This window comes from Amborella trichopoda, chromosome 4, assembly GCF_054954075.1.
Source record: "Amborella trichopoda isolate Santa Cruz 75 chromosome 4, AtrichopodaSantaCruz75HAP2 v2.0, whole genome shotgun sequence".
NCBI classification, from domain to species: domain Eukaryota; kingdom Viridiplantae; phylum Streptophyta; class Magnoliopsida; order Amborellales; family Amborellaceae; genus Amborella; species Amborella trichopoda.
Genome location: NC_142339.1, coordinates 18058140 through 18130228, shown reverse-complemented (window position 1 = coordinate 18130228; position 72089 = coordinate 18058140). Strand labels below are relative to the sequence as shown.

General features: G+C 36.7%; 4 protein-coding genes across 22 annotated transcripts; 3 read left to right on the top strand and 1 right to left on the bottom strand.

Moving 5' to 3' along the window:
* Positions 1-9438: 9438 nt before the first annotated feature.
* On the top strand, positions 9439-15671 carry LOC18423340 (alcohol dehydrogenase-like 2). 6 transcript variants are annotated; one of them, XM_006827942.4, is made up of 10 exons: positions 9439-9552; positions 9665-9801; positions 9932-9978; positions 10198-10538; positions 13007-13089; positions 13280-13355; positions 13762-13826; positions 13930-14025; positions 14594-14755; positions 15449-15671. In XM_006827942.4, exons 1-10 carry the CDS (start codon positions 9513-9515, stop codon positions 15563-15565), a joined length of 1164 nt encoding a protein of 387 aa, XP_006828005.1. In that variant the 5' UTR covers positions 9439-9512; the 3' UTR covers positions 15566-15671. The 6 variants fall into 6 exon arrangements, 5 of the variants coding, with proteins under 5 accessions (XP_006828005.1, XP_088719930.1, XP_088719929.1 ...); XM_088863804.1 differs by having other exon boundaries at positions 10198-10614; XR_016053310.1 differs by lacking the exon at positions 14594-14755 and having other exon boundaries at positions 10198-10614.
* Positions 15672-33487: 17816 nt separating this feature from the next.
* Positions 33488-36048, bottom strand: LOC18423339 (pentatricopeptide repeat-containing protein At2g13600). Its single transcript, XM_006827941.4, has 2 exons — positions 35326-36048; positions 33488-34545 (listed from the first exon to the last, which is right to left on the bottom strand). Exons 1-2 carry the CDS (start codon positions 35927-35929, stop codon positions 33569-33571), a joined length of 1581 nt encoding a protein of 526 aa, XP_006828004.4. The 5' UTR covers positions 35930-36048; the 3' UTR covers positions 33488-33568.
* A 432-nt stretch (positions 36049-36480) lies between these two features.
* LOC18423338 (proline-rich receptor-like protein kinase PERK1) lies at positions 36481-62057 on the top strand. 14 transcript variants are annotated; one of them, XR_016053307.1, is made up of 8 exons: positions 36481-37178; positions 37485-37830; positions 38368-38454; positions 38564-38634; positions 38718-38794; positions 50153-50300; positions 58297-58458; positions 61541-62057. XR_016053307.1 is itself a non-coding variant. In XM_088863797.1 (8 exons), exons 1-8 carry the CDS (start codon positions 36707-36709, stop codon positions 61583-61585), a joined length of 1437 nt encoding a protein of 478 aa, XP_088719923.1. In that variant the 5' UTR covers positions 36481-36706; the 3' UTR covers positions 61586-62057. The 14 variants fall into 14 exon arrangements, 9 of the variants coding, with proteins under 9 accessions (XP_088719923.1, XP_020528410.1, XP_088719925.1 ...); XM_088863797.1 differs by having other exon boundaries at positions 37494-37868; XM_020672751.2 differs by having other exon boundaries at positions 37485-37868.
* Positions 62058-67349: 5292 nt separating this feature from the next.
* LOC105421362 (receptor like protein 28) lies at positions 67350-71294 on the top strand. The gene is given in 3 exon segments (XM_088864615.1): positions 67350-69005; positions 69234-70066; positions 70118-71294. Coding segments are annotated over 3 exon segments (2010 nt in total). The 5' UTR covers positions 67350-68552; the 3' UTR covers positions 70842-71294.
* The last annotated feature ends 795 nt before the right edge of the window (positions 71295-72089 follow it).

Here is a 72089-nt window from a genome sequence, read left to right as displayed (position 1 = left end):
AAATTCCCAAGATTAAGGGCAGTGTCGTGAGATTGAGGATCGCTTGGTGGAAGGTTTTCCATAACAATGAGAACTCAAGTTTCTCTGTGTGTGCTTATCCATGGCTATGAAAGGCCTAGTTATAGAGGGATAGAGGAGGTCGTTCTCGAACGTTCGGCTTTCTTCTGAAAACTCTGAGAAACATGGCCCTATAATCCTGGGATGTGGGTGATATGTTCTACCCGTTAGATAACGTCACTTTTTCTCTCTAAGAAGCCTCTCTAGTTTAGTGATAAACATAGACTTTAAGATAAGGATAGAAATATTTGAGGGCCCCATGGCCATCTATATGTGCCAACATTCTCCCACTTGGCAATGAGGGTCAGGTATATTGAAATAATATCACTTCGTGATCTAACATTTATGAGCATACCCTTGTCATGAGGCTTGTCACGCTAGTACGGTTATACATCTCATAACAAAAAATATCCAAAGTCATGTCATGAGTTTTTCACGCTAATGCGGCTTCGCCTCTCATGACCAAAACATCAAAGAAAAATATCGCATTTGGGAGTTCCTGACTTAAATATTTTTAAGTCCTATCAAAGCTACATGCTTTGATAATATTTATGCACTCAATCCCTTTGTTAAAGGGTCTGCAATCATATCTGAAGATGGAAAATTACTTACAGTTATTTCATTCTTTTGAATAATATCATATATGTAATGATAATCAATTTCAATGTGCTTATTACCCTTGGAACTATAAGCTCTATTTCTAATTGATGAAATAACAGCTTGATTATCCTAAAAAATTTTAAGAGGTCCATTGGCTATATCCAGCTTCAAATAATTAATGAAGTGTTTAATTTAGACGGCATAAGTTCTAGCAATGTTACAAACAACATACTCGGCTTGTATAGTATACCGAGCTACACAACCTCATTTCTTGCTAGACTAAGAAATACATGCACCTCCAAAGAGGAATACAAATCTTGAAGTTGATTTTCTATCATCTGGATCTCCTGCAAAATCTGCATCAACGTACCCAGTAACCTCTAAGTTATCATCTTGGAAGCACAACTTGTAATTTTTAGTTTTCTGAATATATTTGAGTATCATTTTTACAGCTTGCCAATGAGTCATCCCATACGGCTTGCCAATGAGTCATCTCAGGATTACTCTGAAATCTACTTACAAGATCATATGCATGACTCAAATCAGGTCTTGTACACAACATGACATAAATTATGCATCCTACAGCTTGAGCATGTGGAATTCTTTCCATTTCAGCTTTGTTACTATCATTTAATGGACACATTTTCTTTGACAATTTTAAGCCTTTGCAAACTGATATATCTATGGGCTTGCATTTTTCCATCTTAAATCTCTTTAAAATACTTTCTAAATAATTTTTTTGAGGTAAACATAGAAGTCTTAAACTTCTATCTCTTGTTATATTAATGCTCAGTATATATGAGGCTTCTCCTATATCTTTCATCTCAAAGTGGGAACTTAGTCATAATTTGGTATGGTTAATTATACCAATATCATTACCGACTGTCAAAATATCATCCACATATAGTGACAATATAACAAATTTGCTCCCACTATTTCAGATATATACACAATAGTCTAACATATTGGCTATATAATCAATTTCAGTTATTGCATTATAAAAAGTAAAGCACCATTGCATAGACAACTATTTTAGACCATATAAAGATTTCTTAAGTTTATATACTTTGTCTTCTTGGCCTTTAATTATGTATCCTTCTGGTTGTTTCATGTATATATCTTCTTTTAATTTTCCATATAAAAAGTTTTGACATCCATCTGAAATAATTCTAGATCATAATATGTAACTAATACTATGATGATCCTAATAGATGAAAATTTTGCAGTAGGAGAATAAGTCTCTGTATCCCTTTGGGTAAATCATTTAGCTACCAACCTAATTTTATATTCATCAATGGATCCATTTGCATTAAGCTTTTTCTTTTAGGGCCCATTTGCAACCGATGACTTTTCTATCTTTAGGGAGGTCAACCAACTCCCAAACTTGTTTTCTTTTAATAGAATCAAGTTCATCATCCATGGCTTGAGTCCACTCAGCTGAGTCATGTGAGCTAATAGCTTCACTGTAGTTGCGTTGTTCATCTATTGTATCCTTACTCATTGAAAAATAATTATCATCATTTATAAATACATAAAATTATTCCGAAGTCGTAGGTGGGGCTCTAGTTCTTTTAGGCATGTCTGGTATAGTTGATTCAATTGAATTATTCTCACCAAATGTAGAGGGAGTTTGAGAAACAAGGAATTCCAAACCCTTATCTTTATCAATTTCATGTAAGTCAACATGCTTATTTAAAATATTTTCATCATCTATATTTTCTAAGAAATGAGCATCACGACTCTCTATTAATGATCTAATATTATGGTTATAGAATTTTTTGAATAGCCTATAAAAAAGCATTTTATAGTTTTACTTTATAGTTTATCTTTATTTTGTGGTGGTATAAGCACATATGCTCAAGAACCTCAAACTTTCAAGATAGTAAGGTTAAGTTTCCTACTTTTTCATATTTCATATGGGGTCAAGTCTGTGGATTTAGTTGGGACACAATTAATAATATACATTGCAATGTTGAGAGTCTCATCTCAAAGATGAGCTGATAAATTTGAATGGCTCATCATGGACCTAATCATGTCAATTAAAGTTTTATTTATCCTTTCAACTACACCATTTTGTTATGGTGTATATGACATGGTTGCTTGGTGAATTATACCATGCTCTTTACAAAATTTGATAAACAAGGTGAAGCAATATTTACCTCCTCCATCTATTCGACGAATTTTAATATGTCTACCTAATTGATTTTCTACCTTATCTTTATATCCTTTAAATGTTTCTAAAGCATCTGATTTTTTACTAATTAGGTATACATATTCATAACGTGAATAATCATCTATAAATGTTATGAAATATTTCATACCACTATGTGTTTTTACATTTAATAGGCCACATATATCAGAGTGACCATTACTAAGTAGTTCACTTGACCTTTTCCCTTTAGGGAAAGACTTCTTAGTTAATTTATCGCAAATACATGACTCGCATGTTTAGAACACAATTTCTCCTAAATTGGGGAGCAAGCTTCTTTTAACTATTTCATTCATTTTGTCTTTATTTATATGTTCTAATTTTAAGTGCCATAAATATAGATCATCTATACATACATAAGCATCAAAAGAGGCATCAAAATAACTAAAAATGGTTGAACTTTCATTAATATTCAGTCGGTACAAATTGTCAACTTTAGTACTGTACACCAATGCTCTATAATGCTTCTCAATAGTGAATCGAGCATACCTGAATTTTATTTCATAACCTTGTTGTCTAACTTAGGAACAAAAATCAAATTACACCTCATATTAGGTACATACAAAGTATCAGTCAATAGGAGATTTGTTCATCTTGGTAAGCACAGCTTTAAAGTACCGACACCAAGTACATCACAATAAGTTTCGTTTTCCATATAAATCCGCTGGTTGCCGGTTGCAATCTTCTTCAATTCTGTGAATCTGTCCTTGGTCTTCGAGATATGTCGAGTGGAGGCTGAATCGACCCACCAATTTCGTAGGTCACGATTGGCAACTATTGATTCTAGGACAACATAGATCAAGTCATTTCTTTTATTTTGATTATTTCTAGCAGGGTTGTTATTCGGGTTCCTATTTTTGTTTTTCAACTTGGGACAATTAAACTTGATGTGTCCAATTTCCTTACAATAAAAATAGGTCTTCTCAATTTTATTCTTGTGATTTTTTAAATTTCTCCCCTTTCCCTTGTACCTATTATTTTTCTAATTATTGAAAGATTTCTTGGGGATCTGATAAGATGAACTTTGGGCAAAGTGGAACTCATTTGACTTCTTCTTTATTCTTCTCTTAGCTTCAATACTGAGATGCATAGGAAGATTTAACATGGCTATCCCTTATGCAGAATGGTTCAATACAATTACAACAAACTCCCAAGATGGAGGGAAACTGTTAAGGACAATAGACACTTGCATGCGATCGAGAACTAGATTCCCAGCTACAACAAGGTTCTTTGCGGGCACTGTCATTTTATTGACATGCTCGATCACTTAGTTTGTTTCTTTCATTCTACAAGAATTGTATTTTTCTAACAACAATTGCATATGGGTCTCAAAAGTGGTCCATTACGTTTAAGATAGGGCATCCATCATACTTTGAGCTGTAGTGTGATCCTCAAAGACTCTAATTAAATCATATTCCATAAATCTGAACATAGTAGTCTTAGCTACTTTGTCATCTTTTAACCATTTGTCAAGTCACTTTCTGACTTGACTATTGGCATTAGGCTCTAAAACTGATGGTTTTGTTTTTAGAACATAATACTGATGGTTTTGTTTTTAGAACATAATCTATCCTATCTTGGAAAAGAATATATCTAATTTTTCTTTTCTATATAGAAAAATTAGTCCCATTGAGTTTTTCAAGTTTGGATAGTTTTGACATGACTAGCCTAGATGCCATTTTGAATTTTTAGATAATACCCTAAAAGTTCAAAAAAATTAATTATGTTTAAGAAAGAGTTACTTGCTAGTTAAATCAATAGGGTTGCCGACTCTCAGTGAGCTGCAATCTCAAAGAAAAATTTTCTCAAACAGTTTATGTTCGCACTGCTGTGATACAACAAAAGATTAATAAAGTAAGGTAACAACTACTTTATGTCAAATCTTGCATAAGAATAATTTTCATAAATATGTGAATATGTCTTAGCACAAGAGATAGAGTCTATAATGATATTTGATATTTTTCAACAAAAATATGGCATTGCATAACCACCAAAAAAAAATGAATTCACAAAATCAAGATCATGAAATTTTTTAACTTATGGAGACCTAAGCGTAAGATAATTATGAAATAGAATGATAATTATTATGTAAAAGAGACCAAAACATAGGATAATCATGCAAAGTAATGAATTATTATGCAAATAGAATATATAGAAGTATCTCTAAATTATATTCCAGCATATATAAAAATATGTAGCAGCAAAAAATTAATTATCGGTAGCAATTATATGTCTCTTTCTCTCTCTCAAATTTCAGCAATATTTCTCTAAAGATAAATAAATAAAGGCTACCTAAAGACCTTGGTGGGATGCGAGTGCTTGGTAAAAAAAAAAACAAAAGAAAGGGTGCATGTTACTCTTTATGGGTTGAGCCCTAGGAACATTTACGTAAAAAATTGTGGGGCCCTTTGAATACTAGCGTGGGTTATCGATGCTATATTTATACTTTCAAGTTTGATTAAGCCTCAAATAACGAGAGAAAAGAGGCTCACAGTCAAAAAGGTCGGTTAAAGCATCAATATCACAGTAGAGAGAGAAGCAGAGGAACATAAAATATTAAAAGATAAATAGAGCAGTCAGAAAAAAAAGACAAAAATACTATTTCTTTCCCCAAATTTTATTTATTTTCTCAACGCTTGAATTTTGCTTGAGTATAAGACAGAACTAGGGAAAGAGTGGAAAAATAAATAAATAAATAAAATTGAGGGAAACGAAAAAATTTTGATAGGAGGAGCTATGCGTTGATGAGACAAACTATGCAAAAAGTTTCCTTTCATCTTATTTTAATATTATCACTTCTGTCTTTTATGCGTGGGGTGAATATGGAGAGAAATACAAAGTTGAAAAAGTCAAATAACTTGGCTGAGATGAAAGAGAAAACGAACAAAAAATTCAAGAAGCTCATCTAATTGGGTTCTCTTCCAATTGAGAGAAAATTGTCAACCGAATGAAATTGACTTATGAAATCAACATTATCTGAGACGAGAAAATTCATTAGAGTAAATAGAGAATTGATATCGAAAAAAAAAAGACTTTTAAGAGAGATATTGTTCAATAAAATATAACCTCACAGGAAACCAAATAATCGATTTTGATACTGGGACTTGTGGGTTAGCCCACGACGTTTCTGCTAACCTCGCTCTAATACCAATGTTGGATTATGAGAGAAGAGATGGAACCCTAAATTCTCAAGATTAAGGGCAGTGTCATGAGACTGAGGATCGTAGAGTGGAGGATTTTCCAGAACAATGAGAACTCAAGTTTTTCTGTGTGGTTCTCCATAGCCATGAAAGACTTAGTTATAGAGGGATAGAGGAGGTCGTTCTCCAACCTTCAGTTTCTTCTGAAAACTCTTATAAACGTGGCCCAGTAATCTTGGGATATGGGTAGTTATTTTCTACCCGTTAGATAACATAACTTTCTCTCTTTAAAACACCTCTCTATTTTAGTGACAAACATAGACTTTAAGATAATGAGAAAAATATTTGAGGGCCCATGGCCACCCATATGTCCCAACATTCTATTCTAAAACACATTCTCTCTCTTGAAACCCATTATCTCTTTCTCTATCTAAACACCAATTCTCTATATATAGAAACCCAATCTTTCTTGCCCTTTCTAAAAATCTATTATCTCTCTCTAAAAACTCAATCTCTCTTTCTCTTTCTCTTTCTCTTTCTCTTTCTCTTTCAAAAAAACCAATCTATCTTTCTCTCTAAAAAACCATTATCTCTCTCTAAAAACCCAATCTCTTTTTAAAAACTCATTATCTCTCTAGAAATCCAATCTCTACAATTCCATTGTCTGTCTATCTCTAAAAATTCATTTTCTCTATTTCTCTCTCTAAAAATTGATTCTCTCTAGAAACCCAATCTTACTTTCTCTTTCTCTCTCTAAAACCTTATTCTCTCTCTAACAATCCATTTCTCTTTCTCTCTCTTAAAAGCTATTTTCTCTCTAAAAAACCAATCTCTCTCTCTATAAACTCTTTTTTTCTAGAAACTCAATATCTCTTTCTCTCCCTAAAAATCCATTATCTGAAAGTCCATTCTCTCGCTCTAGAAATCCAATATCTATTTCTCTCTAAAAACACATTCTCTCTAGAAATATAATGTCTCTCTAAAAACCAATTCTCTCTCTAGAAACTCATCTCTGTCTAAACCCAATATCTCTTTCTCTCTCTAAAACACATTCTCTCTCTCTAGACCACCCAATATCTCTTTCTCTTTTAAAAAACTCATTCTCTCTTTCTCTCTCTAAAAAACCACTATCTATTTCTCTCTAAAAAACTATTATATCTCTAGAAACCCAACCTCTCTTTAAACCCATCATCTCGCTATAAAAATCTAATCTCTCTTTCTCTCTCTAAAAATGCACCCTCTTCAGAAACTCAATCTCCCTTTCTCTATCTTAAATCTTATTATTTATTTCTCTCTCTAAAAATTCATTCTTTTTAAAAATCTAATATATCTTTCTCTCTAAAAAGCTATTCTCTCTCTCTAGAAATCCATTTTTTATTTCTCTCTCTAACAATGTATTCTCTCCCTAGAAACAAATCTTTTTAAAAACTCATTCTCTCTAGAAACTACACTTTTTCTAAAAACCCATTCTATCTAGAAATCCAACGTTTTTTGCTCTCTTTAAAACCCATTATCTCTCTTTAAAAACCCAATCTCTAGTTCTCTCTAAAATCTCATTCTCTCTCTAGAACCCAATCTCTATTTCTCTATCTAAAAACTCTCTCTCTAGAAACCTAATGTCTCTGTCTCTCTGAAAATCCAAGCTCTTTTCTCTCCCTAGAAATCAATCTTTTTCTCTATCTAAAACCCAATCTCTCTTTCTCTCACTAGAAATCATTATCTTTCTCTCTCCTAAAATCCAATCTCTCATCTCTCTTTAAAAACATATTATCTCTTTCTAGAAACCAATATACCTTTCTCTACTTAAAATCCCAATCTCTATTTCTCTGTCTAAAAATGCAATCTCTCTCTCTCTAGACCCCCAATATTTTTTTAAAGTTTCTAAAAACTATTTTTGGTTTACTACAAACAAAAAAATTTTGAAGAGTGAAATAAGAAAAGGGGGAGGACTTCTTAATGGGCCTGGTCGGGCCGGGCCATACCCAATATATTCTTTTCAGGTTGGGCTGGGCAGGATTGTACATATTCGGGGGTGGGGTGGAATTTTCGGTACACTTTTCGGGGTAGCCTAAAGCCTTTTTCGGCTTTGTTGAGCTTCGGGTCAACCGGTCCGATGGCAGCCGTACTTAACCCCATGCCTTTGATTAATTTGAAAGAAATTGGAATCATACTTACATAGGTATGACTCCAATTTTTTAGATTTTTGACACTTCTTATGAAATTAATTTCAAAGGTAAAAATATTTTTTTACTCTTGTGACATACCAAATGTGAGAAATTAATTATTTTTTAAGAAAATAATTTTTAAAAAATCATTTTCATACGAACCAAACGTGCCGTTAGGTATTTTTCAAAAGTAATTGAGGCCTAAATTGGTTAATTTTTCAAAATTGTTTGAAGCCCAAACTGATCGATTCTCCTATCTGAGTTGCCGATCCACCGAACCGACCAGAATTTTGGAAGGGTCACCGATCTATTTTTTAAAACCTTGACACGACATACAACATATACCATGCAGAGGTCGCATGTAACCCTTCAAAATCGTAATGTACACTCACCTTTAGTGGGAAAGGGTATTAAACTGGACATTATTTCCTCTTTCCTCTCAAATTTGACAACATAGAAGGTGGAAAGGTCGATACCCAAGATTGATATCATTGCACGTCTTGTTTTATTCTTCTTCTTCCTCTATGAATGGGCAAGGTAAAACCCGTGAGGGTGACCGTGGCCCCACCATTGTCCTCGTAGGGCCAACCCGACCTCGTTAGGTCAAAGATAAGATAATTTTTTTTGGAAAAGTAATAAAAAATAAAGGGATCAGACTCGGTTGAACCATATATGCGCTCGCCCCAATCTAAACCGCCGAGCCACAATTTTTAACCCAAGCCCTATGTTTTTTTTAGTGCCTGGTACGGGTTAGAGTTGACCTGATCTAGATCTGAACCTCGATTTAAGACCTTATTCAAATTAGGTTATCGATCCAAAATCCGGACTCATACCCAAAGGTCAGGTCCAAATTGAAATTTGGATCAAACTCGAGTGGTGGTGGATCAGACCTAGATCCATATCCAGATCCAACCCAACTTGTTTTCAATAATAAATTATTATTTTATATATAAATTTTTTAAATAGTATATATACAATTTAGATCTGAATCTGATTTATACTATTCAAATCTCGATCCTGATTTGAATATTCAGGATCTGATTGAATCCGAATCCGATTATACTATTCGGATTTTGATCTATATCTGATCGGATCTCGCCCCATTCTGACCCCTTGTTGGGGGGGGGGGCGGTCTGACCAATTGCCAGCAAAAAAGTGGGTAGGTTGAGATAAAAATGCAAGAAGTGAGCATGGACAACGTTCGTTATAGAGGCACAACCCTAAAGATTTTCCCCTTATAAACACAAGTGATAAACGTGTGGACTTTAAAATTGGCTGCATTTGCGAGAAGCCGTGTTATATCATCTGAGGAAGGTTGTGGGAGATCGACGAACTACAAAAATGGAGGAGCAAACCAAGGGCAAACCCATCCGCTGCAAAGGTCAGGGATCGAAATTCAACTCCCCTTTCTCTCTAAGTGATTTAATGGCAATTTAGCTTTCTTCTTGTTATGAATTTTGAGCTTTGACAGTGGAGTTTATGGGGGAGTACAGCTGCTGTATGTTGGAACCCAGGGGAAGTCCTGGTGATAGAAGAGATAGAAGTGGCTCCACCCCAAGGATATGAAGTTCGAATAAAGGTCATATGCACCTCCCTGTGCCACAGCGATATCACTTACCGGAATCGCAAGGTGCCAATTCCATATTCTGTTTTAACTCCCCCTTCACTTCTTTTATCAACCTCTTGTAGAATCAACCTCTAATTTTTGTTTCTCTCTCTAGAATCAACCTCTAATTCTTGTTACTCTTTCTCTCTAACAGGATCTGCCCCTGCCCTTTCCACTAATATTCGGCCACGAAGCCGTTGGGTACTCTTTTCTCTGTTCTCATAAGAATCTCTCCCTCTCTTTTTTATAGGAATTTATAGCCTCTATCTCTTGCTCTCTCTTGATATAAGTCTATTCTTCCATATAGTTTTTACTCAATAGGGCTCTCTATCAGAGTAAGAGTCTCTTTAGATAGGAGCCAAAATCTGTGTGTTAACTTAAAACATGGGAAATAAGTTGAGTGGGTCGATTATGGGGCAGGGTGGTGGAGAGCGTGGGAGAGGGGGTGGATGAAGTGAAGGAGGGGGATTTGGTGGTTCCCTTCTTTCTGCCAGAGTGCGGCGACTGCACCGACTGCAAATCACCAAAAAGCAACCTATGCACTAAGGTCCCCTTCCAAATCGCTGGAAGCATGATTCGTTCTGGCACCACCAGGTTCTCTGCTCTCGCTGGTGGCCGCCACCACCCTTCTCCTATATACCAAGTGCTTGGTGTCTCCAGTTTCTCTGAGTACACCGTTGTGGACGTTGCTAATGTTGTTAAAATCCCCATTGATCTGCCTCCAGATATGGCTTGCCTTCTCAGCTGTGGCATCTCAACTGGCAAGTCAAATTCCCTGGTTTTTCTTACCCTTTTTGTCACGGTTCACAGCTTCAGCGTAACTTTGATGACCGCAAGGTGTAGTGATCAAGTCTTTGTTTCTAACGCGGCTTAAGAAAAAATTGCCTTTTTTGTGAAAAACATTTAAGAACGGCGTTTTTTTGAGTCGAGGTTCTAAACAATCAAATTAGAGCCCACCTCAAAAATTTTACTAGAAAAGATTGTTTTGTTGTTTAAATATCTTCAAATTGATTATCTCGACCTCAAAATACATGGACATGAGAAAATAATAGATATCAAGTTTTGGAAATATTGTGGTTTGTAACATATTTTTTAACCATCAATTTTCAAATTTTCATAGATCTGTCAATCTATACTATTTTTGAAACTTTAAATTTGATAAATAAAAATGAAAATATATTTTAACACTATCACAAAGATTATGGAAACTATATTTCTCCATACGATTTGAAGGTAGGCTCTAATTGATTGTTTAGACCTTAGGCTCTATACAAACCACACTTTTTTTAAAAATAGGCAAAAAAATAAAAATAAATAAATAAATAAATAAAAGACTAGTTTTTTTTATATATTTTATTTAAACACGTTATATTGAACTTTAAAAAAACGATTAAATTTTTTTTTATTTATTACCTCCAAATTGTACTTGTTTTGAAAGCTTTATAACATTTTTTCTCTTTTATGAAACTTCTAATTTTATTTCTAGTAAGACTTGTACAGCTCTGTCCTTCTATTTTTATCCCTTCTAAAAAAATTGGTTTTATTGGATTAGTCCAAAACAATCCGGTAAAAGTAATACGTCAGTAGGGAATTTTAGGCCCCTACCTTTTTGGTGAGTGGAATAAGAGACCTAATCAATACAACCGCCAAAACCCAGGCCAGTCTCGACTAAAAAAAAAATTACACCGCGCTCTAAAAAACTTCATTCTCTACAAAGAAAAAAAGAAAAATTTATCCCCACCATTTGATTTTTTAGTTCCCAAGTTACTATCCTAAAACCCTTGCCACCCTAATACAGCCCCGGAATGATTTTCTGGTTCCCAAATCCTTTCTGGTTCCCAAATCCTGCCCAAAAAGGTAACTTACCTCTCTATCTTTCTCCCTTCTGCTCAACAAAGCAGCCAAAACTCTCAAGGGTCAAAGGAAGAGGGGCCAGTCATGTTTCTTGTGGAGAGACAAATAGGGCCATGGATAGAGAGACCCACAATTTAAGAAAACCACTTGTAGGGCTATGAATAGAGAGCCCCACAATTTAAGAGAACCACTTGTTTTTGGGGAAACAAATAGGGCTTTGAATGGAGAGAGGCGTCTAGTGTGAGGTGTCATGATTTTAGAGGAAGCACATTTTTTGAGCTCATGCGCCCTCCCAAGAGCGTACTTCTAAGGTACTCCGTACGTTAAAACCCATAGTTAGGTTATATTTTTGGTTTATAACTTTCAAAACTATATATTTTTGAGAATTTAAAATTTTAAACATATTTGATTTTTTCACTCCGATTTTGAATTTAAAATTTTAAACATATCTTATTTTTTCACTCCGATTTTTTTAGCTTAAATCTGATACAGTATATTTCTCCTCATTTTTTTGTGGAGAGCTGATTTTTTGTTATTCCTTAGACTTGTTAACTATGTTCTAAACTCCCATTATATGCTATATGGTACACCACAAATGGGTTGGTAGTGGGCCGGGCCTGAGATGGGCCGGGCCTGACCTTGGCCTAGGACTAGCCCTAACAGGGTAAAACTAAAGAAAAATGATGCAATAAAGGATAAACAAATAAGGGCTGGACCGGTGCAGGCCCATCTTAGCGCAGCCCAAGCCCTAGGTTTTTTTATGGCCAGTTCTGTAGAGCTAGGCTGGGCCATGCCAGGCCCTAGCCCAGCCCCATACCCATGAGGGCCAACCCAACCTGGCCTTGGCCCGAGCTATATTAGGGCCTAGCGAAGCTTGGCCCTGGCCTATCCGGGCTAGGATGGGCTCTGCCAAGCCCTAGCTCAGCCCCATACCAATGACGGCCAGCCCAATCTTGGCCTTGGCCCTAGCCCTATCAAGGCCTGGCAAACCCGGCCCTGGCCTATCCGGGTGGGGTTGGGCCTAGCCCCGACCAGGTAAAACTAAAGAAAAACAATGCAAAAAACAATAAATAAATAAATAAGGGATGGCCTAGGCCGAACCTGTTTTGGCTTGACGCAGGCCCTAATCTTTAAGGGCCAGGCCGGTTGGGCTGGGCCAAGCCCGCCCACTCAACCTATTGCCACGATTAACCAACAAGAAGCCTACAATCATTTTGGAACAGGCAGGTTTAATTGGCATTTTTTTGTGATACTTGTTCACCTCATAGAAATAAAGAAAAATAGTAGATACCTCCCATTTGTATTGAGGTTAATAATCTGTAGCCGACATGTATTTATGTGAGCAATGTGTAATTTGGTAAATGATGAAAATTAGGAGTGGGAGGTGCGTGGAGAGCCGCAATGGTAGAAGCAGGATCTACAGTGGTCATCTTCGGATTGGGAACAGTGGGACTCGCTGTAAGTTTGTGACCAAACCAAACCACTCTTTTTATTCTATATAAACATTTAAAAGTTGTGCTTATGGGCCTTCTTTTATCTCAATGTAAAAGGTAATTCAAACTCAATTTCCTTTAGAAATTCCTCCTCATGCTCTTTATTTTGCTGAGAAGCTTGAGGATGCGTTGCGGACACATATTGTTTGTTTCAGGTTGCAGAAGGAGCAAGAATACAGGGGGCATCGAAGATTATTGGGGTGGATCTTAATCCTCAAAAATTCGAACTCGGTAAGCGCCCAGTTTCTTCCAAATCCATTGCTGATTATACGAAACAATAATCTTGGATATGTTTCGTATCATCTCACCCTTTCAGTCTGAATCACATTATTGGCTTCCCTGCGCGGTATCATTTACGTCTGTCCATTTAGAAATGTTACATAGCACCATAACACTCAATTTTCATATCTGGTTACCATCTAGGCACACAGCTATCACCTAGAACCGTCCATTTTATAAATGGAACAAATTTTAGATGTTATTTACCTCACATATAGCTTAACACATACCATATGTTATCGCTGCGTTGATGCCATAATGTTTTCAGTGAAAGAGTCGCCAACTTAATCCCCATAGCTTTGCCTGGTTCGCTCAGCATGTTATGGTATTCTTCGCATTCTCCTTTTCCTTTATGCAGGGCAGGTTTATGGGCTCACCGATTTCATCAATCCAAAAGAATGTGGTGACAAACCAGTGCATGAGGTAAATCTTGTGATTCCTACATGCAATTCCAAATAACACAATGAAATTAACCAATTCTCCATTCCATTCTTCAGCTATAAAATCTCTTTTGGGTGGATGGCAGGTCGTAAGAGCGATGACTGATGGTGGTGCAGACTATTGTTTTGAATGTGTCGGACTGGCTTCTCTCATGAGTGACGCATTCCTAAGCAGTCGGCCGGTAAGTGGAAGAAAAATATTATCACCAGGCTTTCTATACAATTTGCAGGGACTTGCACTTTTATACCTTTGGTGTTCAATTCATACTCACCAGTAGTACGCATTTCACTTGACACCTAAACATGAAAATGAGTGATTGATTCCTGCGGCTAATGTCGGCTAACTATAATTACATCTGGATTTGGGAGTTCAAGATTGAAAATGAAGCAAAATGTGCAGGTATAATTAATGAACTTTTTTCTCACAAATTTAGCTTCACTCAACTGAGTTAAAGGGACTGGATCGTTGTGGTAGTACCCCATACCTAGTTACCACGTTATAGTTTCCAATTTGAGTTAAAGCCCAGTTTGGACAGACATATGCTAAAATTTGAGTTAAAGCCCAGTTTGGATAGACCTATGCTAAAATTTGGGATGGAATGGTCTTGCAATTGGTAATGTGCTCTTATACCACTGCAAAATATGCTTTCTTGTGTGTATTTTACAATACTAAACCGTAGTAAGGAAAATAGCAAGCAAAAGATGCTCATCTCTAACCAGAGGTTTGCTTTTTATTCTTTTCACTTCCAGGGTTGGGGAAAGACCATAATATTGGGAGTAGAAATGCATGGAGCTCCGTTATCTATCAGCGCATTGGAGATCCTCAAGGGAAAAACTGTGATGGGTTCCATGTTTGGAGGAATCAAACCTAAAGCCGATATCCCCATTTTGGCAAACAAATATCTTAAAAAGGTGGACAGGGACAGGGACATGGCCACAGAGAGAGATAGAGCATTGTCAATTTAGAGGAGAGGATTAATTTAGATAGGGGATCTTTGAGAATGTGGTCTAGGCAGAAGTGGTCGGAGCGGGAGTGCCACAACGTGCCGTCTAGAGCACCTTTCTTACAAGCCACAACTTATATTAAAAAAAAGCAAAACAGAAAAAAAAAAGTTATTTATGTAGGACTCTAAAATTTTAGATAAAATACAAAATGTTTCATTTATAGGCAAAAATACAAAATGCTCCACTTATAGGCAAAAATACAAAGAAGGTCGGTCAACCAGGATTTTTATATTTTTTTTCAAAATTCCCCTCGGTCAACTCGGATTTTGATTTTTATATTTTTTTTCAAAATTCCCCTCGGTCAACTCGGATTTTGATTTTTAATTTTTTTTTTTTGTTAGTAGGGCAGTGAAAAATCAAAATTCGAATTGACCCAAGGACAATTTTAGACAAAAATAAAAAAAAGACGGCTTGACTGACTTTCTTTATAATTTTCTCCTATAAACGTACCATTTTGTAGTTTGCCAAAATTTTTAGAAACCGCATGTAAATCACTCAAAAAAAAGAAAAAAAGAGAGAGAGTTACTGCAACCAATGGAGAAAGAGAGAGAATACAAACAATTGGAAGTGATTCTCATTACATGCATTGTTGATGTTTAGGAGCTTCAATTGGAAGGATTCATCACCCATGAGGTGAGTTTCCAGGATATAAACAAGGCTTTCGATTTGATGCTCCAAGGCGAATGTCTACGATGCATTATCCGGATGGATGCATGACCATGTCTCATGTATTTGGTTTTCCCCTCTTGCTTCTTTCTGCTAGACTGCGATTGTAAATAAAATATACTGATTGGGTTCAATAAATGTATTATTATTGCTTTCATCTTGAGAGAAATTTTAAGCATGAAAAAATAGGCGCGGAATGAGGGGGAATCAAGGAACATATTTATTTCATGGCATAATCATCCAATTCCCTCTCAATTCAATTTTCTAGATTACTTGGACTGGAATTTTCTCCAGCTTTACTTAGATCTTCTAGAAATGGAGCATCCGTGGCCACCATTTTTGTTTTGGTTTGAACTTCATTAAAATGGGCTTTCTGGAGAGAGAAACAAAAATAATTGAGTTTGAAGCCGAGCACCAGATTGTAAACTCCACTTATCGATTATTTGGCGAAGATTATTGTTTGAACCAATGTTTAGGAGATTGCCTCGGCTAAGATACCTGGCCCTTGGCTGAGGCAAGTGGATTTGGCCGAGTTATACACAACCATCTGAAATATAAAAAAAATAACAAAACTAAAAAGTTTCTAAAAATAATAAAAAAATTGAAAAAGTATTTAGAGTTAATAGAAGTCATTAGATGGCTAAAGAAGATTAAAAAATATATAAAATTCACTATTGGACTATTGGAAATTTTGATTTTATATCTTGGCAATCCCAAATCATACTCAAAATCATCTAAAAGATCATTTCTAAGCGATATACTGGTCGCTTCTAATTTTTTTAGATTTTTTTTATCATTTTTTTAAAAAAATTAGGGGGTTTTGGTGGGAGACAAGTTGGGCACAAGTCCCCCATAGCCTGGCTGAGTCCAAATGGACACGGCTAAGTCACATAAAAATGGTTTGAACACTTACACTAAACCAACACGCCAACCAGCAATGAAATTCGTTCTTAACCCAGAAGGCAAGAAGGTAGACATCAGGGTTTTTTGAGCGTGCAAGGAGGTGAACTTGTTCCATGATATGTCAAGAGAGTTGAAACCTTGTTCTTGTGATAGCAATGCTAATACTAACTTAAATTTTCTTCATAGCACAATTCACCCAAATTAAGTCAGGTCAAGTTCCTTGTGAAAGTATTGCTAATACAAACTTAAATTTTCTTCATAGCACAATTCACCCAAATTGAGTCAAGTCAAGTTCCTTATTGGCAATGAAAACCATTCTTATCCCAGAATGTAATAAGGTAGAAATCAGGTTTTTTTTGGGATCTTCTTGAAATGTTATGTAGTGATTTATATAGCCAAGTTAAACTTGCACAAAACCAAAATGATAGGTATTAATGTGGGGACCTGGAAGTCAGAACGAGTGCTATACAAGTACTTGGGGATAGCATTAAATAATGACTACCGGCCAGCTATTGGGACCCCGTCATACAAAGATTTCAATACGAGTTGAATGGGTAGAAATATAGATACCTCTCTTTGGGGGTCGCTTAACTCTTATTAAAACTACTTTATCCAACCTCCCTATCTACTACTTGTCCCTCTACAGAGCTCCCTCAAGAGTGGTGAAATCCCTTGAAAACCTCACAAGGAACTTCTTATGGAGTGATCTACAAGAAAGTAAGAAATATAGCTTGGTTAAATAGAGTGTAGTCTGTCTGCCTAAGAAAGAAGGAGGCCTGGGTATCTATAAGCTCAGATTGGTCAATGAAGCTCTATGGACCAATTGGTGGTAGAGACTAAGCAATTAGATAGATCAACTATGGGACAAGGTTATCCTATGCAATTATGGTATAGCAATTGATGGCCATATAGCTAAAAAATTTCAGCAAGGGCCCTTAGCTTCAACAGTGTCGAAAGGAATCAATTAGTTAGTTGTTTGTGGATTATAGCAGAATGTTGGTTGCGAATTGTGATCAATACTAAATTTTTGGATCTCAAAATGGCCCGGAAACTATCTACTATATGTTAGATTCCCAGAATTGTACCAAAAGCCCACTTAGAAACATGCTCTTATTAGTGAGATTGCAATTGGGGAGGCTACTAAAGTAGTTTGGGACATAAAACTCGGTAGGAGGGTAAAACAAGTGGTAGAATAGCAGTATTGTACCCTTATGGAGACTCTCTTCAATCAGTCATTCTGCCCCAGTAAGCCAAGCATAGTCGTGTGGAAATTATATCCCAAGTCCTTCTCTATTAAATCCCTTTATGATTTATTAACAAGGGGCAATTTCATGCTAATTAAACATTTCTTAGGAGAGTACGACAAAGCAAAGTGCCTCATTGAGTGAAAACCTTCCTATGGTTAGTGTTCCAAGATAGAACTTTATCTATTGAGAAATTTAAGAAGAGAGCTACAATCATCACCAACATCTGTCTATCCTATCAAATGAATGAGGAAGCTAACTCCCCTCTTATTCTTTCACTGTCCAGGAGTGAAGGAGATATGGAACTTGTTATTTACGGAGGCAAGTTGGCTCTAGGTCTGCCTTATCACCACTTTTTCCTTACTATGAGTTGCCTTTACGAAGAATCTTGCTGACCTCGGTCTTATGGAATGTTTGGAAAGAAAGAAACTCTTCTGCTTTTGAAGGTAAATCAAGAGCTAGGGAAGGGCTTTGTCAGGCAATTATATGTTCATCCACAATTTGGGTACAATCAATTGCATGCTATAGAGATGTGCATTCGGAGCTTTTTGACATTAATATAAAAGACCTGCTTTTAGGAAGAAGAGCATCATCAAACCCTCAAGATAGGTGCTACCATTGTGAAATTAAACATTTGATGGGAATGTGAGAGAGGGTGGACAGGTAGTAGGCTATGGAGAACAGTTGAGAAATAAAATGGGCGAAATTATCTTGACTGTGAAGGAGGCTTACACCCATGCACAACTAATAAAGTAGAGTTATGGGCTCTGACGTTTGAGGTGACCAAATTGGAGACTCAACGTACTAATGTCATCATTGAAGGAGACTTAACTAATGTAATTGCCTAGTGTAAGACCCCCAAAAAAAACAAAAACCTTTGGGCTTGGAGCCATACAATGGACAAGATTATTCACATTCTTTGTGACAGAAGTGTCCTTCAACCATATCAATAAAGAGGGAAACGGAACAGCGGATACCTTGGCCAAAGAAGCAACCTCCTAAATGATTCAGACCTCGTCTACCTAATTTTTCATTCTTTTCTATTTGTATCTTTCTCCCCCCTCTTTGCTTTATCCCCTTCTCCCTGGCTTTACGCCATTCTATATCTTCGTTATATTTTCTTTTCTTAACTCTTGTAACTCTTTCATAATCTCAATGAAATACCAGGTAGCATTCAAAAACAAAAAAGAAAAAAGAAAAAAAGCGACGTTGGATATATAGGGGAAGAGAGAGATGATAAAGAAAAAAGGGGCCTAGGGGGGTGATAGCAAAGGGAGAGAAGAAGAGAGAAAACGACGGAGACAGAACTGATTGGGGTCTCTCTGCAAAGTGAGGAGAGGGGAGATTTTGAGAGATGTTTGAGAGAGTAGGAGAATGAAGAGAAGTTTAGAGAAAAAAGCAACAAGAACGAGGTAATGGGCAATGGAAGCACCCATTTCTTGTGTTGAGGAACTTCAAAAAATTTGCACTACCCATGTCAATGAAAATTGCAACCTTTAGAAAATATTTCTTACACGCACGTCTTTTATTTCAGGTTTATTGATATTTCTTAAAAGTGGTTTCAGTTAGTTCTAAATATGGTATTTATATTTTTTGGATTAATATTTAGTTTTGAACTTCAATTTCTGCATTGAACTTTTTGTTAAGAAACTGTTTTGGAATTTGAAATTCCAAACCATCTTTTTCTAAAAATGGATATAAGTAATCAGTTCGGAATTTCTAAACTAGCTATTTAAAGTAAACTGGAGTTCGAAACGCGCCCCATGAGAAAAGAGGCAGCAGAGTGTGTTCTTGTTGAAGCATAATATAAGGGCATCTTTGATTGAAGGAATTTCTGGAAGTGCGAGTAAAATGTCCACTCCTGTATGTAATAATATAGAGATATTTTGGAAATGCTGCCTTCCACGCTCTTCCACACACACTTTTAAAATATTAGAAATGGTTCATTTCTAGAAGAGTCCTTTTTCATAAAAAGTGATGGAAGACCACTCTTCTATATTTCGTGGGAGACTTCCTCCCACTTCCACAATTTGGGTGTGTTAAATGCACCCCAAGCAGATTCCCTAAAAGAAATGGCTTGTTACATTAAAATTTTCACTTCTTATTTTTTGAAAATAAGCACAAAGATTGTAAAGTGAATTCAAAGAACCAAAAAAAAAAAACTTTAGGGGAATAATGGTACATTGTGCTCTTAGAGGAGTACATTTGTTTAATGGAATAAATTAAAGATGTATGTGCTGCCGCCAGGGCTTACTCTCTATTTGCTCAATCAGACAAAATCCAATTAGATGCACTTTTGAGACTCCAAATTTTGAGTATAAAAAATTTTAGCCCATACACTAACCAATTTTTTTTCCAAATCACATACAATGCGGTTAAAAAGAATAATTGCCTCAAGAGTGAATAAAGGCATCCAATATTTGCTTGGTGAGAGAAGCATAACAAAACTCAAAATCCTTTATTTTTATTTTTATTTAGAAGCTATTCTTGTAGTAATCCTTCGGTAATTCCAAAAGTATAGATAAAAAGAAAAATACTCCCAAGTAGGTCTTCTGCCCAAGGGAGTAGGTGTACATTAACGCTCCAAATGAGTATAGTATGCCCAAGGGAGTAGGTGTACATTAACGCTCCAAATGAGTATAGTATAGATGCCCTTATATATATATATATATATATATATATATATATATATATATATATATATATATATATATATATATATATATATATATATATATATATATATATAATGTATTCTTTTTTTTATTTTTGAAATCTTGGTATCCACTTTAGAATCCCATATTTCTATTTTTCAAAACAAAAGTATTCTAATGTAATAAATAATTATTTGAAGGTTTCTCATGGGATCATACCATACTACCTCTTTTTAGGGGTTGATTTCAGACGGTTCAAAAATTCCAAATCGTTATTTTAATAAAAAAAATAAAAATAAAAAAAAAGTTACAGCTAGGAACTTTAAGTTTCGAACCCGAAATTGGGGTTTAGAAATATCCTTATTGAAGATTTTACCCAAGGAAGTAAACGTACAAGAAGTAGCACACTCTTTCTTTTATTATAATTCATTATTTTATTTTATTTTTGTTTTTCGAATATTAACTTGGATCTTTACAAAAATTCAAGGTGTTATATATTGAAAGTTGTCTACACAACTACTTACAAAAACATAACAAAGAAGCAAGAAGTGAACCTTGGAAATTCGTAACTGCCAACTGGTTCTACATTATCCCTCCTTTCGCTAACACATCACTTCGCTCTTTGCCTCACGATATACATGAGAAATCTTAAATTGATTTAAAGTCCAGATGTCAATTTCTTATCCAGCAATCTATTGTATCTTTAAGGCTCTTTGGATTCTTGTACTTCTTTTTACACATTTTTAGAATTGTCTGTCCCACCTCTTTACTTACCTGAAAAATTTGTAGTAAAATCAAACCTTGCAATGATACGAATAATTTAGCTTCATTTGCAGATGCTATTTTGTACAGATCTGAAGAAGCCATAAACATTCTTCCATTGGAGTCTTAAATCAAGACTCTAGACTAAGCTCCTCCATGGTTTTATGAGGAGATTCATCAAAGTTAAGCTTATGGACTCCTTTTGGAGGTTCCTATATCCTATTCTAGCAATCCTTATCATTTATGGATAGTAACTCTTGATAAATCCAATCGTGTATAAAATGCCATTAAAAATCTTTATGAATCCCTACATAGACAGTCATTGAAGCAAGAATATTGATTTTCTATTATTGATTCTTCCTCACTGATCTGTCAAATGCACTCAAACAGCCATGGAAGCAAGAATATTGATTTTTTATTATTCATTCTTTCTCACTGCTCTGTCAATTGTCTTATTGTGTTTTTCTTTCCAAATTTTACAAAGTATGGTCATCAAAGTCCTCATAAAGTATTACCTCTCGTATTAAGTGCAAGGGAGAACTGTTGTTGCAAAAGGTGCCAAATATTTTCTAGGTAATATCAGTTGGATTCTAAATATTTGAATCCCCCAACACCATAAATCCATAGGAAATGTGCAGCTCACAAAAAGATGATTTCAAGACTCCTCATAAACTTTACACAGGAGATGCATATTCGTTAGCATAAGACCTCTTTTCCTTATTATCTATTGTCCACAATTTGCCTTGTCAAAGTACCCATGTGAATGCCCGTTGATGGAGTAAAAGTTTTCAAACCATGCATAATGATGGAGGTAAGGATCCCAGAGAATCCTTGATATAAAGAAGTAATAGAGAGAACTCAAATTTAATAATCTCCTATATATGCTTATCCCTTTTGTGGGGAGTAGTAAACCTCTTGTAATTGATATCACAATGACCCATACTGATGTAGACAAGTATATGAGACTCGTATATATCTGCACTATATTGACTAGGAATCATTATTTCTTTCCCCCATAGCCATCTCATAAACTTTCACTAATATGTCTCCTACCTTAGCAAAAACATATGGGCAACAAAGAAGTAAGTTTTGTCTCATTTACTAACGCATCTTTGGCTATTCCTCAGAAAAATTGGTTCACAGTAACCTTCTTCCTTCTAAATTTGTGATGAGTAATTTTTTTCTTATGGTGTTTAAACAATAGTGAGCCAATACCCACTTCATATTTACTATTCAATATCTCTCCATAGTTGTTGATGTTCACTTGCACACCAACAACATCATTTAGATAACAAAGCAGTGTTCATCAAGTTTAACCTACATACACCCATACCACCTTCCTTTTTAGGTGAACAAACTTTGTTCCATCTAAATTAAGTGAATCCCATAGAAATTCTCTCCTAAGATTCTCTAACTTTTTTACTACTCTAGGCATCATGTATAATGAAATTTGGTAAATTTGGAGATTGGATAGAGTTGAGCTGATTAATGTGATCTTACCACCCAAAGAAAGATATCTAGAGTTAGACTTCCAAAGATATAGATTTTTTGGAAATTTTTCGATGATTGGATCCCAAAAAGACCAAGGAGAATGTTTTAGTGGGAGGCCTAAATATTTTACAAGGTAGACTTTCTACCCCACCCATTATGTTCGCAAAAATACTTACCACAACTTCATCACACCAATGTCAATTAGCTTAGAATTTTTATTCTAAGCCCTGTGATAATTTCCTAAACACTCTAGGAACAGTCTCAAATTAAACACCGATTTTTCATTGCATTACAAAATATGGTTGTGTTGTCATATTGAAGGTGAGTGACTGTTGATCTTTTGTAGCAACCCTAATAGCATGTAATCAATCATTTCTCATAAGTAGATGAAAAGTATCAGGCTAGAGCATTTTCCTTGGCTAATGCCCCTTGAGGCTCTTTAAATAACTTTTGGTCTTACCATTTACTAGAATAGAAGAGTAGCGCTTGATAAACATCCCCTTATCCATATTCACAATCGTGCACGGATTTAATGCAGAATATCCCAATCAACTTTGGCGTAGGTTTTTTCAAAATTGACTTTACAAATAATTTAAAATTTCTCTTGTATGATTCTTAAATGAATATATTCTTGAGAAACCGGAATACTATCTATAATTTATCTTTATTTGATAAAATAATAACCTCATCCAACACCTGCCACGACAGTTAAAAATCTTATGCAAACTTCCTACCAACTAATAGGTTTAATGTCTCCTAGTGATTCAATTGAGCCTTTATTTTGCACTAAGGCAATAAAAGTGGCATTCATTGCCGGATTGAACTTCCTACTGCAATAAAACTCAAATATGTCAACAATATCTCCTTTTACCATTTCCCAAAAAATTTAGAATAATTTTATTATATAGCCATATGTGTGGAGCTCTATCTACCAAAAGACCAAAAACAACTAATTTTATCTTCTCGTACTTTAATCGCCTTTTCAACCACTTAGCTTTGCCTTGAAGTAGTCTTTCGAAATAAATCACATCTAAAGATATTTTAAGTCTTTGAGAAGTAGTAAAAGCCTCTTTGAAGTTTTGTATAATAACATCTTCTATTGCATGAAGATTCTTATAATCTATGCTTGTAATGTTTGTCCCTTGCATAATGTTACTCCTTCTTGATTTTGCAATAGAATGAAAAAAATGTGTTTCTATCACCATCCTTCAACCGTTTAAATCTAGATCTATGATGCCAATATACCTCTTCCATCCTTAGGCATTCTTCCAAAGAAGCTTTCCATAGCACTCGTCTTTCTATTGCTCTGCACTTAGTCCAATTGAGTTTGTTCTTCCTTATCCAGGTCTTGAATCTGACCAACCAAATTGTTAATCTTCATCGGAAGATTGCCCCATGGAGCAGTTTTCCAATATTTAATTCACTCCTTAAGTAATTGCAACCTTTTAGAGACTTTATATCCTTGCTTACCTTAAACTTGCATGCTTTCTCAAAATCTTTTAACGAATTCAAATGAATAGCCCTCAACAAACATGCCAATTCAAACCTAAATGGGCTTAGTACATATTACACTTATGTAGAGTTTAAAAACAATAATGATGATTTAAAGCAAGTTTAGACAAAGCTCTAACATTTTCCTTTAGAAGAAGAGATTCCAAAGTCGGGGTTACTAAAATAGGATTTAGTTTTATAAGACATAGGTATATAGGGTTGAATTGTTAGACCCAAGAAAATAAGTTCTTGCAACTGGAAGATTTAGGAGATTTTGGGGAGAATTCATTAAAAGCATGCGTACATGGAGCTATTCTTGTAGCAATACTAGATTTAAAAGACCAGTCAATTATATTAAGATGTCCCCTCAAGCTAGCAAAGACACTATTTAATTTGAAGAAACTTTCTATTAGATGGCCTGTTCTGGTCCATAGATATTAGTAAGCAAAAATTTCACTTCTGCCCTAATTACTTCAAAACCCCTTGAAATAGGTCTTTCAGAGGGAATAAATTTAGTTCCATTTAATTTATGGATTCCCATAAGATCCACAGAACTCTCGAGACACCCAACACATCCATGCAAGTAAATTCCATTGTATGTCTTCCACATATTGCCTTTACAATATGAATATTTAAGGTTTCCACTTTAGTAATAAAATGTTCGACTCCTCTTTCTGAACGAAAAACATCATATCTCTTTTTTTTTGTCCTAAATTAAGCCCATGAATATTCCATGTAAGGATTTTAATTTTAAAAGATAATCATGGTAGTGTTTGGTTGTAACATCACTAATTTCAAACATTCTTCCACTCACATCTAACTTAGTCGACTTTCCATGCGAGGTTTTCTAACTCCTTCTGGACGTGACCTTCTTTACTTGCTTTTCTTTGGCTTGTCTTGTACGCCCTTCACCGAATCATTTCTGTACTCTATCATTTTTTAGGGTATCTATAATGACATCTATAAAACAATTGTAGTGAACATTCATGGCATTGAACATGCTTTCTACTTTCTATATGGATTCTACTATCTTCTTTACATCTATTGATATCTGGGACTTTAGATCACCCTATACCTTTCCTCATAGTTGACCTCTGACGATAGCATGGATAATTGCTAGCCATCAAGGGGATCTAAAGTGTCCTCCTATAAAGAAGGCGAATAATAATGCTCTTCTACATCAAAAGGTTCACTCTCTATAGTAATAATCTTCAGTCCTGGACCTAGAAGCTTCAACTTCGTATTGAAAGAGTTTTCTTTTTTGCTGTTGTATTTTGCCACCACCTTCCTATGAGGTTGATACTTAGAGCTTCTTTGGGACACTTAAGTTCTATATAGTGATTTGATGTAAGTGGAACATGCTCCTAAAGCACTTGGAACTCCTCGCACACCCATTGATAAGTACAAAAGCTCTTAGTCATTTATACAACTAAGGGTGAATTTATTCTTCATTTGCAATGGTTTTCTCTGATTGTTTTCTGACAAGGAGTAATAATCTTTTGATACTAACACATTTGGGGAGAACACAACACCACCTCAATTCTACCATTAAGTGTAACTGGTTTCTCTCAATTTCACCATTAAGTGTTGATAGTTCCCCTCAATTCCACCATTAAGTGTTGATGCTTTCTTTTTTCTTTATGGCATTATCATCTTTGCTTCTAAGAGCCACGAATCCTCTGAAAAACATGCATTCCATTAACCCTTAGGCCAAATTTGGATGACAATTCATTTTATCTGTGGATGATATTAATCTGCTAGTAGTTTGGTATGCATCTTATAATATGTATAATATAATTTAATTATGGAAAAGTTTATATAGAGCCGAGGCTCTAAACAATCAAATTTGAGCTTACCGCAAAAAGTTTACTAGAAGAGGTCATTTTGATGCCCAAATATCTTCAAATTGATCATCTCGACATCACGATGCATGGATGTGAGAAAAAAATGGATTTCAAGTTTTGGAAATAGTGTATTTTGTAACGCGCATTTTTGGACTGTCAATTTTCAAGATTTTCAAGTTTTCATAGATCTATCGATCTACACTATTTTTGAAGCTTTAAACTTTATAAATAAATATGGAAATATATTTTAAGAGTATTACAACGATTTCTAGTGTCGAAACCACATTTCTCGACACCATTTGAAGGTAGGATCTAATTTGATTGTTTAGAGCCTAGGCTCTATACAAACCGCACCCCTTTAATTATTCAATTTTTTGTGAATTTCCAGCTACATTTAGCTCTATTTGGCTAAAAACATGTCATTTTCAATAATTCACTTTTAATAAAGTAAAAAACAGCTTCTATAAAGATAAACTTATATGTAAAACTGCCTATAGTTTATATCAGATAACTTCATGATGAATACTTCTAAACGACATATAATTATTAAAACTCAAGTTCTTATGCTATGAAAAAAATTTCTTTTAACTTTGATAGAAGATTAAAAAACTCATAGTACTTGGTTTTCACGACCTAAAACCCAGCGTATAGTAGTCATTTTAATAAGGTGGCCCTCCATGGCGATTCACATGAGAAGAGAAAGGGAGTGAGAAGAGTGTTGGAGAGTGGATAGATTAAGAGAGCAAAAATATGTGATGGTTAATGAGTAGGGTTATTAATGGGCAGGGTTTGCTTCGCGCCAACCTTAGCCTAAGTTCACTCGAGAACAATCAAAAGCCAGGCCTCAACCAGGACATGAAAATTTGGTTTCAAGACGAGCCCAATTTCATGACAACTATGCCCAAGCTCAGCTATAGCCTGAAAAAAATTAGGTTAGATGAGGCTAGTCCCTACATAAATATGGAATGAAAATGATTATACGTAATTTTAGATACACCTTTTGAATTTAACTTTATTCATGAACCCTAAAAGCACTCACAGCCATAGTCCACACCTAGACCATAGTCTAGCCTAGAATATCTTTTAAATATACCATGGACGCCAAATGTCCCAGTTTAAGAAACCAAATATCTTTAAAAATATTAAATATTCGAATATAAAAGACCAAATATACCGTAAATATTCTCTAAATATTCTCAAGATCGTCTATAAATCCTGAATATCTCATTTTAGAAGCCAAATATTCCCAAACTCCCAAACATGTCAATATTTCATAATCTCCTTATAAGGAAACTAGTTTTTTAGAATAAGAAATTTTTATAACCTGCAGAGGTAAACCATGCATCGCAACCTTCTAGATGGGTCTAAATTCGATCTGACACCACCATTAGACTATGCATGAGCTTAGGAACAATCCTATAAAGGAGCATAAGTGAGATATGTCAACACCACAATATGTGACCCAGGAGAGAGAACACTGCATATTGTAGTGTGGTCATGGAATTTCTCCTGAGTGGTCTGGAATCTCAACCTTCCTATTTTGGGACATTCCTATTAATAAAATGGAGCCTTTTTCAACCTTTTCAAGAGAGCAAGAGATGAAATCCTAATTCTTGAGTCCTAGAATCCTGTAGCCCCAAAAACCATAACTTAGGCTATTCAAACCCTATTTCTAAGACCTTACACCAGCCAATGTTCATACAAAAAAATAATTTATTTCAGTCATTCAAGTTTTCAGCCAATGTAGAATTCGGAGGCACCACTCTCTTCTTCGGAGTGCAATAAATTATTTAGTATCATTAATTTAAAGATCGAGGAATAAAGATTCATTCTTCATAGTCAGATATGGGCCTTACTTCTTGTGCGAGGCCAGAAGGTCTGGCTTCCAGGTTCTTTCTTTCTTTTCTATTTTATTTCGTTATTATTTTCTTTGCTTCATTAATTTATTAAATTAATTAGTTTTATTTTTTTTAATATATCTATTATTCCTATTTTTTTTAATTTTCTTATTTCTTTCTTTAATTTTTAATTAATATTCATCTTTACTTTGATGGATTTTTATCTTTATTTCAAGACTATAGTTGCATTGTTGTTTTCTCTTTAATCTTGCTTCTCTTGTTTTTGTGTTTTTCAGATTTCACACATATCTGAGCCGGCTCGGCCGTAGATTTGTAGTAAATAAGCTTTTTTCAGATTGATTTCTTCATATATCTAAATTTGACGGGATCCACATCTCTCAACTCTTTTAAATATTAAGTTTGGATACGATCTCAGTTAAATCGAACTTTGATAAGTCAGGTAAGTCTTAGAATTGATTGTGTGCGTGTATAAAGAGAGAGAGAGAGAGAGAGAGAGATATATATATATATATATATATATATATATATATATATATATATATATATATATATATATATATATATAATGATCATATGAGACCGTCCCACACCCATGTGTGTAGGACCCCAAAGAATCACCATTAAATTTAACACAGATCTCTAACAAAGTTATCATATGAGTATAAGACTTGACTTTTCTAGAGATCTGTGCTAAATTTAATAGTGATCCTTTGGGGTTCTACACACATGGGTGTGAGACGGTCTCATATATATATATATATATATATATATATATATATAAAGGAAAATGTCGAGGTTAGCCCACTAACTCATATCTCATAAGGTATATATTGAAAAACCTAAAACAAATGGATATAAGCAAAATACTACTGTGTTTCACCACCGCCATGGACTTGCTATGCCTGCAGTGGTTTATTGAACTGACCCACAACGGACGACGCTATGTTTGACTACCAGGAAGATGCTAGGTCCGTAGCGATCGAAAAATATACGTCGTCTGATTTTTTCAGACAACGATTGGCCTATGGGCGAAATCATTGTAGCATTTCACCCATAAGCATTGCATAGATACTTCATATATATATATATATATATATAGGAAAAGTGTTAAAAATGGCTAAAGGAGAATTGCTACAGTGTTTGCTACTATGTCCATTACAGTTTAGCATAAAAGCCGCCACGGACCTATGGGAGCCATGGCGGTCCCTGTTCAAATTTTTCTTGGAAAAAAATCTGCCACGGACATTTTAATCCATGCTATCCAAAAACAATCAGACAGGGCCGTGCCTATAGGTGAAATCACTGTTCATTTTCGCACATAGGCATTGTGTAGTGGCTATATATATATATATATATATATATATATATATATATATATATATATATATATATATATATATATATATATATATATATATATATATATATATATATATATATATATATATATATATATATATATTGTGTGTGTGTGTGTGTGTGTGTAGAAGATACTACAAAATGCCTATAGGCGAAAACGCATAATGATTTCATCTACCCTCATCACCGTTCAAAGTTATTCGCATGGTCACGATTGTCTGGTAGTGTATCATTTTTCATTTTTTTCTACAAATTGGAATGATCTGAAATTTAGAGCTTGTGTTAATAAAAAACAAATGAATCTACAGAAAATATCAAAAAAATATTTTACAACATATATATATATATATATATATATATATATATATATATAAGTTCATCGGTGATGAGGGTAGGCGAAATCATTGTTCATTTTCGCCTATAGAAGTTCATCGGTGATGAGGGTAGTATATATATATATATATATATATATATATATCTGCCAATGGCACAGATTAAATATGAGCCGATTAGACGGTCACGATCTTATTTCATGTTTGAATTTTCATTTTTTTTCTACAATTCCAAATCACTTGAAATTTGGAGCGTCTATTCTTCTAAAATAGAAGAATTTAAAAAAAAAAAAAATTGTAAATATAAATTGGCCAAAATACCCCTGATACATTTTGGGGATATTTTAGTCAATTTATATTTTACAAATTATTTTTTTATATTTTTATAAGGTACGCCTTGATGAGAATAATGAATGCCTAAAATTTTAAGTGATTTGGATTTTGTAGAAAGAAAATAAAAATTCAAATACAAAATGAGATTGCAACTGTCAAATCAGCCTAGATTGAATCTGAGCAATTGGCTGACACTGTAGTAGTCAGCCCATGGGCTGACAGAATCCACTCCATATATATATATGTGTGTGTGTGGAAGAGACTACAAAATACGCATGGGCCAAAATATGTATTTTTGCCCATAGGCTTAGTGCCGTTTGATATTTTTGGACAGCGTAGATTAAAAGACTGCAACAGACCCACTATGTCCGTTGTGATACCGTAACAAACATAGCATGCCCATGGTGGTATTTTTTCACACAAAAAATATAGGAAACTGCTACGGCTCCCGTAACTCCGTGACAGTTTTTAAGGCAAAACTGCAACAGATATAGCATGTCCGTGGTGGGGCGAAACACTATTCAATTTCTCCTATAATCGTTTTTAAAAGTTTTTTTTATCTAAGGCAAGGTCGAAGCTTGCATGACCCAACTTTAAACTTTTTCAGTGTGTATAGACACACACTATATATATATATACACTTAAAAATTTTAAAGTTGGCTCATGCAAGCTTGGGCCCCAAGCAGGTCCCAATTGAAAAGCCTATTGACAGGCACAGGCCTGGTAATTGCCTTGTTATGGAGAAAGAGTAATAAAGACATGATGGTTAGATTTAGAAGCGAATAGAAAAACTTTTTATATAAAAGGAAAATGAAAGGGAACACAGTGCCAAAAGATAGCCACTGATATTGTTCATCCACCCAGGATGTAGTTACCCAAGCCAATTCTCTTAGGGCCTGTTTGGATAGGAGGAAGTTAGGAATCTTAGATATTTGAAATCCTAAGGAAATCTATGGATTTTCAATATCAAGGATTTTTGTCATGGATTCCTCAAATCTCTTGTTTGGATAAATTATACAAAATTCATGGATTCCTTGCAATTACTTCCATATCCATTGTTTGATAACAAAACTTGATATAATTTCTCTCTCTAAAAATTTTATATGCTTTCTCTCTCTAAAACTCAAAATTTGGGATAGCGTATCCATAAAAATTTTGAGATATTTTCTATCTCTAAAATTTGATATGGTTTCTCTCTCTAAAATTTAATATGTTTTCTATCCAAAATTTAAAATTTTAAACTGTCTATATAAAAATTTTGAGATAATTTCTCTTTCTAAATGTTTAGGTGCTTTACGCTCTCTTAACTTTAATATAGTTTCTCTTTCCAAAATTTTAAGATATTCTATCTCTAAAACTTAAAACTTGAGATAGTTTCCCTATTAAATAATTTTGAGAAAGTTTCTCTCTCTAAATATTTTTAAGTAGTTTCACTCTCTAAAATATGATATAGTTGTTCTTTCAAATTTTAAGATGTTTTCTCTTTCTAAAAGCTAAAATTTGAGATAATTTCTCTCTAAATTTTTTGCAATAGTTTTTTTTTTCTAAATTTTTATGTACTTTATCTCTCTAAAATTTGATATAGTTACTCTCTTATATTTTAAGATGTCTTCTCTCTTTAAAACTTCAAGTTTGAGATAGTTTCTCTCTTTAAAATTTGATATAGTGTAAAATTTGATATACTTTTTCTCTTTAAAACTTAAATTTTAATATAGTTTCTCTCTAATTTTTTTTGAGATTGTTTCTCTCTCTAAAAATTTCATGTACTTTCTCTATCTAAAATTTGATATAGTTTATCTCTCCAAAATTTTAAAATACTTCATCTCTCTAAAACATAAATTTTGCCATGGTTTCTCTCTCCAAAATTTTTGAGATAGTTTCTATCTCTAAAATGTTTTTGGTAGTTTCTCTCTCTAAAGTTTCATACAATTTTATCTTTAAAGTTTTAATATATTTTCTCTCTCTAAAATTCCAAATTCGAGATAGTTTCTCTCTAAAACTCAGAATTCGAGATAGTTTCTCTATCTAAAAAAGAGATATTTCTTTCTCTAAATTTTTTTGGCAATTTCTCCTTTTAAAATTTGTAATAATTTTTCTCTAAAAGTTTAAGAATACTTTCTCTCTACAATTTAAAAAATATTTTCTCTCTCTACAATTTTAAGAATGCTTTCTCTCTCTAAAACCTAAGATTTGATATAGTTTCTCTCTCTAAAAAATAAAATATGAGATTGTTTCTCTCTCTAAAAGTTTTGAAATAGTTTCTCTCTCTAAAAAATTGATATAGTTTCTCTCTCTAAAAATTTTCATGTACTTTCTCTCTCTAAAATATGATAGTTTCTCTTTAAAACTTAAAATTTGAGATAGTTTCTTTCTCTAAAATTTTGAGATAGTTTATCTCTCTTAAAAAAATTTGGTACTCTCTCTCTAAAATTTTGACATACTTTCTCTCTTTTTAATTTTAATATACTTTCTCTCTCTAAAAGTTAAAATTTGAGATAGTTTCTCTCTCTAAAATTTTCAGATAGTTCATCTCTCAAAAAAAATTTGATACTTTCTCCCTCTAAAATTTTAACATACTTTCTCGCTCTAAAATTTTAATATACTTTCTTTCTCTTAAAGTTAAAAATTGATATAGTTTTTCTCTCTAAATATTTTGAGATAGTTTCTCTCTTTAAAACATTTAAGTACTTCCCCTCTGTAAAATTTTCATACCTACCAAATGCTCTCTATGTTTCGGGTTTAGGGAGCAAATGAGTGAAATCCATAGGCCTTGGAAATGCAAAAAAATAGGTTTTGGTGTGGAAATGAAATCATGGAAAAGTAGGTCTTATTTCCATGATTTTGATTTTCCTGATTTTAAGTATCCTAGTCATTAAGCAATCCAAACGGTAGATTTTGGCAAAATCCATGATATTAGGAATCCATAAAGAATAGGGAATCATAGTGATTCGCTCGTTTCTATATAGAGAACCAGGCATTTGAATCGGACAAACTAGGTGACTACCTTAAATTTAAAATTTTTAATATAATATTGTTTGTTTTTAATATTTTTGATCGTAGACATTGGTCCGATTTGGATCAGTACAATGAGTGCTAATCTAACACCAAATTTCGAGTTTTAAAACATTGATTACACCAACTAACCAAATGGTTTGCGACACTTTCGATGTAAATTCACTGTAGCATCATTACTCTTGCCCAAAGATAATTCAGAGTTAAACCATAGGTGCCTTGGCATTTCAATTCATGAATCAGCCATTTATTTACCACATTTCTGTTTAAAAATATAGAAATAAATATAGTGAGACTATTTATTTTTGATACAAGAATATCACAATCATGATTTACAGTTAGAATTGAAATTGGGTGGTTGAGGATGTCATTGTTTAGACACAACGTACCAAACAAAATTTATCGAATATTGTGACACTTTCATCTATTAGATTTTATATCTTATTGTTAAAACTGATTGTGACTTCCTTGTACCTAAAATAAATGGTCTCATAGCATACAATCCTTAAAAATATTATTATACATATTTATCTGTGCAACTTATTTGAAGACCATGAATACGGTTCAAGGAGCAAACAGGATGAGTTTTCCTTTCCCGTACTCTTATCTACAATGACCAATGAAATACATTGCAAATTTAACACCTTTGTGAACAATTTCTGCCATATTACGTCTTAAATAACCAAAAATTGACTCGTGATCAACAAATCCAATAAAATATAAACAAAACCTCCAATCCACACGAGAATAAACGTTTACACCACGGATTTTTAACATCTACAATCCAATATGACCAGATTCCATTGGTTACTTGGCACCCACAAAGTACATTCCATCTTCATATGCAGATCAATTCTTTGCAGCTCTTCATGTATCTTAGCAATATCAGGATGGGATGTATCTCCTACTAAGAACATGTGCACTTCACTCCCAGTCTCCATCCAACTATACCCAGGTTGCTTTTTTAACCCCCTTTCTCTCATCAGGAATCGTAGTCTAGTTACTTCTCTCCACATTCCCATTGCTGCATACATATTCGACAGTAGAATGTAGGGGCTTGGATTCTGAGGCTGCAAATCGACCAACTTCTCGTAAGCCAACTCCCCCAATTCCACGTTTGAATGAACCCTGCAAGCTCCAAGCAAAGCACCCCAAACGGCAGCATCTGGCTCAAATGGCATCCCCTTGATAAACTCATGGGCCTCGGTTAACCTCCCTGATTGACCCAGGACGTTAATCAGACATGCATAGTGCTCGGCCTTTGGTTGGATAGCATAATCTCGAAGCATAGAATCAAACTGATTCATGCATTCTCTCACCTCCCCGGCATGACCACATGCGTATAGAATGCTAAGGAAAGTAATGTCGTCGGGTTTTAGCCCATTTGCTTGCATCTCTTTGAGGAAAGCTAGTGTTTTTTCATGGTGGCCATTGTGTGCATATGCAGCTATGATGGCATTCCAAGAAACCAGGTCCCTACGAGAGGCATCATCGAATGCTAATTGAGATTCATGGATGCATCCGCATTTGGCATACATGTTTATCAGGGAATTACTCAGTGAGACATTCGACGCAAACCCACTTTTAATGGTGTTTGCATGTGTTTGCTTTCCGACATGTAATGATGCAAGAATGGCACATGCAGTAAGAACCACGATGAGAGTGGAGTGATCAGGCCTGGTACCAGACCCAAACATCTGTGCAAAAAGTTTCAGTGCTTCCTCGCCCTGACCATTCTGAGCATAACCTGTTGAAAAAACGTTGCCAAGTTAAACTGGCATGGAATTTTGATTGAATACTCCACAAACAAGAAACTACTAGCAGTTGGACCTATAAGCAATAGATGATGCGGTACTAAATCTTGAGCAAGTGGTAAGTGAAAGCAAGATAACCTGCTTTCCATGCAGTCAAAAGTACAATGTCAATTCGGCTTCTCACTACCAACTAACCATTGTGTTCAGAATATCCCTTGATCTCAATCGGCTCATTCTAAAATCAAATCTCAGGCAGAAAGCCAGTAAAACGAAAGTGTAGGATCCATTCTAATAGCAAAAATAAGGAAATTAAGGGCAATTAAACAACTAATTATTTTCAGAGGTTCAGATATATAGTCCACAGAGCTTCCTGTGTCCTGCCAAGGGCAATAAAAGATGAAGGTTGACATACTGGCACATAACTAAAAGCTGAAGGTTGACATAGCCAGTAAGCAACTAAATCGGAAAAAATGATGAGCAGCAAATAATCATGGCCTGATATATTAACAAAACTAGGAGAGGATAAATCTATCTTAATTGGTAATGTGGGCTGCAACCCTTATAACCATAAGATTGCAACAAGAAGCACCTTTCAATCAAGGTATGGTTCAGATTGCAACAACAAGCATCTTTCAACCAAGGTATGGTTCAGATTGCAACAACAAGCACCTTTCAATCAAGGTATGGGCTTGAACCATAGAGAGAAAGAAAGAGAGTCTATAGTTCTATACAATTAATTACCCGTAATCATCACAATCCGCACAACCGATTACCTGTGATCATAGCATTCCATGACACACGATCTCTACAACGAATTTCATCAAAGAGTCTTCGGGCATGTACCAGCTTTCGTTCCTTGCAATATCCTGTAGTCATAGCAGTCAGGGCAACCACATTCTTCTTCGGCATCTCCTCAAACAGCTGTTGAGCCTCATCAAACCGCCCTTTCTCCACATAACTATTAATCATCACCGTCCAAGAAACCACATTCTTCTCAGGCATCTCATCAAACAAAGCACGAGCTCTCTCAACCTCTCCACACTTTGCGAGCCCGGACACCATTGACGTATAGGAAATCACATTCCTCTTAGGCATCTCATCAAACAACTCTCGCGCTTGCCCAATCATATCATGTCTCAGAAACCCCGAGATCATCGCATTCCAAGAAGCTATGCTCTTCTTCTCCGGCATCTCATTGAAATACTTTAAGGCCTCCTCTATTTGCCCATTATCTGCAAATCCAGCGATCATGGCATTCCAAGATACTGTATTCTTAGTAGCCATTAAATTGAACATCTCCCTCGCCTTATGAGCATCGCCTTTGCGCCAATATCCTGCAATCATGGTGTTCAAAGAGACTGTATCTCGAGAAGGCATTTCATCAAAAAGTCCGCATGCATCTTCAAATCTTCCAGCTCGTATGAGCTCACTTAATTTGACATTGTAAGAGAAAACACCCCGCCTTGAAAAGCTTCGTCTTTCCCTTCCTCTATTCCCTCTTCCATTGATGGGGTCAGTTGTGGTGGTGGTTATGGCAACGGTAAGTTGTGCAAAGAAGGGGAAACAAAAGAAAACCCAATTGTAGTTAAAACCAGCATTTTGAATGGCTACAACTTGCTTTGCTTTGAGAAAAGGGTAAGAAGTTACAGTGGCTATCATTTCACTTGGCTTTTTGATGGTGGCAATGGGCCCTCTCTCTCTCTTTCTCTAACCATGTGCCTCCCCTGTTTTCTCACCAGGAATCATTTGCCATCATTTTCTTTAATGTATCAACTGTTATTTTGGCCTACTTCACACTTAGATTGCGGATATTTTGGCAATTGTACTCCACCAAGAAGAAGATAAAGAAGGGGGAAGGAAAAAAAAGAAAACAAAAGCAAAATTGAACGACAATAACAGTGATATGTGTACTATAAAGTCTCATGACTTGTCCAAGGAGGGTGTCTTAACTTTCCACTGAAATTTTCAATGAAATCCAACAAGAAGAGTGCGAAGAAGAGGAAGAGAGGACCCATTCCATAGAGATAAGGCCTCTTTTCGCCTTTTTGCAGGAAGAGAAGTGCTTAAGAATCAAACCCAATAGCCACAATTCTCTTCAAAAGTGTCGGCAAGCCTCTTCTTCAATGCGCATTTGTGTTACTTCTCTCTCTTAATATGCTAGCGCCGCTCCACTCGCCCGAATCCGACCCTCTGTCGCCGGTATCCGTTCATCCCCTGCCGGAAAATGCACCTTGGCCCACACCACCTCCTCTTGTAATTCGTACACCGGCTCCCACTCGCTCTCTCACCGGCTCTGCCCATGCACAACCCATCTCTTCACATACATTACCGAGGTCCTCCAGTACACCAACGAGCTCTTCCCGTTCAAAGCCCAGGTACGCCCATGCACCGCCCGGTCCCTCCCGTACACAACCTCACATCGCTGAGCCACCCCACTCGCGTCTGTCCGCCATTAGAGCTCCACTGCCACAGTCTTCTCCTCCAAGGGCTTTGCTTGCCATTGTTGGTGCAATTGCTGCCTTTCTTGCCCTCTTCTGTTTTCTTCTAATTGTCTGGTCCTTAAATAATAAGAGGCGAAACAACAAGAAGAAGCAGTTCAGTGTGTCACCGAATGCTTCCAAACCTGGTATGCTCTGCTTCAGGACTTAAAATTTCTCAAAATCGGATCAAAGAAAAGCATAAAAGATTTATATTTGAGGTAATGCAACTAACCCCAACTGCCTGAAAATTTATGACACTTTGCATGAGTCAAGGGGCCTCAAATTCATGCATGGAGAAGTGGATCCTCTTCAGGAAAGAGAAAACGAAAAGTGATTGCAATTTTCAAAAGAATTGAAATATTATATTTTTTGTAGAATTGAAATCACTTAGAAACTCCATGTGCAAATGCACTTAAAACAAGTTCAGTCCCTGTGATTTACTTTAACGGCAGTTATTTCAGGTGATAGTTCCCATTCTTTTCCTCCTGCCACGGATAATTGGGGTTGGAGAAGCATGGGAGGCCGGGCACAATTCGGGTATGAAGAGTTAGCAGTGGCAACCAACTGGTTTTCAAGGGAAAATTTGATAGGAGAAGGTGGGTTTGGGCTTGTGTACAAAGGGACGCTTGTGGATGGACAAGTAGTTGCAGTGAAGATGCTGAAGCCAATGGAGAATAGCAGGCAGGCGGAGAGGCAGTTTCAGGCAGAGGTGGAGGTGATAAGCCGAGTACACCACAGGAATTTGGTGGCTTTGTTGGGGTATTGCATTGTAGGGGAGCAGAGGCTGCTTGTGTATGAGTACGTCCCCAATGGCACACTACACAACCACCTTCATGGCATGCACTAATCCTCTTTTCTACTCTCTCTCTATCTATTCTGAGATCCTGGATTGTGCAATGGAAAGGAATTCAAGAACCCAATATCTTGGGTTAAGTAAAACAAAAAACTTGGTGTAGAAATCGTAAGAACCAATATCTATGGATATTACACCAGTTAGATTGATTTGAACTTTGATTATCAGCTTTGCTTTTATTCAAACCATGATAAGAATTAAGAAATCGTCTCTCTCTCTCTCTCTCTTGTTCTTGGAGCGGTTTGTTGAATGACAGAGGAGCGTTTTGTTGAATGACAGAGAATGGCGTTTAATTTTCACAATATGATTTGATCTCGAAATCCTTTCTGAAATTTTGTAGCAATTTAGAATAGCAAAGTAACCTTAGCCTGAACTGTGATCTGTGAACTTTTGATCCAATCCAATGAGACAGAGAGGGATATTATGTCCATAACTTACTTTCTGGGGAAGTTTATGAAGCTAATGTCTGTCAATTAATTCAGGTATGGGTGGGGAGGGCATAAAGTGGGTTACCAGAGTCAAGGTCGCCATTGGCGCTGCTCGTGGATTGGCCTACCTCCATGAAGACTGTATATTGCTTTTTTACTTTGCATTATTACAATATGCTTTTGTTGTTCGTGATACTTGTTGATATATCTTCTATTTAACAAGAGTCTTTTTTTGCTTCATTCAAATCAGGTCACCCTCAGATAATTCATTGTGATATCAAGTCTTCAAATATTTTGCTGGATTGTAACTTCAATGCAAGGGTAATGTCGTTCATGCTTTCTTCACATTCCCCTTCTGAAAATTTAATCTTTTAATTTGTTTACTATTCCTGGTGTTTCCACAGGTCTCAGATTTTGGACTTGCGAAGCTTGTTTCTGACTCATATGGCCATGTAACGACACATCTTGTTGGAACTTTTGGGTGAGATCATCTGTTAACTTGTTTGTATCATTCTCTTACAATAAGAGATCTAATTAGAGAACCTGATGTGGTTTTCCCCCTTTTTTTTTTGTCTAGCCTATCCTGCCCTTATTCCCAATCAAAACTTGAAAATTAAACCTCAGTGATAATGTGACAATGATGGTGGTTAGTTGGGGAAAGTTATATCCCCTACTAAAGAAAGGAACAAACTTACAATTCACTTGCACAAGCGATTAACTGGGAATGAAGTGAATGATGCTTCTAATACTGTGTTTGGCATAGCTAATTTAGGGAAAGGTTTTAGATCTAGAAGATCTATGATTTAGGTGATTGATTTTGTTCTCTCCTAGAAATAGAGCATTAGATGGCATTCTGAATATCATCTGGATTTGTATTCTCTCCCCCCATATTGTAGGAATGACAGCCGCAATTAAACAATGATATTCTTGATACTATTTACATTGACATAATAAAGTTGGAGGTGGTCAACTTGTCCAATAAGAATAGACTCTTTGATGTGGGATAAGAAATGTCTTTATAACAAGAAGGTTATCAATTCTGATGATATAATAATGACATCACAGAGGGAGCAAACCTTCAGAATTTGACCTCCTAGAGGGAGCACTGGAGTTTCAAAACATATTTAAGTTATCAATGACACAATACATTCCGCTAAGCTAGCGGAAAGTCAAAGAGGTTGGTGCAGCCAAAGAGGTAGACACAAGGTACTTCATCTGGCATATATATGTTATGCTTTTGACAAACCACACCACATGACGTAGGCATAAAGGGAAGAACACCAAAGATAGTTTCTTATAACCTAAGATTTTATTTCAACAAGAGAATGTTCCATGGAGAGCCACATTGGTCATGTTCAGGACTTTGTCATAGAGAACGTCATCCTGTTGGCATTAGAAATGAACTCCATAGGGCCTTTCTCAAAGTGAAAATCTCATGTTAGACTATGTCTATCAAAGTGATCAGTGAGAGTGACCTCCTGGGAATATGCCCTTAAGGATACCCATTTCATAATAAAAGAATTGAAAAGATTGTATAGAGTGAGCTCTATGGAGAACTCATTTCCAGGTGGAAAGATAATCAACTCTTGAAAGGAGGGTCTTCAAAGAAAATAAAGAATCTCATATGAATAACTGAGAGGGAAAGAAGAGGTCCAGATTGAAGGGAAGAGGTTGTAGACTTTGGAGTCTTGAGTTTCACCTCACACCATTTAAAACCTTTGGAGGATTTAGTAAGGGGAAAGTAAAAGTAAATTTTTATTGTCTTGATCCCTGAAGCCTAAGGATAAAAGTCAATGGACCAAATATTTAAGCAATTGATCACTGCTGAGGTGAATCTTCTGCATGTTATTAATAAGTATGTGTTTGTCTAGAGTCATGACCTTGCAAGTTCACATTTACATGGTATTGTTCCTCCTACTTGCACCACTTTCGCCTAGCACCTATAGTTAATACGTTCAAATAGATATCCAGGCAGAAGATGAAATTTTTGGAGAGGTTCTTTTCTAGACTACTCCATCTTAACCAATGTTTTACCAGTTTAGGCATTGTGTTTGCAAAGAACATGAGGTATTATTTTCCATCATGTTTGCCATTTCTTTATATTACGATGTGCTTTCAAATATCATATTCTGGTTCCAAACCAGCAGTCAGTTTGCATAATCGTTGTTTTGTTGGAACTCAAAGAATCTTTTACTATGGGCTTCTAAAACAAAATCTCCTCCCATGACCATCAGAGCTTGTTATACACTGGATCTCTTTTCATTGGAACATTTGTACCATTTGCTAAAATCAAGAACCCTTATAGATGGTGCCAACTATCTTGTTTATGGATATAAATAATTGATTTATAGGAAATGAGTGGCTACATTGAACTCAAAACCATGACGCAATCAGGTAATCGTGCATTAGGTTCGCATATTTTGAATCCGCAATGGAACACGTGATTGATACACCCACATAACCCCATAAATATTTGCTCCATGAAGGATATATATTTGATTCCATATAACTTCCCTGGAAGAAACACAGGCTCCCATTTCAGTTTCAGAATTTTTGAGGTTCCTTACAACCCTTGCAAATTCATTTGTCTTGATAGTACTTCCTCTTTGATTCCCGGTTGCATTTAAGTAGAACAAGAAAACACTGTAACTTCTATGTGATACATATGAGGTTAAAGCATCACTGAACGGTGCATTTCTCTTGATTATGATGCCTTTTTTTATTCAGGTTGCACTTAACTGCCCAAGAAAATACTTCTATGTTAAAAGCACTTCTATGAGGCTTATAGTAGAACTGAAATTTCTAGAAATGTTTGAATTTCATCAACAAAGCACCAATAAGAAAAAAAATATGTTCAATTTTGTGCATTGGCTAAGAATAGAAACACCAGTCGATCACTTGTATTGATAAAGATGAGAAATAAATATTTGAATATCATCAACAAAGCACCAATAAGAAAAAAATAAGTTCAAGTTTGTGCATTGGCTAAGAATAGAAACACTAGTTGATCACTTGTATTGATAAAGATGAGAAATTTAAACAAGCCTAGTGTTAAGAGGGATTAGCAGCCCTGGACTTTTGCTGAGCGCGAACAGAGAAACAAAAAAGTGTGACCCAAAGATTGTACATAAAAAGGAATGGAATTCCATACGTGTTCAAACCGGAACCCCAAAACAGTTCAAGATAGATATTTAGTGATAAAATGTGTTGAATGAGCTTCAATGGATGCCAAATGTCAGCAGCTAGAACTGCTGGCCAGAGCAATCTGGCTTCTGAAATTTTAGACATCCAGATTAACCCATGGTCAATATGTATAATGTCTAAGACAAACTCCTTTATTCCTCTAAATATGTTCAAATGAGTTGGATTCCTTACCCAAGTTTTATTAACATTAGAACACCGAAAACAAATTCTGTTAAAGACAAGTGGAGTTTGAAATATGGAAGTGGAACTTTGGCTTATATATATTACACCTTTCTAGTAACAGACCAATATTCCCCTAAATATCACAGAAAATAGAAAAAACAAGCTCCCATGATCTCTAGAATTAAATATTTGCAAGAAACTTATGCTTGTGGGGTAAGATTATCTGGTCGAAGTCCCTGAATTAGAGTGGATAGGCCTTCCTTACAAAGCCCATCAATCAGTACAGTATATGTAACTTCATTTGCTGGTGCATTTGCTTGCTTCAATCTCTTGAGATGTTCCTTTGCCTCATCTATTCTCCCATGCTTGCAGAGGCCATCCATGAGTGATGAGATCATTACAGTGTCAAAATCAAAACCTCTCTTGAGCGTCTCATTGACAAAACCAAAAGCCTTTATCATGTTATCTTATGTCATTTTTCCTTTAAGTGCCTCCAAAATAGAATGAAAGAAATCTATATGTTGGATTTGGGGTCTGCCCCTTGTAGTTGCAGGGACTTACTTGAAATTTTCTACATTTATAGTGGCTAATAAAGAAGAATAGAATTACTAAATTTGTTAGTGGTAGAGAGAAAAGGTAAGGGAATTCCATATGATGTGGGTTTTCCAACTGAGGATAAGCTTTATTTGAGTGAATATTATTCAAAAGAGGTAAAATAACTCACTTTTGGATAAGAGTCCCTTATGGGATATTTTCTATATCAAAGTTGTTAAAGAGAGAGAAAAAGATAGAACTTCATTAGGTGTACATTCCTCTCGAAATATTTTCTCCCTCTACAAGCTAAAGCTCTCCTCTCTCCTAGTCCTCTCTTTAGAAGCTCTAGAATAAAAACCCATAGGTAATCCAAGAACTCTCAGGCCTTCCATCAAAGGCTAGGATTTGCACTGTGTATAAAATACTACCGGTTAGTAATAGGTAATTGGCCTTTGGATGCGAGCATCGAACTCTCGAATTGGAAGAGATATGCACTAAAAGAAACAGAAGGATTGCATCAACCGCACGGGAAGAATCGGATCTGGAAGAAGGTGTGTGATATTTATCCGATTTGTTTAATTTTTTGTGTTTCTGCTGCTTTTGGGATTCGTGTGTAGAATCTTGCATTGGTATCAGAGCAGTAACAATAGAAATCCGCTTTCGGATTTGATAATTGGTGTAGTTGGTGTGCAAAAATACAATAAATCATTTTTCTTTTCTGGGGCTTTTCAGATGTTCATAGGCCTCGAAGGAGTTGGGAGTGGTTCGAGGACACGCTGCACATGCAAAAGCATGAACAGCGAGGGCGAGGGACACACGGGCAGGCCAAAACATGCCCTAGGCACACTATGGCTGCCATGGTCACTCAGAGGTTCACTGTGAGAGACCACCGCGCACGTCCACGTGGGTATGTATAGAAGCGCACAACCCTACGCGTGCACGTGGGATGTGTACAGCCGCTGGTCCTTCATTGGTCCGTGATAGATTGGCGGGTGCATGCGAAGGTGTGGATACGTAGGCTGCTGCCACACGGTTGCACACACAGGTCACATGCGAAGTGCACCCAAGGTGGTCCTGCATAGTGGACATGAGATGGTCTGGTGGGTAGACGCAGACCATGTGGACTGTCGGCACGCTGTGGAGGTTGGCACACACATGGAGTATGCATGTGTGTTGCATACATGGGACTAATGTGCGTGGCCAGTGTATGCATCTCAGGCCACATGGTTATCTGTGCAATCGCGGGCGCCCAGTTACTATGCGGCCTCAACACTATTGCCTGTGGTGACACGACTGCATGTGCAGCCACGGCCGCCAAATTATTGTGCAGTTGTGGCCATCTGAGGGTGCACTCAATAAAGTGTGGCCGCAGCTTCGCCAGTTTTTTGTGCGGCTTCAGCTCCTTCCCCTCAGGCCACATGTGTTCGTGTGTTGCTGTAGCGGCACAGTGTTTTGTGTGGCTGCAGTCTCACCGAGGAGGCACTTACCAGTGCAGCCTGGCTGCGGACTGTTACAGTGCGGCCTGATACTTCTGAGGGGCATAACTTTGCGTCCGAACATCCATTTTCGGAAAATCTTATATGTTTTTAGGGTAGCTCGGAAAGCCGGATGCAACCGGCAAGGTCATGTCTATTTATTGCACACTGAAAGCCATGTTTTAGGCCTAAAAACATATTTTGAATGTCATGTGCTATTTATTCTCCACTTTCGGTGTCAGTAGTTTGTTGTCAATCTGGCTGCATGTCACATTGGACTGGGGACTGCAATGCGTTTGCATCTTTTAGTGGGATTTTGCATCCGGGATGTCATCACTGCCTTGATGATGTGGATCAAGAGTCTAGCACTCCAGATCAGATCTGATGCTAAGTATTAGCCTTGGCCCCTATCTAGCTATGTGGAATTTTCACTTTGGGTTGTTTTGGAAATATGACTTTTTTAAGTTCTTGAAGATTCGCAGAAGTTTGAGGTACAATGATATTTGTTTTGTGAATGGACAACCTCGTGTGAACAAACTCGTCTATCCATGTTGTTCTGTGATTTTCCTTCTATATTCACGAACATAGGCTGCTAGGAATTTTTATGTTTGGATTGCCCTCAATCTTAGAGGGTAAATGTCTAGACAGTCGAAACCTTTTTTGGTATAAGTATTTTCCCCAGTACCTGCTTAATGAGAAGACAGTATTGGAAAATCTAACCTTCAGCATGGAATCCCTTGTGGAAAGGGTGTACGATCTAGGCCTGTCATTAGATGGATACTTGCCAGATATGGATCAGTAATGATCATTGTGCACACTACTCTGTGCTGAGAGGCATGAACAATGACAGGAGAGGTGAGTCTGAAAGCTTTCCAATAACTAGACATAAGGGCATTTGATATGCCGTCGAATGTCTCCATGATGGAGCATTTGAGGAAAAGAATCACAGAGATCTGTGGCATGAGTGATGGTGGCATTATTGAAGTGGCAGGTGCAGATAGTGTTTGTGCCAGTCACTTCCTCATTTCTAGGGACTACATGGAGCTATTGATGATGCATTTATGGAGCATCACTCATCTCAACATCTCGAGTTAGAGGCATCATGTTGTTCTATGAATGATAGCAGCGCTGACTTGCTTGCCAAGGTGGGTGGCCCCAAGGGTAGCGGCGAACCCAAGGGCTAACCTAGTGACAACATTCCTAAGAGCAAAGAGGATATGGAGGTTGAGGGTGTTTGTAGCGAATGGAGGTGAGGTAAGCATAGCTCTCTAATGTGTAAAGTCAACCTTGACCTACTACGATAACGGGATAGATCAGTCACTTCACTCATGTATGCACTAAGTTGAAGGTGGCATGAACCGTTTACTTCTCTATCTATGCTAGTGTATGCACGGGGTGCAAGATGCTTGTTTCACTTTCCGTTAGTTGGATTGTGGAATTGGGAGCATCAAAACATAGCATGGGAGGTTGACATATTAGTTTTGCATTCCTTGTTCTAGTGGCGGCATGAGCATTGCATGGGGAACAACATCGCTAAAGGTGTAGTGTGTATAGGGTCGTCTAGATCATCATATGTTCCAGATTGGACCATGTTGCTCCATTATATACTCTATGCTTCTGGGATGCGGAGGAGCTTATTTTTAGTTATCTAGACCCCCTTCTACCGGACATTTATTTTATTTTTCAAGGGGATAGTGTTCTTGGTAAAATGTATGTATGATTACTAGTTTTTGATAGGTTTTCTCATAGATGGATTGTTGACCAAATAGTGAACCTAGCCATTCCAAAACATTGTTTAATGGTAATATCCGCTTGAAAACCCCTTTTTAAGGTACAAAGATCGTAAGAACCTATAAGAAGTTATATTTTATTTTGTTTTTGTCCCTTGGATTGAGGCCCTATGATAAATCCCATTATCAATACTTGCGCCATCAATGAGTATACTTAATCTCACTTGAAGTAGAGGCACCTTACTGCTTGAATAGATTTGAGTTGGAGATTGAGAACAAGTCAGGAAAGACAATTATGATTCTCTAAACTGAAAAGGGGCGCGGATACATATATGAATTATCTAGGACAATTCTCTTAGGATAATGGGATTCTTAAGTAGGAAACGATGTCTTGAAACAATATGGTGTTGCAAGAGAAAGACTCGTATCCTATTGGACGCAGTGATGTAGATACTACAAGTATATATATATATGTCAGCTTCTAGGAGGTGCTATATTAACTACTATGTGTATCTCGAAAAGTGTGCCTTTGATATTTGAATCTTAAAACCCCGTGAAGAGTTATGGACCAATCAGAAATCTCATATGTACCATTGTCGGGTTATTGGGTGTATGTTATTCTTGTCAACCCATTTGGAAATGATCTAAACAAGTGGTCCATAGTATAAACTCTAAGTAGATGTTTTAAGAACTCCGATGGGTATGTCTTGGGTTATATGTCTGAAGAGGGTGACCTGAAAAATGTTGAATCCTGCAATGTGGACTTCATTGAGCTGAAGTTCTTAAGAATTAGGAGGTCTTAGATGACTAAGATCTCAAATAGATAACCATGAAGAGATTCCTCCACTAGAGGATGATAATGGGAGAGTTGCCATGGTCATTAAGGATAATGGGCGGGAATCACCATAGTTTCGTGAGTCTCATAGGAGTACATGCAGTAGAGTTCTTCGGAAATCTTGAGATTAAGGAGGAAAAGTCTAACCAGCATCTCCATTGATGAGAATGAAACGGTTTTCCTAGTAGGAAACACTGAGATATTTTGTTACGGGCAATTGGATTGCCTCAATAGACCAAGAGATAAAGATTCCATCAAGGAGAACGGAGTATGCAAAAGGGGTTCACTTAATTGACGTTGTGAACTACATTGTGATATTTTTCTTGGTGGTAAAAATAGTATCATTTCACCTCAGAAATAGTGTCATTTATTCACTTAGAGCATAAGTAGCAATTTTAGAGTCTTTTATGTTTTTTTATTCACTTAAAGCCTATGATAATAACTACTCATGATTAGCTTAGATGGATGGTCAGAATTAAGTCTTTTTTAGGGTTTTGTGATAAAAGAGATGTACTCAAGCATACTGAAGCATCTTGTTATGGACTTTATTCAAAAGCCTACAACAATCAATACTCATTCTTTTATCTCTAGTTTTTTCATCTTTCTCTAATTTTGGATCTTCTCTATCTTCTTTTCTAAACCCTAGCTCCAAGCTACTAGGTTCATTATGTTTTAGTACGTTTACTTATGCCCTTAGGTGAATAAAATGACTCAAAAAATAAATAAAAGACAGATTTAATGATCATTTTTCCCTTATGCAGTTCCTCTTGTAAACTTTAAGTTTGTCTCTCTTATCTAGATACTCAATAACGGTATTCTAGGCTACGTATTGGTTGATCTGGATTATTAATAGTTGACATCAGAAAATATCTCCGCTACAATAGTGGGAGTGATTTCTTGGTATAACAAATTATATGACACAATTGGATGTCTAATATGGAAACAAAGTATATGGATTGATTTGTGTAGCATTGTGGGAAAACTTATGGCTTATGAGGAACCTGCAAAGCTAGGGATTATAGTGAGTGTTGGAAAGCTTGTTAGCATGTTTTTAGTGGTAACATGGTGGCACAAGCTTTCTCAAAGAATCATAAGTATCATAGTAAGACATAGCATGTAGAGATTGGACATCACCATATGTGAGGTGTCAACGAGAGAAGAGAGACAACCTTTGACATGTAACCCACTAGCATCCCATGACAGCCTTTAGCTTGAGAGAAGTACAAGGGCTTGTGTCAAGGGATTGGCATCTAGGAGTCCCTAACTAATTTCTGTACCATCACTACTGTCTGACTCTTTCAATACATTTTTTTTTATTTTATTTACCATTCATGTGCAAGTTTTGGTGCTATTTATTCATGACAGTTTTTTATTGCAATTCATACTTATGAACTAAGATGCTTGTTCATTGTTAGATATATCATTGGCAGGCTTGGTCTGCTCTTTCACATGACATTGACCAACCTCAATGTCTAGGACATTGGACGATGATACACACACAAGGTGTGAATTGCTTCGATATGAGATCGGATGAGATTTTATAGTTAGGAATTGACATGATCTATTTGAAGTATATCGTCCCACTGGATCATGTGGCTTGTAAGATAGCTAGGTGTGAGCATCGGGGATGTTCAAGTTTGTTGCTTGTGTACAACCTCGGGGCGCGTGGGATGTGATGGAAGGAATGGTTGCGACTGAACTAAGATTTGCATGGTGTAAATCTGACCTAGATCCAAATATTGTTTATTTACCCCGTGGCGTGTGACTCATACCACACGTGCTCGGTGAGAGACTACTATTACCATAGTGGTAGATATGTATAAGATGATCCATATTAGCTATTACACCTTGGGAGATATAGTCAGCCACATCGTGTCCTTGAGTACCCTTATTGACCCTGTGACATTTATTAAAACATGGAGATTTAATGTCGTTACTTTAACATGCTCTCTTATGGTCATGAATGATTCGGTCGAGTTGGGGCTAGGGCTAAGAAAGCAATCAAGTCAAAACAGAATAATTGTAAGGCTAGGGAAAAATCATTGACACCACACTGTGATTGTTACCTAGAGATATAAGTGTACTCTAATAAGATGCTCATCAATTGACCAGTGACTTGAAGTTTTTATGTTGGGTGTTCTTTTGCAAAATGTTTTTGAAAAGCTATTATTATATGATATAATATTTTTATATTTGAATTTCTTAGCATGCATAAGAACAATGTTTTATTAGATGCATGAAGTGGGAGTACACGAAGGGGTTGAATAGTCTCCTAAGCATAAAGTATCTCACAAGGGATTAGTAGACATACTCAATCTGGTGTGGCCAAGTGAGTCTAGGGCAGGCTGGAGCATTTTTTAATAAAGAAAAGCGGTGTTCCACGTTAGTTTGATGGAATCTTAATGTGGTTCTCTCTGTAGAGATGCATTGCTCAAAGTCTCACGACGCATTTCCGGACGAAATATGGCATAGTTCTTGTGTGGCTATATATCACTAGATGATCATAGTGGGATTTGATATCATTTTTGTGCACCGACAGTGGGACGATTAGGAGATATTGGATTTGGAGTCCTCTCCATGTAGGTGTAAGAACTTCCTTGAAATTTTCTACATGCTTAGTGGTTAATAAAGAAGAGGATGTTGATAGAATTATTAAACTTGTTAGTGGTAGAAAGAAAAAGTGAGGGAATCCTATGTGATATGTGATTTTCAATTAAAGAAAAGCTTCATTTAAGGGAATATTATAAAAAAAGAAGTAAGATAAACTCCCTTTTGAATAATATTCCCCTATGGGATATTTTCTATATAAAAGTTTGTAAGAAAGAGAAACAGATAGAACTTCATGAGGTGTACTTTCAAAATATTTTCTCTCTCTAAAACCTAAATCTCTCCTCCCTCTACTAGGTTTTTCTCTCTCTAAGCCCTAGAATAAAAAATCGTAGGTGATCTAAGAGCTCTCGGGCCTTCTATCGAAAGGTCATGATTTGCACTGCGTATAGAATATTGCCTGTTCTAATAATCGGGAGTCGGCCTTCGGATGCGTACATTAAACTCTTGAACTGGAGGAGATATGAAAAAATGAAGGGCAGCATCACATCATCCACACAAGAAGAATCGGATTTGGAAAGGGGTATGCGATTTCTATCCAATATGTTTATCTTTTTGTGTTTCCACCGCTTTCGTGATTCATGTTGGAATCCTATACTATGGAAGTTCATAACTCTCTTCATCATGAGAGGGAAAATGATCACATTATCTACAATGACCGAGTTGAAATCCATGGAATTTGAGGAATGAACTCCAATTAGGTTAAGCAAAATCAAAAGCAAGGAGGGATGCTCATGGAACCATGTGCGAGTTATGAGAGCAAACCCACTTCAAGTTGAAACTATTCCAGCTTTGATCTGTTGATCTCTTACATACCTGGTTGTAGAGAAATTTATACGTAGTACAGGGTACGTCACAGAAATGATCATCATTAAGAGGCCAAAAAAATTGGATAGCAAGATCTCAGTGACAATTCGTAGTGCATTTATAATAACATATACAGTAGTTCAAAACTTGGAGTTGGTAATGCGCTCCTCAATAGGGTAAACATAGAAGCTTGGTCTCATATGCTGGAGTTTGTTACCCTTTTTTTGTATCGTTAGAGGGGATGCACAAAGCTAGATATTGCTGTCCACTAGTTTAGATTCACTTTTTTTTCTTTTTCTTTCTTTGGGCAAGTTTTTCAATACCATATTACTTTTTTCCCATCCTTTTTGGCTTATTATCTCTTCCCATCAAGGTGCATTTCTCCATGTGAAATTGTTGCCCTATATTCATTTTGTATTTTTGGCCAAGCTTACATCTACTTATGCTTGAGATTTGAGGTTGACCTAACACTAACCAAATATTAGGTACCTCGCCCCAGATTATGCATTAACTGGAAAGCTGACAGAGAAATCAGATGTCTATGCATTTGGTGTCTTGTTATTAGAACTTCTAACAGGAAGGAAGCCAATTGATACATCCCGAACTCCTGGCAATGAAAGCCTTGTGGAATGGGTAAGAATTTTTTCATCTTTCATGTTTGCAGTTATATGCATTCTATGGTTGTCTGTTTTACGTTGCTGATTGTAATTGAATTTACTATTAAATCTGATAGTCTTTTGGCAATGCTTTATATATATATATATATATATATATATATATATATATATTGATAGAAGCCTAATTAGGTATTACATACAAGTTGAACGAATAGAAAGGCATCTTCAATAGGATGCATAGCTCAAGAGTAGATGTATATTTATATGTATTCAAAGGCATGCTCACATGTAGGCTGGAGTTTCGGAGGTAAATTTGATGCAGTAAAGTGACATCTCAAAAATATAATCAAGATATTCATTTGTATATCATACTAGTGCCTCACATATGCAAGCTAATGACGTTGCGTGAATGTGAATGGAGTGCAGATAGTAAAAACTTGAAAGGAAAGTTTTAGGATTTCTAAAACTATTATTGTAAAAGAATGAAGAAATCCCTCATCAGAATAAATTAATCTTTAAGCATCCCCCTAGAGATTTATCCTTTCATTTGCTGGAAAGTGGCAAACCTCTACAAACCCCTCATGAACTATCATCTTCAGGACTTCACACAAGGGACTCCACTTCCTGTATATCTGTTCTCTATGTGGGAAAGCCAATGAGTGGGGTTGACCATTTTTGCATTAACAATAAGGGCTTATCCTGTGGGATGCCATCAATAGCTCTTATCTTCTTCTTTACCCATGTTGAGAAGCTGCCTCTGCTTCTTTCATGCAAGATTTATGTGTGTTCTAATTGTCAGATCATTTGGAAGGGTTCAGAGAACCATCTTGGGTTGATATTCCATCCTATCAACAGTTTGTGCTTTCGACAATGGCACTGTTTCATGGTATCTAGTGTTGATAGTTCTGTGGAATAAGAGGTATTCACCTTAAGTATACACTCCCACATGCATATGTTCGCGTAAGCCTGCTAATCCTTCCCACAAGGTTGTTTGTGATAAGGTTTCTCTAGCTAATATGACGCCTTCTCTGTTCTGTCTAACATCTTTCTTGTTTAGTGTCATGATTGGAAGAAACTAACTTTCGCATTGGCATGTCCTTGGGAGTATCTGCTTTATTTGGCTGCCAGGATATAAAAGAAACAAATAAACTGCCAACCGTCAAAAGTGTTTTCCTTATGCTGGTGTTGAGAAGTTGTTATGAAACCAGAAAGTTTGGAGTATCTGGACATGTTTCTCCCTACAAATGATGAGTATCTAGATGAGTCCGCTTAGACATATTTCATTTTGTGCCCTTCTGTTGAATAAGTTCAGACTACACCTAACTCTGTTTCTCTACGAGTTTATACCAAAAGAATCTCACGACACTAATGGGTTCGAGCATCCTTTTGTATCCCAGGAGGCCGCTCACTTCAGACCATTCAGATGAGGACATTGAATCTTCCATTTAGATCATAATCTCACTGCCATCAAGCTCAAATACTCCAGTTAAGTTTAGATTTTGTTTTCCTGTTTTGATGCTACCCTCTCACTTTCTTTTTAGTTCATTTTTTGGTCATTCTTCTGTAATCATCTGCAATTTCAGAAGCCTCTACCTATATGGAGAGTTAGTATGGATGTTTGAGTCTTTCTCTACAAGATAAATTCAGTGTCTCAAGAAAAATCACATCTGTGATGTATGTGGTCCCTCTGCCAATTAGCAAGACACTCACTGGTTGAAAATGGATATATAAGATTTAAAAATTTACATCTTGCAGTGGCCACAAGATGCACCTTGTTGTCAAAGATGATATTCAAGTGTATGTCGTTGATTGACAAAACATTTGCTCTAGTTGCCAAGCGCATGATGTGTATTCTACTCTTTGTTGCCTATGTCAAATGAAACCTATTTAGCCTATGGTTTGTAGCCTTCAGGAGAACTCTAGGCAACCCCCATTTAACTATCTCCCTGGTTTGTGGTTTATTTTTTTGATTGGGAAAGGTTATATGCGGTCTGAAACAGGCTCATCATCTTGGTTTTAGAGACTCTAATTCTCTGTGTTGCGATGCGGTGTTTAAACAGCGCTCCGCCCTCTCTATGTTTCAAGCAATCTGATGCTAGAGACCGTTATACTTTTAGGTTTATGTTGATGTATTATATTGTCATAGGTGATGCATTAACGATATTCTCACTCAAGTATTAATGGATCATTCAGTGATTTTTTCAGAATAAAAAAATATGGTGACATGATTTTAGGCTTCTGGAATTGTGGTTTTCTAGAGGTTGACCTGTATATTTGGAGTCAATTGATGCTCCTCTTTTCTTTTTTTTGGGTAAATCAGTGGGGAATATAGGTCCCTACCGTTTTTAGAAATAATTAGCGGTTTTTGAATGCATCAGTGGGAATGGAAACCTAAACCGGTAGCTGAGGCTCAAGTAGTGCTACCACCACAACCTCAACGCCATTCCTAGTTGATGGTCCTCTTTAAGTTAACTTAAGCTCTCATCTAACGACAGTGACTAGTTTCATGACCCAATCCTTATAGGTTTTTGGTTGGTACCCTTGCAGCTTAGGCATCTCATGAGTTCAGGTTGCCACAATCTGTTTCGACACCAACAAATGCTCATCTCAAGGATGATCAATGTAAATTAGATACAGGATGAGGTTTGTACAAGGAATTAACCTTAAACAATCAAAGTAAGGGACACCTCAAAACTATGCTGAATGATGTAGTTTTGGTACCAGTAAGCCTTGCGATGGCATGAAAGTCTATTGTCACCCAAAATATGAAAATTATGAAATTTTAAAGTTCCAAAATGGTGAAGATTGAGCAGATCTATAACCAGTTAAATTTTTTGAAAATGGACAGTCCAGATAATGCATTACAAGATGCAATATTTTTATGACTTGAAATATTTTTTTCCTAGATCAATACATCTCAAGGTCAAGATGATCAATTTGAGGGTTTCCCAGCATTGCAACAACCTTTTCCAAGTCATTTTTGAGGTGCACCTTACTTCAATAGTATAAGGTTGACACCTTATAAAAACCTTTTCGTACATATATATTAGTCCCAACTTCTTGTCAAAAACGTTTTCGGTCTACTACATGAGATCCTAGGTTGATAACTTTGAATGAGTCAATTGTCTAGAGCCTTAGAGATGTACGATTTCTTACTTTATATTGATGGGATATTCTCTTAATTATTTGCATATCAAGAAGCAGGAGGTGGTTTTCAAGCCAAGTGCTAAGCTGGAACCAATGTTTTATTACTAGGATAGGCACGGTCAATTGTCCACCCACATATCTGTCTTGGATCACTGGATTTGCGATTCAGATCGGTCGACATCGTTCTGAGTAGGCAATCCATAACCATATTAAAAACATAAAAAGATAAAATTCAAAAGAGGGGTTTATAGTATGGGGATTTAAGGAGACCTAAGAAAACATTATACAAGCTTAAGAAAAAAAGAAAAAATACTATGAAGGGGGGGGGGGGAGGGGGGGGTTTAAGGGGGAGAACTTGGCCAAGGCCCATACCTTCCCTGAACCAGTTTCGGTCCTGACCGATTCTTAGTCTGGATCTACAATTCCCAATCCATATCTCTAAGTTTTAAAATGCTAGCTGAAATATTGAGCAATGTCCACATCATTAGATGAGTTTGTTTGGCCACAAATGTTGTTGCAGTATGATGTTGGTTTAACTATTTTCTTTGTGCACATCACATGATGGAGGCAATATTAGTTCCACCTAAATAGTTCTTAATTGTATTACCATCTTTACGGGGAGTACCTTTCCTAGGGGAGGCTCTTGCACCAGAAGCCTGGTTTCACATTCTTAGAGTTGATCCTCCTTGGGAATTTTTCCTTGATTGGGATCTCAATCCCATTTAACATGGGCTTGTCAGCTATAGTCATTAGATGTATAATCAGACGAGTTTTTGTTTATTGATAATTCATATAGAATTAGATGAATTGTCAAATATAAAGATGAGTGCAGTCACAAACTTACTATACTCATTATCATCATTCGAGGCTTGTCCCAACTATTTGAGTTCGGCTATATGAATCATGTTTTGACATTTTGCTCTATCAATGACCATACTCTCAGTCAGGCCATAAATCACCATACCTCTTCTCACTACTTCCATCCATGTCCTTTTGAGCCTTCCGTTTGCCCTTTTAGAGCCTTTTAGTTGAACCAAATCACTCCTTCTTGATATTGTATTAGGTCTACGCTGCGCAATCCTGTCCCACATAAGTCTACTTTCTCTCATATTTTCGCCTATTGGAGCACCCCTAAGTTCCCTCGAATGTATTCAATCTTAATACTATCCTTTCTTATCTTGCTACTCATCTATTTTAACATCCTCATCTCAGTGACACTCATCCTATGGATAAGTTTTTTCTTGACTGCCCAACATTCCATGATTTTCCATCCCATAAAGCATAGCTGGTCTTACAGCCATCCTATAGAACTCCCCTTCAGTTTCATTGCTATATTTGGTGATCACATAAAACTCTAGATGCACAACTTCGCTTCGCCTACCCAGCTCTAATTCTATGCACGACATCTTCCTCATCTATCCATTCTCCTAGATTAACTACCCAAGACATCGAAAATAATCTCTTTCATCAATCTGAACTACTTCTTCGTTTCTACTCTTATTATTACTAAATCTGCATTCTATATATTCTCTCTTAGCCCTGCTAATTTTAAAACCTTTAGATTCTAGAGTACCCCTCTGAAGTGTTAACTTTGCCTTGATGCTGCCTATAGTGTCATCAATCTATGTCATCTACGAGGAACATACACTATGGTATCCTATTATGTAGATACCTAGTTAACTTGTCCATAGCCGAAACAAAGAGATATGGCCTCCCTTGATGTAGTCTATAATCATTGAAAGCTCACTTGTCTCTCCACTAGTTGCTCTCACACTGGATAATACTCTCTTATACATATCTCTCACCATGTCAATATATCCTCTAGAGACCGATTTCTTTTCCAATAAAGACCATGTGGAGGTCTCTTCCCTTCTCTCTAAAAATCTTAATCAGTTGCTTAAGTAAGAAATAGCCTCAATTGTTTACCTCCTTGGTATGAATCTGAACTAATTTTCTGAGAGACTTGTTTCATGTCTTAATCGGTACTCAATCACTCTCTCCACAGCTTCATAGTGTGGCTCATAATTTTTATCCCTTGATATTTCTTATAGTTTTGTATGTCTTCTTTGTTCTTGTAAATAGTTACTACAATACTTTTTCTCGATTAGTTTGGTATTTTTTTTATTCTCAGCATCTTGTTGAGCAACTTGGTGAACCCAAATATATACCAATCTCTCTTATACACTTCCAAACCTATATCAGGATGCCATCTGGTCTTGAAGCCTTTCCTAACTTCATTTTTATCAAAGCTTCTTTTACATCTGATTTCCAATCAATTGTATCTATTACCTCCCATCCCATTTCTGTTGAAGGTTCCTCCTAAAGCTGTGCTCTCATGGTGTTCATCATTTAACAATTTTTGAAAATAAATTTGCCACCTTTTGTTGACCTCGTCATCCTTCATTAAGACCCTCTGATCCTCACTTTTAATGTATTTAATATGATCTAGATCCTTACATGTCCTCTCTCATTTTTTCTAGTTTGAAAGCATCATTTTCACCTCCTCTCGTCTCTAGATTATTGTATAGATCATCATATGCCTAAAGTTTAGCCTTCCACTTTCGTAGTATTTTTTTTTTAGCATTTTTATATTCTTCTAAGTTTTGATCATTTTCATTACATTGCCAACTTTTATAACGTGATCGTTTTTCCAATTGCCTTTTGAACTTCATCACTCCCCCACCAAGTTTCTTGATCGAAAATTTTCTTTTCCTCTAGATTCCCCTAAGAATTCTTTCGCTACTTTCTTAATAAAATCAGCCATCTCATTCCACAAAACATTAATTTCATGTTCAAAATTTCATTTTCCTTCTTTTACCAATTTATTCATAAATAAGTCTATTTTCTTTCTTTTTAAATTCCATCACCTTGTTCTTGGATACCTATTAATTTCATTCATTCTCTTCCATCTTTTTATGCAAACATCCATAACCATGAGCTCATGTTGTGTGGTCAAACTCTCTCTTAGTATAACGTTGCAGTCTTTAGATGATGGTCGATTTACCTTCTTAACTAAAAAGAAGTCTATCTTGCTTTTAAATGATGCACTTTTGTAGATTATTAAATGTTTATCTCGCTTTTTAAAGTAGGTGTTGTTATTGCTAGGTCGTAAGCCGTAGCGAAATCCAAAATAGCATCACCCATCTCATTTCTTTCCCCAAAACCATATCTCCTATGTAGTCTTTCATATCCTCTACTATCTTTTCCAAACATTACTATTTAAGTTCCCTCCTTAAAAAGTTCTCTCTCAGGGAATATCCTAGCATGATCATATAACATAGGCTCAGAATTCATGAAAAGATGTGGCAAAGTTTTATGCTAGTTGCCTATCTAACATAGCCTTCCTCTTTTATCCAGGCATGGGACCGACATGACCAACTTGGGACTAGCCATGGCAGAGTTACTAACTCACTATAATAATTTTGTTATTTTTCTATTTTTTATGCTTCTAGTTAATTTTTACTCTTATTAGAATCTGTTTTATTTCATTTAAGGTTTTTAGTTGAGATCTAGCCATCATAAATTGATTATCTGGGAATTCCAATTTCGCTGGACCTTATTATGTAAGACTTCTTTAATACTAAGGTTTTCCATAGTTTGCACAAAATTTTGAGAGTGGAGATCTCAGATTTTCTTTTGAGGCGGCATGGTTGCCCTTTACATAAATAAATACAAATATATATGCCAAATGCTATATATAAGTATATCCAAAGAAATATGCTAAATGCAATATATAAATTGGATTTTATATAATGAGATCATTAACCTTTGGTATAAGGAGGTCATAATTACTTATAACCATCTGATGTGAAATCCAATAGCTTAGGTGTGTCACAAAGTTTGAGAAATTCCTTTTAAACTTTGAGCTTGGTCAATGGAATAAATGCAGCCACCTAATTTCACATCCAATGGTCAAGATTACTTGTGATCACCTAGTACCAAAGGTAAATGGTCTTGATCTATACTTTTCCTATATAAATATAATGCAAAACTAGCCCCTAGAAGATGAGGTATGAACACTGTGTAAGCTACAATATTGAATTTTGTAAGCCAAAAAGTATTTTGTTTCATTATTTTAACATATAGATTAGGTTATGGCATAGGTCTTGTTTCATAGCATTTAACTGCAAAAGTTGGCAAGATACTTGAAGAGACATTCTCATGATTGAAAGGACAGTCCACCTCAATGCAATCGCTCTGGCAACACAAGCTTTTCTTCTACATGATGACTAGTGCTGTGCTGCATAATATTAGCTGAGTGGAAAGATACTACCGGCTACCAAAAGCAAAAACAGTAGGAGCAAAGCATTCATTACCAATGTTGGTTTGAGTTATTGCTGCATTGTGATCAACATTAGATCTTATGCTGGAATGTATTGCAAATCGATTCCTGTGCTAAATCTAGTTATTCTCATGCCAGCCAACTGCTACAACTTATTAAATATTAATCCCAAGAAACGGCACAAGTAGGTTTTGGAAACATTGACAATCCAAGATCTCCAAGGATCAGATTATCAAAAAGATTAGCAAACAACTATTTGATTGTACTACTGTTACCACACTTATGACTTTTCGATGTTTCTCCTTTTCAATGTAAGTTCCCAGTTTGCATCTTTCAAATGGTAGATTCTGTACAATGTGACCCATCTAGTGTGCTGATAAAATTCTTATTTGAGTGAGAAATGACAATTCTCGAGTGATACTGACAAAAATGAAGTTCACGTGATCAAACCATTGGAAAACTAGGAAAATGAAAATAAACAGTCAGACCATAGGAGCACTAAAAAAAGTGGCAATAAATGGTCAGACCATTGGTTTAAGTATGTCCAGGACTCAACACGAGTCGTTTCTAATTTATATGACAGGCACGACCTCTACTGGATCGCGTTATATCAGAGAGGAATTTTGAAGTTTTGGCAGATCCAAGGCTAGGAAGCAGCTTTGACAGAGAGGAGATGCTGTGTGTAATGGAGGTTGCTGCTGCATGCCTGCAACTGTCAGCTAGAAGAAGACCAAGGATGGGGCAGGTGAGAACAAAAGTTACAAAGTATTTTCATTTTTCTGAAAATCTGGAACAAGAATGATTCGGTGGGAAAAAATAATGCATTTATTAGCATAACGGAATTTCAGTTTCAAATTTACAATGTTTAAACTATAAAAAGTTTTTTACTTCATAAATAAAGAATTTGTATTAAAGAGTAGGGAAGATATTCTTTTTGTTTTCCTTTCTTTTAAATTTGACATATCTTTCCTACCTTTCTGCTATTGTTCTATTTATGTTTCGAAGATTCCCAACCCACCTTACAAAGATCTTTTCATGAATTCTCAGCTAAGATAATTACTCGGGACTTTTAATAACTTGGGCATATCATACATTGATAGTGTAGGGCACATGGTTTACCATAGAACATTCACTGCCCCGGATCAATAGTAGGTCATGGTTCAGATGACTGTCTATTATTCAGAACTACAGTGCATCCCCACTGTCCATTATCAGTAATGGATAGTGGATGCCCATTGTGTATACCATGGACCATACACCATAGGCAAATGCTATCCAATACCATTACTGAGTGAACAGATCAAAGTGAAAACGCAGGTGGTTCGGATGTTGGAGAATGATGAGTCGTGCTTTGATCACGGGGAGTCAGATGTAGTAACAAGTGACAGACAGGACTCAGTGCAGAACCTGGCGTTTGCTAAGATTTTCCAAATGATGGCTGTTGGGGATCATCAAAACCTCAGCCAATACACAATTGGTTGCTCTAGCCAAGTTTATAATTCATTTAATTGTCAAAACTCTGATGATTCTCCCAAACTGAGGTCAACCGGCATGTGAGATGAGAATGCAGAAAGTGTTGTTTTCTTAGTAGAGATGTGAAGTTAGGTTGTATCCAAGTGTCCCATGATTATTCCTTGGCTAATGGGTTGAAATCTGACATTATGTGTGTGTGTTTGGGAGGGGTGCGGAAGAGAAAGAGAGTGTGTGCAGTAAATGACAACGTGGTATTACTCTACCAGGTGAGGATGAGCTCCTCTATGGGCATGAGCATTGTCCATAAACAAGCCAATGGAATATAAATTCCAATGGCTGAAAATAAATGGTACCCAGGTGAGTGTTTGTCAAGACCATCACCATCTGCCAAAAGGAACGGACATTGGATACACTCAATTCTATCTAATACTCTGCACTTTAATATCATGATTACTGTTTATCATTAGTTCCCAAATAGGAAAATAGAGAAATGTCTAATCCAAAGGGACCTATTATTTGTTGGTTGAGGTTTATATAAGATTGTCTCCTTGTATTTTAGAAGTAAGGCACACCTCTAAAATTTAATTAGAGATGTTCCGGTATTCGAAATGTTATGATGGTTTGGAAACCTATTTTTATCTCTCGACTATAAAATTCAAAATTAAAACAAAGGTACAGATCAATAAACATTTGAAAATTTTGAGAATGGATGGTCCATATAACTTGTTATCCGATGCGATATTTTTTGGAATTGAAATTCCCTTTTACTTCATGCTCATTCATCTTGAGGTCAAGATGATCAATTCATGGATTCTCCAATGCAGATCACTTTCTTTTGTAGAATTTTTGAGGTGCAGCTTACTTCATGTGTACAAGGTTTTTCCTTGTTTTCAAGACGACTAACTACCATTGTCCTTTCAGAAATTGTATCCTTATCCGAATCTTTTGGTTTTATGAATGCCGTGAAGTATCATCCCACTCTAGCACGACCAGTTTAGTAAATCGCACTACTAGGGCTATCGAAAACGAAAATTACCGAAAAAATCTCGAACATTTAAAAAGTCCCAAATAGAAATATAGTTCTTTTATACATTCAAGTACCATTTTTTCAAGGAAAGGGGTTGGGGTCGTGGTGGTAGCATCCCAACATCCAATTATCACATCGTGGTATCCATTCCTATTGTTGATATCCCCAGTTGATATCCCCAATTAACACCTTCAAAATGTAACTCTCTCTAATATATTGAAAAAACGGGTGGGGACCTGTCTTCCGCATTGAATTACCCAAAAAAACAAAATTACCACTGTCATATTCCTTTTATTCCTAAATTTGCCCCCATTTAGACATTCAATCTCCGAAATGGAGTATATTTCATTTTTTGCTTATTTCTCTCAAGCTTTCAGGGTTAAGATAAGGGAGGTCTAGGGCTTGGAAAAATTATAATTCTAGGACATCAGATAAATTTATTTAAGATGCAAAATCGACGCTTAATCCATAATCAAAGCAGATCTTTTTGTACTTTCTTCTAAATTTCTTCTTAAAACTTCTACAAAATTTGCCTAGGATACGTAAAGTACCCCCACCTACAAGATCATTAACACTCCCAAATTCTCTCCCCAAAAACAATAAAGAGGAAAGTAAAGATGTACATCATCTTTTTAAGAATTGACTCAAGGCATAGGTGATCAAAGTGGTAAGTACTATAACATGATATCTTAAGTTCCATTTCTACCACAAGTAGAGATCCCTTCCCCGTAGATCTACCCTGAATATTTACGAATAGGCTCAAAACATAGATATTCAAGGTAGCAGGCGTCACAACACATCTTGAGTTCTATTCATGTTATGGGTAGGGGGCTCTTTCCTTGACCTACCCCAAGAGAGAGAGAGAGAGAAGTAAGGGAAAAATAAGAGAGGAGAGAAAATAGTTACGTAGGCAAGTATTATGTGCAAGTGATTGTTACAAATTGCTTCATAAGAATTTATGTTAATAATTTCAAAGATATTTTGAAAACACGATATTATTGTTTTATGATATCTACTACATTGATATATGGCCTATAATTGCTACAATAATGTATTTTGAATTTATGTGCATAGTAATAAGATATGTGTGCATGGCAACATGCTTCTGATGAGATATGTGTGCATGACAACATGCTTCTGATACTATATGTGTGCATGACAACATGCTTCTGATGAAATATGTGTACATGACAACATGCTTCTGATGAGATATGTGTGCATAGCAACATGCTAAGATATGATATGAGCGCATGGAGGCATGCCTCTGTTATGATCCGTTGAGATATTTGTGTCGACAGCTTTGATTTATCCTTACTCTTTATGATAGGATGAGAGTAAGGAATGGATTGTATTTGGGAGGTCGCACCCCTAAAATTATGTGAGGCGCTACTCACTGGGACCCTTTTGGTAGTGTAATGCTCTCTCGCCAGATATGCATATAAGAGGGTCGTATCTTGCAAGGCTAGTGCCTATCAAAAGTCCCAAAGCGCGTTAGGACTGTGTGCGTGTGTGAGCTAGATTTAACCTTGGACCCAAGGTTAGTGCTTCTACTGCAGGACTTCTGTTGTTGTAAATGCTTGTTGCAAGACTTTGGTGGTTTACTGCAGGACTTCCGTTGTTGGAATGCTTACTACAAGAGTTCTATTGTTGTGAATGCTTACTGCAAGACTTCTGTTGTTGTGAATGCTTACTGCAGGGCTTCAGTTGTTGTGAATGCTTACTGCAGGACTTCTGTTGTTGTGAATGCTTACCGCAGGACTTCTATTGTTGTGAATGCTTACTTCAGAATTTTTGTAGTTGTGAATACTTGTTTGATCATATCTAATACTTAATATTGATCTTGATATGAATCGTGTACATATGGTTTATGTATCATACTTATTTACTTTGTCTAATAAGGAATACAGGATATGTGTAAGATCAGAAATGAATCTATCTAATAACATGTATTAGTAGCAGCCGTAGTCTTCTTACCACTATTAGGTTTAGCAGAGAGAGCAGAATGAGGCTGACTCCCTATCAACACATTGAGGTCTTGAACTGGACGACCTTCATAACCCAGAACTGCACGACCTTTGGTCCAAGGGAAGATGGAACAAAGGTCATCAAAAAGCGACCTGCTCTCACCCTCAAGGGAGAGGTATTGGATACCAGCAAGATCCACCGCTATGGAGCAGGGTACGCTAAGCCTCTTCCAGTCTCTATGGTAATCCAATTCATAAACCTTAGCAACAGCTGGAGGCACAAAATGCTTCCCGTGCCTGGTCTCACGCTTGGTGCTGTTAATGGCCTTCCATGCATGGTTCGCTTGCCAATACGAGCAGTTGGTGACATTCCACCATCGTCAGTAACCTTCAGTGGTGTGGCCTATGCGACCATAATGAGGAACAATAAACTTGCTTAAGCCCGTGAGACTAAGGCATGTCTCCCAAGCCATCCTAATGTTATCATTTGTCCAGGACTCTCTGCAACCTCCTGGAACATCTTGCTGTCCATACTTCCTTTCAAAGAGCATTGTGAAAGAGCACCCCTGGTCTAAGCTGTGTTGGCGAGCAAACCAATGAGGGAAATACCCCTCAATCTTCCTATCCCCGACACCTCGGAACGACAAGATGCATCCCCTAACACTTAGGAATACATTACTTATCTAGTCTCGGTGGTGTGCCCATCAAAAATATCACCGAAAGCGTCAGTATATACAAGGTCGGTGAGACCACCTACTAGGAACGGACTACCCCTAGAAAAGAATGAAGCATCAGCCAAGAATTTTCACGCTTCGCCTGGCCCCCTAAAAATGGCCTTCATTCCTGCAATTCTTAACATCTGAGGGCAGCCAAATATGTAATGAACGGGGAAGCTTGTTGTAAAGAGGCCAGGAAGTATTTCCACTCCAAAGGACTCATCCCTGTTGTCTTTAGCCGCATCTTTACCACGCGCAATTGCCCCAAAGCCATGGAATATACTGCAAAGCACCGGTGGAGCTAGGGCATATGGACGCCCTTGAGCAAACAGGATACATAAAAGCAGCCAGGGCGAATAACATTGCCTCTTGACCCTGGTAGTGCAAATTTTCACAAGAAAAAGGTCAGATCGGTGACCAAATAAACCTGGTCTTTCGCAGGACTTCTAGTGTCGGTGCACAGGCTCCTTAGTGTCGTCTTCTTCCCTCACCCCTTGATCGTCATCGTCCCAATGATGTTAGAACTGGGTTCCCTCCTGTCACGGCGATCTCCATGAAAGACGTCTCTTCATGTTGTAAAATATACGGCCTTAGACTTCGACTTCACTTCCGAGTACAGGAGTTGGTAAACTTCAAACATCTCTCGATGACCCAGAGGGGCGGGCTCTCCATTGATGGGCTTATCCCCAAAGATCACTTCATTGTTAGGGATGCACTCTTCATACATGAATCCCAACATGGGCAGCCCACCAATAAAATGCATGTTAAGGAGAGTAATGCCCTCCTCACCATGGTCCAGGTGCCAACTATTGGTCTTGTAGCACCAAGTCTCCAATAAAGCCCTAATAGTGTTAGAACACCTATCATAATAGCCAGCTGAGCTCTGGCAGGCTGCTGCTAGACCACATGCCTCTAAAGCCTGGGCATGTGAATTCCAATGTTCAGGTTCTACCCTCTCAAGTATTTGTGCTCCCCCTCAAAATGGAGTCCACCCGACTCCCAATGCAGACCTTGCATTTCCAGCATCCTCTTGCCTACAGTGGGCAGATTCTCGCTTGAATCAAAATTCCTACGGAGGGCATGGTATATCGGTATACCATCTCCTTGAAGCACGGGCTCCCCGTTCGCATTGTCATAAAGATAGAAGTGGGCACTTTCACCTACATAGGTGATACTCAAAGGCCACTCTAACTTCCGATTGGGCTCAAAAAGAGCTAGAGTGGTGGATCTCACAAAGAAAGCACCTGTATATTTACCAGTACCTAATTCTCCAAGGCACGGTAATTGGGGCGCATCAAGAATTTTGGCTGCAAAACAAGGAGTGAGCAAGTTGACAGTTCAGAAAAAGAGAAAAGCACCAGAAATTTTGCAAAATTTCAGCAGCATCTCCTCTGTATGCACAAAATTGGCAAAGAAGGTGTTTTGCTAACCCAAAGCACCCGGGAGATTCTAAGAAGTCACTAGTCCGTGGGTCAGACGCTCATCGCGAAAAGTGACCTTGAAGAGCTCCCTTTTCTTATCACAAACAATGCCCCAAGAATACTAGGAGTGCATAACTATGCGTGAAAAGCTTAGAAATGCAGAACTATGCAATGGTACGCATGACTATGCCCAATTATTCTCAACTACATCAGAAAATGCAGGAAAATGCATGACAGTGCTCAAGAAGTGCTCAGAAGAAATTTTGATGGCATAACTATGCATTGAAGGTGCAAGAAATGAAGCGAAACTACATTTTTATAAACAAAGAAACACATGAAGATGCCACAAAGGTGCTAAGTTGCTCAGGTATACAAAATTTCATAAGTACATGCTTCAAGATGGTTGTGATGGTTGCAGAACTTTAATGACATTCAAAGCACTTGCAAAAGAACATTTTTGAGTATTCAAGGAATATGCTGCCAGCTGTGATCGATGCAGTGCAAGAAAAATTGGCATTTTTGTCAAGTTTGAAGTTCTCAAGAGGATATGCATGCAGCCTAAAAAGCATGAAGTATGACAAACCAAGCAACAATTACAAAAAGTTCAAACGTACTTTATAGCACTTTTGATGATAACCAGAAAGGTTCGTGATGCTCGGGCATGTGTTGATTATAATCAAAGTTCACAAAGCACAATCATGTTCACAAGGCCGCAGCCAAATGATCATGACGAGCATACCCGGATGTGGCAACCGGTCACTGCTCATATGGCAGCAATACAATATTCATCATGAACATGATGCGCGATGACCTAGCGTAGCTATAATATTTAGGTGTAGTGTTCATGCTCAATGACACTTGAGCTTATATGCCTTGATGAGAAACACAAAGCGTTGCTTGTGATGACCAAGTACAGCCACATGGTGATGGTAAGTACTCTAAATTCATTCGTGAAGATTAGTCATGCTCAGGAGGCTACAACAGAATATTCCTAACCAGCCACTGTCTGTAAACCGTGGTTCATAATATTCATGTTGTGACCCACCGTGGTTTAGCAGGGGTTCATGATGCTCAGAGCAAAACATAACGCCACAATGCGTATATAGTGCGAGGAAACTTTCGGTGCGTAAACAAGGCTCACAGTGTGACCAAAATGGGCATGACTGAGATGCTCGAATACGCTCAAGAGCACCCCAACGTGCAATCAGAGACACATTATGACCAAGATGACCGAGACACTCAAGTATATTCACGCAACGCCCAAAAACATATTCGTGGTGCTCAAACAGCGTGTAAAGCAGTGCACAGGAAAATGCTCTAAGCATGTGAGCAGTATGCAGGTGGGTGCATGGTGCAGCCAAGGTATGAGGAAAGACGAGCATGACCAAGAGGGTCATGACGATCAAGCACTCAAAGGCACCCAAGCATGGTGCTATGCGAAATGCATTTTGGAAGAAAGAAGTTGCAAGATGATGAAGTATGGTCAAATCATGCTCAAAAGAAAGGAAAGACACCAAAGTTACAGCAAAAAGAACCACTCGGTCATAACATCGAATATATTACGAACAGTGGAAAAATAACATGAGAAGGGCAGTCAAAGTTTTTTAACCGAGCGTCGGCAGCAAAAAGTGGGGTCATGAAATGTTACCTTTGGGATGACGGGAGCTGGTACTAGCCATGGCCATGGTTTCAAAAGGGGCTCAAAGATGTTTTCTCTCTCTCTACAGTAAAACTTGGGGATTCGTAAAACTGTTTTATTTACCGACTGTTAAAAGTTTTTTTTTGTTTTTTGTTTTTTTGGGTAAAAGCCTCTCTCTCTACTCTTCGTTATAGAGTTCCAGGCGCGGGCCCGTCATCTTCCTTTTTATCTCTCTCGTGCGGTAAAAAAATCTCTGCCCGCGCCTAGGCGCACTCCCATCAAATTTCATTAAATCTCTCTCTCTCTCTTGTTCGGTAAAACCCCATGCCCCCGCATAGGCGCGGACCCGTCAAATTTCACTCCATCTCCTCTATCTCGCTCGTCAAAAGTTTCATGCGCGCACTTCGGCTCGGACCCGTTAGATTTCATTCTATGTCTCTCTCTTGTTCGGTAAAAGCCCCATGCCCATGCCTAGACACGGGCCCCTCCAATTTCACCTCATCTCTCTCTCTTTTTCACTCATTAACAGTTCCCTGACCACGCCTAGGCGCGGGCCCATCAATTGCACTACATCTCTCTCTCTCTCTTTCATCAACAGCTCCAACCCTGCATCTAGGTACGGGTACATTCACCTTCTTTCACTTCATTCTTTTCTCATTCACCTTTTCTCACTTCATTCTTTTCTCATCTCTCAATCAACTTGCACGAGCCCATGGTTTAACCATGAGCACAACACATGAATAAAAGAGCTATGCTCCTTGTTCTACCTACACCAACCCCTCAGTGGGTAACCTCAAGCTATGTGAGGCCCAGAACAATTCATATGAATTGCTTGGTCTTTGCATGAATGTTTATCAATGATTATAAGATTTTAGTTTTTAGCCACATGGAGTTGACACGTAAACCGGTGACACAAGTAGAGTGAGCCGCACAACATAATACCACGACAAACATTGGATATTGTAATCCTATCCGAAATAGTTTGTTTAAGATTAATATAAAAAATCACATTTAATAAAAAATCATAGCATTTAGATTAGCTATATACTGTTAGAAGCAGTATTCAAAAAACGGATAGATGACCTGGATCACCCATCTAGAAAACTGGTCTGGATTGGCGAATCAGATAGGTTGGCAAGGACTGAGTTAAAAAATTTTCTAATAATCACTAATTTTTTTTAAAAAAATAGTTTTTAAGGCTCCCAAAAAATAGTGGTATTGCATTATAGTTTTCATTATTTTACTTAAAGTACATAAATACTGAGAGCATGTCTCATGTTTTTATTATTTATTATTCATTATATTCATTTTATAATCAAAACAAAGTTTAAAATGCAACTCATTTGAATAAGATGGATCTTTCTAACTCAAATTTTTATAGTGAAAAAAAAAAGATGTGTACATTAGTTTTGGACTTTTTCATTTAATAAGAGAAAAAAAACTATGATTGTCACAGGACCTATCAAGTTTTTTTTTTTTTTTTAGTTCTTTTTTTGAATAAGGTTTTGCTTTATGATGTTACAAATAAAATGGTAGTAGTGTTCATGAAAAAATTTATAAGCACTTCTAATTTTCTTGTAAAAAATAACATCATAAAATTCATAAAGTAACATGTTGCTACCATCCTATTTTTAAAATAGCAAGATGTTTTTTAAAAACCCTGTGTATCCGAGTTTCAAATGAAAAAAATCCTCTTTAAGTAGGCCTCATGCTTAACAGAGCATGTGCATAATATGATTGTGCAACTGCACACAATGCCCGCCAAAATTTTAAATAATGTTCATTTTATTTACACTAATTTTTATGTTTTACATCCTTAATGTATCTTTCACTTTGGGCAGAATAATTTTTATGTTTTACATCCTTAATGTATCTTTCACTTTGGGCAGAATTGGTCTATTTTTTGACAGAATTGTGACAACTAAAATTGTCAAAATTCAAATGAAAATGAACTGATATAACCACTTGAGCCGTTTTTAGTCTTAAATGAACGGCTCTGATGAAAGGCCATCTAGGCCTTTAGCTTCTGTGCATTCCACACCCACAATCACTTAAATCTTTTTTATAAATAAAAAAAAGAGCCACCACAAAAGTAATTAATGGACACATTGGTTAAAGAAGTGGAAGAGAGAAGAAGTGGTAGAGAGAAAAGGAGATGATGAATTTGTCTTATTGAATAGCGGTAAGATATATGTGGTGGAAAATTTGTGAGATACGTGGAAGATATGGCTTTACACTTTTTGTTTCTACAATCCAAGCTATGTAATTTCCTAAACACTGCCTTTGATTCTCTCCACCACCAAACACGGTAATACATTCTCTCTTCCTCTCTCTCTCTCTTTGAGCCAGGCTGTGCTGATGGAAAGACTTACAAATGGTTTCGACGTTGCTATTTTTCTGTCTCTGCGCACGCACATGTGCAGTGGGGAGTATCGCGTAGAATCTGCAAGGTGAGCTAAGAGATGGGTTTGAAGATCCATGGAATCGGTTGTCATCATGGAAAGGCGAAGACTGCTACGAATGGGAAGGATTTGAGTGTGACAACCATACCCATGTCATCAAACTCAACCTCCATGCTGCTCATTACCCCAATGATGTGATGAGTGGGCATATAGACCCAGCCTTGGTAGAGCTCAAACATTTGTTTTTCGTCAGCTTAAGCCAGAATGACTTTTGTTATAATCCTATACCAGAGTTCTTGGGTTCTTTGACTGAACTCAAAACTCTAGACCTGTCTCATGCCAGATTTGAGGGCAAGATTCCTCCTCAACTGGGGAATCTCACAAAACTCCAACATTTTGATCTTTCGGAGGATTATGGAGATTTGAGTGTGGACAACCTCTCTTCATTACAACTCCTTAAATTGAATTATTTGAACCTTTCAAAGGTAAGCCTAAATTTTCCCAGGTTCATCCTTGGGCTTCCTCTTCTCACAGAACTGGAAGCACAGAGCTGCAATCTCTTAGATTCCATTCCAACCCCTCATTTACCAAACTCTACTTCACTTCATGTACTTTCCCTTTCTGAAAATCAGTTGACAAGAGTTCCTTCCTAGGTGGCTTGTATTGGTAGCCTTAAACACCTTGATCTCGAATGGAATGATTTGCAACAGTGGGTTCCATATTACCTTGCAAACCTCGAGAACCTAAGAGAGTTGGATCTCTTTACTAACAAATTGAATGGAAACCTTTCTAAGTTGCATGTACTTGATGTCCCTTGTAGCCAATTGAGTGGAATGTCCCTGAAAACATTAGAAATCTTTTTATGTTGTGCGAACTAGATGTCTGCTACAACAAGCTCAGAGGGACGGTCACTGAAGCTCTCTTTGCGAGACTTTGTAAGCTTGGAATCATTAGACTTATCTTGGAATTTGTTGGTGCTAAACATGAGCCATGATTGGGTTCCCCCATTTCAGCTCTACCGTCTTGGCCTACGCTCATTACCTCTTGGGCTTGAGTTCCCTCATTGGATCAAAACTCAACGGAGACTTGAATATTTGGATTTGAAAAATGCAAGCATTTCAAGTTCACTGCCAAAGTGGTTTTGTGATATCTCCTCTCACATTAACAGACTGTACCTTTCAAATAATAGAATGCAAGATCAGTTTCCAAAAATCTACAGACTTGGGCATGGGGCAACCATATATCTGAGTTCGAACCTCTTTAAAGGCCCCATACCCATGCTAGTTCTAGAGGTACAAACTTTAGACCTCTCAAACAACTAGTTTTTTGGTCACATTCCTGCAAACATTGGACAAATCATGTTTGATTTGTGGTACTTTGATGCGTCTAATAATAATATTACGGGAAACATCCCGTCTTCAATAGGAAACCTGAAAGGGATGTTTGCCCTCGATCTCTCAGGAAATGAGCTCTCGGGAAATACACCTCCGAGCTTTTCAAACATGGCATTCTTGAATTTGAATGATAATGAGTTATTTGGAAGCTCACTGTCTTCACTGGGGGCTCTTGAAGGTCTTGATGTGCTAGAGTTGGCAAATAACCGGTTATCAGGAGAACTTCCTCAGGCCTTGAAAAATGGGTCCTCATTGACAACTCTCGATCTTAGTTATAATGAGTTCGCATGAAACATTCCTTCATGGATTGGAGAAAGCCTATCACATCTCAGAAATCTTAATCTAAGATAAAACAAATTCATTGGGAGAATACCCCCAGAATTGTCAGAATTAAGTTTTCTTCGAGTTTTGGATCTCAGTGGAAATAGGTTATTAGGGTCCATACCTAAGAGTTTTGGAAATTTCTCAGCCATGAGGATTGCCATTAAAACCATGGGTGTTAGAAACTATGGATATGTATCAAGGGAGAACGTGGAAAGTTTGGATGTCGTAGCAAAAGGGGAAACACTTGAATATAACATGACTCTAGACTTGGTACAAAGCTTAGATCTTTCAAGCAACCCTTTAGAGGGAGAAATTCCTGAAGAATTAACAAGCTTGATGGCATTGGTCTTCTTGAATTTGTCAAGAAACCATTTAAGTGGAGTCATTCCAGAGAAGATCGCGAAGTTGAAGCAATTGCAGTCTCTAGACCTCTCAAACAATAAACTGTCCGGGTTCATTCTTCCAACAATTTCATCCATGACTTCTTTAAGTGTTCTAAACTTGTCCAACAACAATTTTTCATGACAAATCCCCACAAAAAACCAAATGGAAACATTTAACACATCCATATACTTTGAGAACCCATACTTATGTCTATCTCCCCCTATCCCAGGCTCCAAGGGTAAACATGAACCTCCTCCTTCTGTTGATCGTATTGGAAGGAGCAGGAACATATTTGAATTCCCAGGGCTTGATATGAGCATTGGATTGGGATTCGGAATAGGATGTTGGGGAACCATTCTTCTGCTGTTCATTAGGAAGCCCTAGACAGATGCATGTTTCCGTTTCATGGATAAAATCGTAGTTATGTTGCTACGGTTTTGCAAGTGAAAATGGAAAGGGTGAGCGATCACACCTACAAATGCGTTAGAGTAGTTGAGTGCAAGTGATGTTACTAATTCCCTCAGTTGAAATCTTGTTGTATGTTTGGTGTGCATGGGCCAGAGGGTTTTTGCTTCTCTTGTATTGAATGTTAGTTTGGTTTGTTGAAAGCTTCTTATGCATGTGTGTAATGCTTATTTTACACAAATTTAATGTATTATTGTAGCCTTTTATACTCCACTAAAATTGAAACATTATTGAAGCCTTCTTAAATCAATTAAAACCATGACCCCAAATCAGAAACTTCACAATCTCAATATGCAGATGTTTTGATGCTGCAGCCCTCGGTCTAAGGAAAATTTTCCCAAAGAACATAATTCGGGCCAGGTACATGAAAAATTTTTGAAAAATAAAATATGATAATTTCTTTCTTAGGTAATCAAATCATTTGAGGTAAAAAAAAAAAAAAAGAGAATGTAGCCAATCCGCACATTACAGTATGTCTAATCATCATCAACCCTCTCTCTCTCATGTGCATATGGTATACGTTCAGAAAGTCAAGTATGGAAAGGGTTGTATGCACTGAATTTTCTAACTCTATGGGCCACTTGTCCTCTAATGTTAAACTTAAGAAAGGTGACAGGGTTTTAATTTTCCAACTCATTATTGTACCAATAGAGTTGGCGACTGCACATGCCTATTTAAACTCTCTAACATAACGTTTACTCTCTTTCTCTCTCTCAACATTTTCGTTGCTTTATCTTAACATTCTACAATCCACACTGCTCTTTTCTCTCAACTGCACCCTTAATTTATGCATTCCAATTACAAATCTAGCAGATAAAACTACTTGTACATAATGAAACTTGATTAAATATTTTCTTGCATCATAAAGCTTTCTTAAAAATCGATAGATTAGGAAATATTTACAACTTGATTTTTTTTTTGAAAAATTAAAGGATCTCTTTAATACGCAATAAACTACAAATGAATCTTAGGAAATTGTAAGAAAGGACGCTTGAAAATTTGCTACAAACTTGGAATCTCAATCTTTGTTAGTGGTAGTAAACCCACTGAGCTAAGCAGTTAAATATATTTTTTCCAAGACTTAGAAATATGAGAGGATATTTTAGGCTCAAGGACAACTAAGCATATACTGAAAATAAAAATCAGTAAATGCAATAATTCATGTGG

Coding starts and splice junctions, on each gene's coding strand:
- LOC18423340 (XM_006827942.4), top strand. CDS start 9,513: ATGGAGGAGCAAACCAAGGGCAAACCCATCCGCTGCAAAG. Junction 10,539..13,006: donor CAGCTGTGGCATCTCAACTG/GCAAGTCAAATT, acceptor GATGAAAATTAG/GAGTGGGAGGTGCGTGGAGA. Junction 13,356..13,761: donor TCCTCAAAAATTCGAACTCG/GTAAGCGCCCAG, acceptor TCCTTTATGCAG/GGCAGGTTTATGGGCTCACC.
- LOC18423339 (XM_006827941.4), bottom strand. CDS start 35,929: ATGCCTTCTCGAGATACAGTCTCTTTGAACACCATGATTGCAGGATAT. Junction 34,546..35,325: donor ATGGAATGCTATGATCACAG/GTAATCGGTTGT, acceptor TTTTTTCAACAG/GTTATGCTCAGAATGGTCAG.
- LOC18423338 (XM_020672741.2), top strand. CDS start 36,707: ATGCTAGCGCCGCTCCACTCGCCCGAATCCGACCCTCTGTCGCCGGTA. Junction 38,635..38,717: donor ATTGTAACTTCAATGCAAGG/GTAATGTCGTTC, acceptor GTGTTTCCACAG/GTCTCAGATTTTGGACTTGC. Junction 50,301..58,296: donor ATGAAAGCCTTGTGGAATGG/GTAAGAATTTTT, acceptor TTTATATGACAG/GCACGACCTCTACTGGATCG.